This window comes from Gordionus sp. m RMFG-2023, chromosome 3, assembly GCF_954871325.1.
Source record: "Gordionus sp. m RMFG-2023 chromosome 3, tfGorSpeb1-WG-v2, whole genome shotgun sequence".
Lineage (NCBI taxonomy): Eukaryota > Metazoa > Nematomorpha > Gordioida > Chordodea > Parachordodidae > Gordionus > Gordionus sp. m RMFG-2023.
Genome location: NC_088777.1, coordinates 38411137 through 38477785, shown reverse-complemented (window position 1 = coordinate 38477785; position 66649 = coordinate 38411137). Strand labels below are relative to the sequence as shown.

The window sequence follows — 66649 nt, the reverse complement described above, 5'->3', positions numbered from 1 at the left end:
TGTATCATAGATAGGTGACAATTGTCATAATCGTTATTTTTGAACTTTTTTCAAATTTTTAAAGCAAATAGCTAAAAATATATATTCTAAACATGTTAAATTTAAAATTTGTGAGGATGTATCATAGATAGGTGACAATTGTCATAATCGCTATTTTTGAACTTTTTCAAATTTTTTTAAAGGAAATAGCTAAAAATATATATTCTAAACATGTTAAATTAAAAATTCAGTTAGGATGTATCATAGATAGGTGACAATTGTCATAATCGTTATTTTTGAACTTTTTTCAATTTTTTTAAAGGAAATAGCTAAAAATATATATTCTAAACATGTTAAATTAAAAATTCAGTGAGGATGTATCATATATAGGTGACAATTGTCATAATCGCTATTTTTGAACTTTTTCAAATTTTTTTAAAGGAAATAGCTAAAAATATATATTCTAAACATGTTAAATTAAAAATTCAGTGAGGATGTATCATATATAGGTGACAATTGTCATAATCGCTATTTTTGAACTTTTTCAAATTTTTTTAAAGGAAATATCTAAAAATATATATTCTAAACATGTTAAATTAAAAATTCAGTGAGGATGTATCATATATAGGTGACAATTGTCATAATCGCTATTTTTGAACTTTTTCAAATTTTTTTAAAGGAAATATCTAAAAATATATATTCTAAACATGTTAAATTAAAAATTCAGTGAGGATGTATCATAGATAGGTGACAATTGTCATAATCGTTATTTTTGAACTTTTTTCAAATTTTTAAAGCAAATAGCTAAAAATATATATTCTAAACATGTTAAATTTAAAATTTGTGAGGATGTATCATAGATAGGTGACAATTGTCATAATCGCTATTTTTGAACTTTTTCAAATTTTTTTAAAGGAAATAGCTAAAAATATATATTCTAAACATGTTAAATTAAAAATTCAGTTAGGATGTATCATAGATAGGTGACAATTGTCATAATCGTTATTTTTAAACTTTTTTCAATTTTTTTAAAGGAAATAGCTAAAAATATATATTCTAAACATGTTAAATTAAAAATTCAGTGAGGATGTATCATATATAGGTGACAATTGTCATAATCGCTATTTTTGAACTTTTTCAAATTTTTTTAAAGGAAATAGCTAAAAATATATATTCTAAACATGTTAAATTAAAAATTCAGTGAGGATGTATCATATATAGGTGACAATTGTCATAATCGCTATTTTTGAACTTTTTCAAATTTTTTTAAAGGAAATATCTAAAAATATATATTCTAAACATGTTAAATTAAAAATTCAGTGAGGATGTATCATATATAGGTGACAATTGTCATAATCGCTATTTTTGAACTTTTTCAAATTTTTTTAAAGGAAATATCTAAAAATATATATTCTAAACATGTTAAATTAAAAATTCAGTGAAGATATATCATAGATAGGTGACAATTGTCATAATCGTTATTTTTGAACTTTTTTCAATTTTTTTAAAGGAAATAGCTAAAAATATATATTCTAAACATGTTAAATTAAAAATTCAGTTAGGATGTATCATAGATAGGTGACAATTGTCATAATCGTTATTTTTGAACTTTTTTCAATTTTTTTAAAGGAAATAGCTAAAAATATATATTCTAAACATGTTAAATTAAAAATTCAGTGAGGATGTATCATATATAGGTGACAATTGTCATAATCGCTATTTTTGAACTTTTTCAAATTTTTTTAAAGGAAATAGCTAAAAATATATATTCTAAACATGTTAAATTAAAAATTCAGTGAGGATGTATCATATATAGGTGACAATTGTCATAATCGCCATTTTTGAACTTTTTTGAGTTTTTTTAAAGCAAATTGCTAAAAATATATATTCTAAACATGTTGAATTAAAAATTCAGTGAGGATGTATCATAGATAGGTGACAATTGTCATAATCGTTATTTTTGAACTTTTTTCAAATTTTTAAAGCAAATAGCTAAAAATATATATTCTAAACATGTTAAATTTAAAATTTGTGAGGATGTATCATAGATAGGTGACAATTGTCATAATCGTTATTTTTGAACTTTTTTCAAATTTTTAAAGCAAATAGCTAAAAATATATATTCTAAACATGTTAAATTTAAAATTTGTGAGGATGTATCATAGATAGGTGACAATTGTCATAATCGCTATTTTTGAACTTTTTCAAATTTTTTTAAAGGAAATAGCTAAAAATATATATTCTAAACATGTTAAATTAAAAATTCAGTTAGGATGTATCATAGATAGGTGACAATTGTCATAATCGTTATTTTTGAACTTTTTTCAATTTTTTTAAAGGAAATAGCTAAAAATATATATTCTAAACATGTTAAATTAAAAATTCAGTGAGGATGTATCATATATAGGTGACAATTGTCATAATCGCTATTTTTGAACTTTTTCAAATTTTTTTAAAGGAAATAGCTAAAAATATATATTCTAAACATGTTAAATTAAAAATTCAGTGAGGATGTATCATATATAGGTGACAATTGTCATAATCGCTATTTTTGAACTTTTTCAAATTTTTTTAAAGGAAATATCTAAAAATATATATTCTAAACATGTTAAATTAAAAATTCAGTGAGGATGTATCATATATAGGTGACAATTGTCATAATCGCTATTTTTGAACTTTTTCAAATTTTTTTAAAGGAAATATCTAAAAATATATATTCTAAACATGTTAAATTAAAAATTCAGTGAAGATATATCATAGATAGGTGACAATTGTCATAATCGTTATTTTTGAACTTTTTTCAATTTTTTTAAAGGAAATAGCTAAAAATATATATTCTAAACATGTTAAATTAAAAATTCAGTGATGATGTATCATAGATAGGTGATAATTGTCATAATCGTTATTTTTGAATTTTTTCAAATTTTTTTAAAGGAAATAGCTAAAAATATATATTCTAAACATGTTAAATTAAAAATTCAGTGAGGATGTATCATATATAGGTGACAATTGTCATAATCGCTATTTTTGAACTTTTTCAAATTTTTTTAAAGGAAATAGCTAAAAAACATGTTAAATTAAAAATTTAAGAGGATGTATCATAGATAGGTGACAATTTTCATAATCGCTATTTTTAACATTTTTTAAAGAAAATAGCTAAAAATATATATTCTAAACATGTTAAATTAAAAATTCAGTGAGGATGTATCATAGATAGGTGACAATTGTCATTATCGTTATTTTTAAACTTTTTCCAATTTTTTAAAGCAAATAACTAAAGATATATATCCTAAACATGTTAAATTAAAATATCAGTGAGGATGTATCATAGATAAGGGACAAAAAATGTTATTATATATACGAGTAGTAAGGTACATAATAATTTTTAAGTGATAAAATGAGATGCTAATATATTTCTTGTAATTTTAATTTATAAAAAAATTCTTAAATATGTTATTGTCATAGACTGGGTCAGAAAATCAACTATCACATAAACTCATCTATGTTTTATTCATATTTTTAAGTTTAAGGATATTAAAATATTTCCTCTTTGAAGTTTCTAGTTAGGATAAAATTTACTTGGCACATCTTACAATGATATTTATACCTTGTTTTTTTTTTCGAGAATAAATTTTATGCGATATCTCATGAAGGAAATTACATACCATTGTACAGAGAAATAACTTTGTATATATTATCTACACCAATATCTTTTATATCAATCTCTATCGATGACATTTTAAATTATATTGGAAACTAGATTGTGTAGATTTCTAAATATTAATTTAAAGGATTAAGATTTTAGAATTAATTATAAATATATCTTAATAATTTTTATATTGCATTTATTATTTAAAATCTCTTGTTTTAAGCCTATTTAGCAAGAAAAATATTGACTCATCCTGAAATTACGATAATAGATATCTATACCTTTATATAATCTATGAGAAAAATTGCTCTCATAATATTCTTCTTAATAAAATAGTGAATAATTAACGCCTGAAAAAAAGTATAGCGCTTTATAACATGGTTCAAAGTTAATCCCAGTATCAATTTTAATGTGTAATTTTTCTCAAGTGTTCAAAATTCTAAATCTTAATATCAAAAACTATTTTAGTTATCAATTTAAAGTCAAATAATATTAAAACACTAATATTCTCCAGTATTCATAAAAAACAACAGCCTGAAACAAGAATACTAAGCTCAAAACATCTTAAATATTTGATACATTTATAGTTTAAATATTTTTATTTAAATTATATATATTTATTAATGTACAAAAAATTTAATTTAACAATATATATTGATATAAAAATTATGTATAAAATTTATTATTCATGATATTGATATCCCATGAATTTAAACATAAACACTGTTTAAGTGTTTCGGAGGCCATGCGATTTCTTTTCTTTGTTACGGTGTCCACCCCTCTTGAGAAGACACGCTCGCTCTCAACGGATGTACTTTGCTGCGACAAAAAATCTTTAGCCATCATGCAAAGGTACGGAAAACGCTCAGAATTACAGCTCCACCAATCCAACACTGTAGTCGTTGCTGAGACTCCTGGATCAGCTAGGTATTCGGCGATCTCGTTCACCATTGGAACTAACGAGGCTTTCCTAACTATATAAAATAAATTATTAAAATTAAATATATCAACTTTGAGAAAATTTAAAATAGTTATAGAATATTAAATATATACCTTCTCAGGCTATTTAAGATAGTTATTGACATCATTTCACAATTATCGTCTTTTTCTGATATTTCTGGCGATATATTACACCGGTATTTACCATATAAAGCAATCAATTTTTCATAATAACATTCTTTGTTCATCCATAAAGGTATGAATGTTTTCTTGATACGTGGATCAAGAAAACTACACACATATATTTCGAAATTGTCCATAATATTGATATATTTTTGGCATTTAGCCAACATAGATCTAGACGATTCTACTATAACATTATTATTACTGGTTTCAATACTTGTTACCAGTAATATTTGAATCGTATCTAAATATAGTGCATACATCCCTATTGTAGATGTATTCGTGCTTATCTCGCACGTTATTTTATAAAAAGGATATAAAAAATCCTCTATATCTTTTAACATTCTACTCTCATCTGTATTAATGAAAAAATTTTCATTGATACATCTTTTCCCCATTTTAACAATAGTTTCTAAATTCTATAAATCAAACAGTAAAAAAATTAAATATTAATATTAATACCTTATTAATTTTACTAAGCATGAGATACTTTGAATTCCACCTAGTTGACACATCTAATGGAATTTTGCAATTACAAATATCAACAAAATCCTGCATCAAGGAAGGACTTTTATGAATTTTTTTCACCAAAATCTCAACTTTTTCTAAATCTGTTGAGATTGTTGGCAGTCCTTCTTGTACAATCAAATTAATAATGTGGGCAAGACATCTAATTGTGTTAAAATTTTGGTTATATGTCTCACGAATTAAAGGAATTATGAGCTTTCCCGCCGAAAGCATGTTCGATCCATTATCATGGGTAATGGATGATATTTTATCTATTATTTTGTACTCTGTCATTATTGATAATAATAATTCTTTAATATCTTCACCCGTGTGAGGGTGGGCAAATTCCGTAATTGATAATAAGGCATTAGTTATATTCAATTTATCATTTATATAATGGACCGTTATGGCGCAATAACTTATTAAATTATTGCTGGTCCATATGTCTGTTGTTATTGCCATCTTATTTTTATAATTATGGAAGGAATTCATAATATTTGTTTTAGCCTCGTTATATATATTGTTTAAATATTTCATAGCAGTTTGCCTGCCCCAAACTTTGGAGGTTTTGTTTAAATATGTAAAGATGTCTTTAAAATTTTTACTATCATACGTTCTAAATGAAATATTTTCATTGATGATATATTTGAGTATTAATTTATTTAAATGAAAATTATCGTCTGTTGTAAGTTTTCTTGCCCCTATAATAGAATCAGGCAAAGGTGGCGAATCATTGATTACTTCAGGATGTTTGGTTAGAAGATGTTTGCGCAAATTGGCTAAAATAAATTATATATATTATTAAATAAATTATATATATTATATATGTCGTATTTGGATATGGTATCATGTGAGATTCGGAATCCCAACGTTGGGATTCAAGATCTTGAATCCCCACGTTTTATTCGGGATCTTTTTGTTTAAATATTTTTATAAAAATATTTAAAAAATATTCCGAATCCCCATGAATAAAAAATAAAATAATATAATTACTTTTTCTTCTCTTTTTTACGGCTGGCACCACATAATTAAAAGGCCAAAATAAGGGATTTAAAAAGGGAATTTAAAAAAAAGTAAATAGTATAAAATTAAGGCATATAATGAATGAAAAGGGATGAGGTTAAGACATTTTTGTTTTAGAAAATATTAAAAAATATATTTATAAAAAATCCGAATTATTGCAACAATTATTCAATGCAATATGGCATTTCATTGAACATTTAAGCAGGGATCCAAACATTTATAACGGTTCAGTATATAAAAAATTATAATGGTTTATTTTTCTGGATGTAATATTGAGTTAGCCGTTCTAAAAAATCAAATATGAATAAGGAAAAATACTATGTATCTTTAGGTTGAGACAAATAAGGTCAGACTCATTTAGAGATTGTTAAAACTTAATTATTTATAACAACGAACAAATTTTAAGTTGAGATTATCAAAATGTTTTTTTTTTAAAAAAAGCTGAGGACCAATATATATTTTTATTTAGTTTTTATATTTTTTTTTTACATATTTTTATAATATTTTAGTGTTATCATATTTTTTTAAATTATAACAATATCAATATTATCAAAATAAAATTTTAAAAAATAAAACAAATAACAATGGCAATATTTTGAAGTTTTGGAAGCAGGAAAATTTATTTCCTTTTTTGAGAAAATTAGAGAGTAAAATTTTGTCAGCCCAGGCAAATTCGGCTTCTAGTGAAAGGTTATTTTTCTGTAGCCAATCGCCTATTAGAGGAAAGGCGTACACAATTGAAATAAATAAAATAGACATTCTTCTTTTTCTAAGTAAAAATTTGGATTTATAATATGTATTTATTTTTTGTTATTATGGATTATGGAATTAAAGAAATAAATAGAATAAATTCAATAAAGTGTAAAAAATTATAGCATTAAAGTTTTGAAAAATTTAAAAACACCGTGAATTTTCGGGCGTGAAACAAAATATTGCCTTCGAGTATTTAATGATTTAAAGCATAAAAGTAATACAATATTATCTCTAAAAAATAAAATTTTCTGGTGAAAATATAATTTAATTGTTTTTTTTAAAAAAAGATTCCGAATCCCCTTAAATATTTTTTAAAAAAAAATTTATTTTTGTTATAAATATCTGAACCAGGCGGTTCCAGCAACACAAATTTCTGTAGAAAGGGCTTTTTGTGTTATCGTCACTACGAACAAAAAGGAATCTATTTATACTTGAAAATATATAGCTTATATGTTCAAATAAATATTTAAAAATGAGTTATTTTGAATCTTATATATTTTTTTTATATATAATTCATAAATGCTTATAATAAAAATAAATTAAAAGATGGTGTTGCTTCAATAAAAAAAAATTTCTAACCGTAATGAACCTTTATAATTAGCTGAACCGAACGGAACCTTTATATAAATTCCTTCTCAAGCACCGTAACCAAAACGTAACCATTATAATTTTTTATATACTGAACTGTAACCAAACGAACCGTTATAAATAACGGTTCGGGTCCCTGCTTAAATGTTGCAATAATTCGGATTTTTTGTAAATATATTTTTTAAAACAAAAAAGTCTTAACCTCATCCCTTTTCATTCATTATATTTCTTAATTTTATACTATTTACTTTTTTTAAAAATTCTCTTATTAAATCCCTTATTTTGGTTTTTTAATTATATGGTGGCAGCCGCAAAAAAGAGAAGAAAAAGTAATTATATTTTATTTTTTTTCATGGGGATTCGGAATATTTTTTAAATATTTTTTTTAAAAATATTTAAAAAAAAAGATCCCGAATAAAAACGTGGGGATTCAAGATCTTGAATCCCCACGTTGGGATTCCGAATCCCACATGATTCCCCAATACGACATATATATTATTAAATAAATCAAAAGAAACTATATTCTAAACCCTGCCTCCTTTCGATTATTCAAACATTTGAATGTTGATGCATAATGCACTAACTAATAAAAATTTTAATACTGATATATTGCCTATCATTAATGTTAAGCCCGATTTGATCGATTTTTAAAAAGACCTGAATAATATTATGTAATCATGGAGATTTTGCTCATAGATGACAGATAGGTTTTTATTTTACCAAATCTCGAGGCTTACTTATTATTTTGCTAAAATCCTAATTTGGCCATTTTTAAGAAATCGAAAGGGGTCGGCCGAAAAGTGATTGATTTGACAATGACCTTACAAAGAAGTATTAAATAATACTAAGAATTAATACCTATTTTGTTGTTAATAAGCTAAGTTACAATCAGAAATTAATAAATAAAATATATCAGAGGGCTAGATCGTATTTTAATTTTTTTATATATACCGCCGGGCTGGGCCTAAAATTATTTATAAAAAAATATCCGAACAGGGCCGGCCATATATATCAAATTAAATATTTAAAATCGCTTTTATTAGCTAAAAAATCTATTATAAATATAATATATTTTAAAAAAATCCGGGCCGGGCTAGCCGTATATTGTAAATTAAATATTTGTAATACCTATTATTAGCTATAAAAATCTATTATAAATAGAACTGTATTTATATTGATATAAAATTTATAAAAATATTATTTAAAAATATCCTAAATAAAAAAAGGTTAGGGTACCTTTTCAGGGGCAATTATTTTTGTTATTTTTTGTTATTTTTTTATGCGATTTTTTGTTATTTTTTTATGCGATTTTTTGTTATTTTTTTATGCGATTTTTTTTATGTAATTTTTTTATGAAAACTATTGTTTTTATGTTATTTTTTTATGATTGGTTCATTTTCTTATTGGTTAATTTTTTATTTAAGATATTTTTAAATTAATGTATCTTTTTTTATTTAAGATATTTTAAAATAATTTTTTCTAAAATTTAAAATTCGTACAATTATTTAAAGGAAGTGATGGGGGCAAATAAGGGGGAAGGCTAGGGGTAAGATTTTTGGTAGACGAAACTTTCCATTTTTAATTAGACATGGGGATCGGGATAATATTCATGAATATCTTCTTGAATATAGATATTTTCGAAAATATAGATTATTAAATCGTTTTGATGTTTTTATTCATTTTATTAATGATTGTATAAATTTTAATAGTATATTTCAATTTAATGAATAAATTATTTCGATTGTTATGCTTAAATTTTATTTATTTTGGAATCTTCCTTTAATTATAGTGTTATCACTAAAAAAAATTAAATTCTTTATACAAATTTTAGAAAAATAGAAGGAATCATATTAAGTTTGTATAGAAGGAATCATATTAAGTTTGTATAGAGGGAATCATATTAAGTTTGTATAGAAGAAATCGTATTAAGTTTGTTTAGAAGAAATCATATTAAGTTTGTATAGAAAGAATCAACCAAATAAATTTTAAATAGCGAAGTTTCATCTATCAAAAATTTAACCCCAAACCTACCCGCATTGTACATAATCTAATAATTTTACCCCTTACCCCTAGCCTTCCCCCTTATTTGCCCCCATCACTTCCTTTAAATAATTGTACGAATTTTAAATTTTAGAAAAAATTATTTTAAAATATCTTAAATAAAAAAAGATATATTAATTTAAAAATATCTTAAATAAAAAATTAACCAATAAGAAAATGAACCAATCATAAAAAAATAACATAAAAACAATAGTTTTCATAAAAAAATTACATAAAAAAAATAACAAAAAATAACATTAAAAAATAACAAAAATAATTGCCCCTGAAAAGGTACCCTAACCTAAAAAAATATATGTATATTATTTTAAAAATAAAATAAATTAACCAATCACAAAAGAACAATAATATATCAAAAAAAAATAACATAAAAAACATTTAAAAAAATAACAAAAAAATTTAATATAAAAAGAAGTCCGAGTCAAAAAAACGACCCAAACTCTGGGTCGGGGTCGCGACGTTTGAACAACATAATAATGAGCTCCTCCAAAAAAATAGTAACCTAACTTAATATTCTAAATAATTATTATTAAGTATAAATTATTACCTTTTTTGAAAAATATAGCCAGGTTTATATATTGAATATATTTTCTATATTTTAATTAGGTTTAAAATAATAAAAAATTAGAGTAAAAAATAAAAGGATAGGTAAATTTAGCACTTAAATAAGATAAAATAGGCCATTATGAAGTAATAATTAAATCTTTATAAGCAAATATCGCAAAATTGACAAAGCTGTACCGTCATAAAAATTAAAATTTTTTTAATTTAGTTTTTATTTTTTTATATATTGAAAATAAATAAGTTATTATCCACTTTTAGCTTAAAAATATTTAAAAACTGGAGGAAAGCAAAACAATTCTAGACCAACATTAAAATCCTAAAAACCCCGAAATATTTTATGTTTTTTTAAATATTAAAAAACATTACTGCCATAAGGAATAATTTCTTTTTAAATTTGAAAATTTAATTTAATGTAACTATATAAAAACAAAAATTTATTAAACTTGTAGCGGTAGTGGAACGATATATTTTTTCGCAATGATTGCATTTTTTGTGATTTATTTGGACTATAATTATAATTTGATTTAATATTGAAACTACTATTAATCGCAGAATTTAAATCCTGTTCTATTAGTGAATCCGAAAAAGGCTCCATCTAAAATTATAAATATATTAAAATAAAGGTTATAATTGCATAAAATCGAAATAATATCATAGAGGTTTATGGTTATTGATTTACTTGATTTTCTCTATCATCTTGAGTTGACCTTGCTGGCGTAGAACTTGAACTTTGAGACATCACACTAAGAAAAGTTTTATATAAAAATAATATTTAAGAAATGATTTAAATTGGAAAACTTTTATTAATAAAATTTATGTTAATAATATTAAATTATAATTTTAAAAACAAAAAATGAATAAAATAAAAAAATTTAGATTTATACCCCTAAAAATAATAAAAAAAATTTGGAAAGTTAAAAAAAATGATTATTAATCATATCCCTATCCCTAACAATGAAGAAAAGAAAAAATCTCAACAAATTTGCCGTCTAGCTGGCACCACTAAAAGTAAAATAAAATATCTTTTATAATTTTAGAATTTAAATAGTCACTTCACTTCCATATGGAATTTTTAAACTAATAAAACAATAAATTTTTTAAATAAGTATTTGCGATTCCGGATGCATTTTTTCAATTAAAATATGAATTTTTTTAAATATAATTTAATAATTTAGGCGAGCCATATTTTTCATAAATGTAGTGTTAAGTCGAGTTTTTTTAAGTAGTACTGTAATTCTGAGCGTTTTCCGTACCTTTGCATGATGGCTAAAGATTTTTTGTCGCAGCAAAGTACATCCGTTGAGAGCGAGCGTGTCTTCTCAAGAGGGGTGGACACCGTAACAAAGAAAAGAAATCGCATGGCCTCCGAAACACTTAAACAGTGTTTATGTTTAAATTCATGGGATATCAATATCATGAATAATAAATTTTATACATAATTTTTATATCTATATATATTGTTAAATTAAATTTTTTGTACATTAATAAATATATATAATTTAAATAAAAATATTTAAACTATAAATGTATCAAATATTTAAGATGTTTTGAGCTTAGTATTCTTGTTTCAGGCTGTTGTTTTTTATGAATACTGGAGAATATTAGTGTTTTAATATTATTTGACTTTAAATTGATAACTAAAATAGTTTTTGATATTAAGATTTAGAATTTTGAACACTTGAGAAAAATTACACATTAAAATTGATACTGGGATTAACTTTGAACCATGTTATAAAGCGCTATACTTTTTTTCAGGCAATTATTCACTATTTTATTAAGAAGAATATTATGAGAGCAATTTTTCTCATAGATTATATAAAGGTATAGATATCTATTATCGTAATTTCAGGATTAGTCAATATTTTTCTTGCTAAATAGGCTTAAAACGAGAGATTTTAAATAATAAATGCAATATAAAAATTATTAAGATATATTTATAATTAATTCTAAAATCTTAATCCTTTAAATTAATATTTAGAAATCTACACAATCTAGTTTCCAATATAATTTAAAATGTCATCGATAGAGATTGATATAAAAGATATTGGTGTAGATAATATATACAAAGTTATTTCTCTGTACAATGGTATGTAATTTCCTTCATGAGATATCGCATAAAATTTATTCTCGAAAAAAAAAACAAGGTATAAATATCATTGTATGATGTGCCAAGTAACTTTTATCCTAACTAGTAACTTCAAAGATTTAAGAATTTTATTATAAACTAAAATTACAAGAAATATATTAGCATCTCATTTTATCACTTAAAAATATTATGTACCTTACTACTCGTATTATAATAACCATTTTTTGTCCCTTATCTATGATACATCCTCACTGATGTTTTAATTTAACATGTTTAGGATATATATTTTTAGCTATTTCTAAAATAATTGTTAAAAGTTCAAAAATAACGATTATGACAATTGTCACCTATCTATGATACATCCTCACTGAATTTTTAATTTAACATGTTTAGAATATATATTTTTAGCTATTTCCTTTAAAAAAATTTGAAAAAGTTCAAAAATAACGATTATGACAATTGTCACCTATATATGATACATCCTCACTGAATTTTTAATTTAACATGTTTAGAATATATATTTTTAGCTATTTCCTTAAAAAAAATTCGAAAAAATTCAAAAATAGCGATTATGATAATTGTCACCTATATATGATACATCATCACTGAATTTTTAATTTAACATGTTTAGAATATATATTTTTAGCTATTTCCTTTAAAAAAATTTGAAAAAATTCAAAAATAGCGATTATGACAATTGTCACCTATCTATGATACATCCTCACTGAATTTTTAATTTAACATGTTTAGAATATATAATTTTAGCTATCTATTTCCTTTAAAAAAATTTGAAAAAGTTCAAAAATAGCGATTATGACAATTGTCACCTATCTATGATACATCATCACTGAATTTTTAATTTAACATGTTTAGAATATATATTTTTAGATATTTCCTTTAAAAAAATTTGAAAAAGTTCAAAAATAGCGATTATGACAATTGTCACCTATCTATGATACATCCTCACAAATTTTAAATTTAACATGTTTAGAATATATATTTTTAGCTATTTGCTTTAAAAATTTGAAAAAAGTTCAAAAATAACGATTATGACAATTGTCACCTATCTATGATACATCCTCACTGAATTTTTAATTTAACATGTTTAGAATATATATTTTTAGCAATTTGCTTTAAAAAAACTCAAAAAAGTTCAAAAATAGCGATTATGACAATTGTCACTTATCTATGGTACATCTTCACTGAAATTTTGATTTAACATGTCTACAATATATATTTAGACCCAAAGAAAGGGGGAAAGTAGTCTATCGTACAGTGGCGTAGCTACGGGCAAAAATAACCATCATAACAAATGGCTCTTTTCTATGGTGCATCTTCACTTAAAAATTTTAAAAAATAACTATGATGAATAGTTAATCCAGAGCATTATAATTTAAAGAAGCTTTAAGTAACTTTCCCGCCTATAATATTAATATATACTAAATGTTATTTGACTTTTGGTCAAAAAAAATGATCTAGATATTGAGTTAAGGGTGAAAAAAAGCAACCCTAACTTTAAGTCATCTTTAAAAAAAAAGATCCATATTTTGGGTCGGATTGAATAAAACGACACGATGTTTGAGTCTGAGTCAGAAAAACGACCCAAACTTTGAGTTGGAGTCGAAAAATACGATCTAAACTTCAAGTTTGAGTCAAAAAATACGATCTAAACTTCAAGTTTGAGTCGAAAAATACGACCCAAATTTCAAGTTTGAGTCGAAAAATACAACCCAAATTTTTAGTCGGAGTCGTAAAAAACGACCCATATTTTGGGTCGAGGTCGTTTTTTTCGGCTTGGACTTGGGCCGGAGTCGAAAAAAACGACCCAAACTTTGAGTCGGAGTCGAATAAAACGACCCGAGCTTTGGGTCGGGGTCGCGACTCGCGGCGTTTTAACAACACTAAACGCCAGGCAAAGCAATTATTTGACAAAATAGGGCATGACTATTTTTCATAGAAGCGGGACAATAAAAATTAACACTTATATCGAAGGTCCCGTCAATTTTATTATTGGTGCATAGGTCTAAAAAATACAGGTAGGAATTTAATATTACATAATTGAACAATTTATAAATAATATTAGTTATGTATAAGAATTGTTTTAAATAAACAGATTTGACTAATTTATTTAATATATTATATTTAAGAAAAACATGTGAATATTATAAGTATAATTCATGAGATTTTGGACTTTGAAGAAGGAAAAGTTATGTTAATTTATTTTCGATTTCCTTCACATAGGTTACTGGTATCATTCCTGTATTATTATCCACACATCCTTCCCACCAGTTTTGTCCGGTTTTATCTTAGTAATTTTTATTAAAGGAATGAATAATTACTTTAAAAGGCACATTAATATAATTAAAAGTTGAGTACATAGCAGATCCCTCTAATACAGAGGGCATTAATCAACTGCGTCATTAAAATTTCAGGAGGTATTCTCTTAACACACATAATCAGTATTCATTCTACAATTGTAATTTTAATCATAATAAAACCCCCGTGAGATCCCTCCTAATTTTTCTTTGCATGTAAAAACGCTAAAAGAGCTCGATTTTGTGGATGCTAAGAAACCTCATGGATTAGCCCATCCACCTTCGATTAAGTTTAAAGAATCTAAGGTCGGGTTGCCCCTGAATATGTCAAAAAGACATCAGTAATTGGATCTTTTTAAATTTCATTTGAGTGTCATTCGGGTTAAGAAAACATATTGTTCTAGTCGATCTTAATTTCCGTAGGCAAGTACATTTTATTAGTTTCAGCTATAATTTTCTAGGTTAGATATATTGTCTGTCTTAATACATATCGTTTAATTTAGTTCCTATAAAATCTAGATTTTTTCTATAGCCGATCACTTAGTTGGTCATGAAAAGTGGACAGATTTTGTCTAACGAGGTTCTGGTTTAAGAAGGATCGATATTATGAGAGTACCGGCGGAGAACCGATTTATAAATAATCTTAGTCATTATTAATCAAAAATGTCTAACAATGTAAAATTCCCGGAAATTTGGAATTTAAGTTATTTTGAGAATTTGCCAATAATTTACTAGAATGTTAAAAATATCGCAAATTAGTCAAATATAAATTGGCAAATATCTTAACCCTAAAATAAATCATATATGGCATCTGTCAATAAGATAATCTAATAAATAGGGGGGAGGAAGATATGACAACTACTGCAAAATATTAATCTTTGATACCCTTGAAATGAACAACACCATTCTTATTGTGGGCAATTTTATATATAATAGTTCAGGTTTTAAAAAAATTTCTTATTATAATCTTGCTTTAAAGGTCAAATAAAATCAACTGATATAATAATGTACCTTGAGGAAAATAAAAATATAGTGATATATGGATAATGTTTAATATAAGTTTGCAATATATCTTGAAGCTTTTCTAATGATATTACAAATGTTTAAGTATTAGGGCTGTCCAGATATTTAATATCGGATCGGGTTGGCACCAATATTTAGTGTTTTCAAAAATATCGAATAGGATCGATCCTTTTAAAAAAAACGATCCTATCCGATATTATTTTATTGTTTTCGGTTATTTTATAATTGTATATATAATTATATAATTATTTTATTTTATAAATAATTTCATAATAATAAATTAATGAAAGGAACTAATATAAAATTCATTTGTTGTAATGTTTAAAATATAAATTTTACACTATTTTTTGTTATATCTGCAAAAAGAAAAGAATTTTAAAACATCTAACGAGTCATATTCAGTTAGTATTGCTAAACGGCTCTATTTAGCTAATTTTAAAAACGATTAATTCAAAATTTTAGCCAAGAGTAAACAAGCTTATTGATTTTTCCCACAAGGTTTGGACTTCTATTGGCGAAATTTAGAGGCATAGGCAATACTATTCTGGTTAAAATTTTGATTTGGCCCTTTTTAAAAATAGACTAAATGGAGTTGTTTAACCATTTACCCATAAACATTGGAAATATTTTAAATGAGAATTTTATTTAATCATTTGTGAAAGTTAGTTGGTTTTTTTAAAGTAAAAATTGATATATTTATGAACATTGTCACAAAGAGAGATGGTAAATAAAAATCAATATAAATATCGGATCGGGTTATTGGTAATGTCAAAAAATAACGGATCGGATCGGTGAAAGGCATAGAACTATTAAATACCCTCGAGAATTTTTAATTTCCTTCTTGGGAATATTCCTATAATTCCTGCAAACTTTTTAGGCCTTTACACTAATAAAAATTTCCGATTCCATATCATATGATTCGAATTTTTCAAGGCTAACAAATTTGGTCATTATCCATGTCCAAAATAATTGCATCCATTGTTTTATTTTCCAAAATTATTCATTCGCCAGTGATATTATTTTTTATAAGAAAATACATTTTAGTTGTCCATATTTTGACTAAATTGTTGTCCTAATTTTTTCTTTCAAAACTTTTTCTTTACTTTTCATTTCCTCGAATTTAATTTAAAATTTAGATTTTATCATATTAATAAATCTTAAATAAATATTTAAACTGTCCTTTACATAGAATGTAAATTTAATTAAAAATTTATCCATCGTAATAATAAAAAATTTATAAGTTTAATTCTCGGAATTTAGAAAAAAAAATATACTTTTTCTTTTTTTGCGTTGTGACTGTAACTTGTAAATCCTTATTATTTATAATTTACATTAAATTTTATACCAGAATTTTAAAAAAAAATTTTGCACAAAAATTCTGAGCAAAAAATTTTTGAAAATCATATAAAATTTTTTTAAAGATCAAAAAAAATTTTAATTTGCGATTTCATTTTGAAAGACTTTTTTATGCATAAAAATTAAAAGATTTAATAATAAAAGATTTTTTACAAAAAAGATTTGGAATTTTAGGTAAAATTTGATCATTACCTGTCAGTATTTTCAAAAAAATTTCCATTTTAACAAATTTTCAGAGATAAAAAATCGTTGAAGATTTTATATTTTAAAGATCATTTCAAACTCTGTTTTAAACAAAAGAATATTTTATAATTTATAAATCTTAATTTTTTTAATAAATAATTTACATATTTTTCAAAAACTCAATTTATAACCAATTTCAATAGAAAATGGATCCAAATATGGAAGGCCTGGTTCTAGTACGAAACATCCCTAATAACCATCACTAGATAATATTTGTGGGAAATCTGAATGAAGATGCAATTACTCTAGATAGGGATAATGATCAAAAAAATTTCTAGCTTAGCTATAGAATAGAACATTTTAAATCATTCATAAATATTATTTCCTCTAAACCTGATCCACTTGTCCTCGTCTCCAATATTTTAGCAGTCAATCCCTGCCACTCTTTACTATTTTAGGAAAGACTTGAGTGACCTTCTGTCCCCATCCTTTATGCCCAGTTCATTTCAAATATTGGAATAGTTTTGAAAAGTAGGTATAATCAAATTTTAAAGAAAAAAAATAGTGCTTTCCAAATAAAAATATTTTTAATTATTTAAGAATATGTATACACATCTAATTAAATTCTTGTCATTATTTAAGAATATGTATACACATCTAATTAAATTCTTGTCATTATTTAAAAGATAATATGGTTCTTTGTTTAAGGTTAAAAAAGTTTCCTAGGAAGGAAAAGGTTTAATTTTTTGAAAAGGTTTAATTGTTTTTTAAAAAGGAGTGGAAAAGGGGGGGGGGAAGGTAAATTTACTTTTAGTTTTTATCGAACATTTTTATTGCCATATTAAAATATTTTCCCATGCCTATTTAACAATTAGATTAAAAATTACATTGATTTTTAAACTATTCAAATTTTGTAAATATTTTGATAAGTTTGATATAAGAAGTAGCATAAAAACTAGAGTTATGCCTCTATTAAATATTGAATCAGGACCAATTCCTATTTTTACCAATTTTATTTTTGTAGATCAGACCAATATTTTCAAAAAAACTGATACTATATAATAATTGTTTATGATTATTTTATGATTTTACTAATAAATAAATAAAAAGAATCATTTGTTGTGTTTCTAAAAAATTGAATTAAGAAAAAATAGCTATAAATATCATATTTTTTTGTTATCTTCACAATAAAGGATTATAAAATATTTAATAAGTCACATTGAACCATAAACATAGCCCATATTTTAAATAAAAATAAAAAAAACAAAATACACTTAATTATTTGTGATAATATATTAAATAATGCCTTGGCCAAGAAAAATAGAAAATTTCAAAATGTATCTTGTTTTGCCTGTAGGTGAATTATTTTTCTCTTTTAAAAGGTAAATATTATTTTTTATTAAATTGATTTAAAGATAGATGGTAAATAATAATGAATGTTAATACCCAATCAGTATTTATTATTTATCAAATTGGTTCTACATGAATATCGGCAGAAATATTCAATTAGATCTGTGAAACAGCCACAATAAAACAAATGTATTTTTTACTAAGGGTGGAAAAGGGAGGAAAACATTGTTATACCACTGACTAAATCTATATTATTTTCATTTAAAATTACTTGTAACACTAATTATGTCACCCTTTTTAAAGGAAATTTCATCAGGTTCCTTGGCTTCAAAATCATATAAGGCTTCAACTTTAATAATCTTTAAATTAAATAATAAAAATAAACTTATAAGAATCAGTTAACTACAAATATTAATAAAAAAATCAACTTAAAATCGATATAAAAATATTTTTCTTGATATGTATAAGAATAATTTTAAAATATTAAAGGTATAAATCAATTTAACTTGTTCAGGTTCACAATCTTTTAATAAAATAATGTCTTTTTTATTGATAGAATTAACACGATGATAATCCAATAATTGATTTATTGATTCAAATTTTACTACCCAAACAAAATACTTTCCAAAAGAATCACGCAAAATTTTAAAATGTTGGTAACCATCATTTACTCTATATTAATTATATATGATACAACAATTTATTTTAAATAAACTTGACTGTAAGAGAGAAATCACCAGGTGAACTTTCACTCAATCTTACAATAAAAGTTCCTGTTTCTGATTGCTTTGACAAATAATTTTCAGCTTTAGCTCTTGTCATTTGGCCTTTGTACCATCTAATTATATTTTTTATAAATAAATTATATTTATATAAAGTAAAACAAACCTGAAAGGTTTCATCTGGATATAATTACTAGGTACATAACCTTCCAATCCATTTCTTTCAACTTTATACCAATTGGGATCTTCTTGCATATTTAAAACCTAATTTTAAAGAATTATTAGAACTTCAAAGTTAAAAAAATAATAAACCTTTAATATTTGCCCTTTAGTAAAACTTAATTCATCATGAGCTGATGCTATAAAATCATGAAGAGCCAATGCCTCCATATATTGTATATAAATTTTACATCAAATACTTTTATTAGAAAAATTAGATATGAAAGAAATATATCTACTGAGTTTTAAAAGCTAAAATGGCTGACCATATGTTTTAATATGTGATAGATATAATATAGCCCAATATTTAAAATAAAATTAATTATAAAACCCAAATTTCGTTAAAATGCACAAACTTCTGACACACTGGGTAGGATTTTTTAAAGAAAAATAAAGAAAAGATCCTTAAAATTTTTTTGATATCAGATGAAATACATAGCAAATTTTGCCTTTTTTGTCCTTCAAATCAGCTGTAAAAATTTAGCTATCTATTGAGGATATGTTTTTGACCAATATTTTGCATTGTTGATATGAATAAGAATGTAATCTATTTTTATGATACAGAAGTTAGTAATTTTCATTACGGTAATTATAATTAGTACATTCGAAATTCTAATATATTTTAGGGGCCAATCACCCAATGAAACCACATCGCTTAGCCTTAACACATGATCTTATTTTAACATATAAATTAGATAAATACATGAAAGTATTGTCATTTTAATAATATATTATATCAACTACTATTTAAAGTTATATAGACCAAAAAGGGCCAATGAAGTTGACATGTATAATTTTCATTCCAAAGAATATATTGATTTTTTGAAAAACAATAAAATAAAATTACAAGATAACTCAAAATTTCTATCTAAATTTAATGTTGGAGAAGATTGGTAACAAATAATACTATATTTTAATTTCATAAATATTTTAGTCCTTTGTTCCCAAATTTGTTTGAATTTTGCTCTATGTATACTGGAGCATCATTAGAAGGAGCATTACTATTAAACCATCAGGTCTGTTAATATATCTTAATAATTTTTTTTCACAATTAAATAATATATTAATAAAATAATTTTAAAACATGGCTATATTTAAATAAATTAGATTTTTTAATTTTATTAAAGCTATGTGACATTGCTATAAATTGGGCTGGCGGTTTACATCATGCAAAAAAATTTGAAGCTTCTGGATTTTGTTATGTAAATGACATTGTTTTGGCAATTATAGAATTACTTAAGTACTATACAAATTTTGCCTTTTAAAATTGAGTTTAAATAAAGATATAATCCTCGTGTTCTATATATTGACATTGACATTCATCATGGTGATGGTGTACAAGAAGCCTTTTATCTTACTGATAGAGTTATGACAGTTAGTTTTCATAAATATGGGAATTTATTTTTTCCTGGAACAGGTAATTTTTAGTCATAATTAGTTTTAATTTATTTATCATTTGTTAAGTAATTAATATTGCCATAATAGTATAGATTATTGTATATGAATTATAATCTTTAAAAATAAAATGTTTAGAATGTGAATTATTTTTATATATTTAAGCATGGGTCTGGTCCAATCTGAAAATAATTCTTGATTTATTCAATCTTAATATATGTTCCAAAGATTCCTGTTTGATCCATAATTTTAGGAAAGCAGAAAAATCATAAGTGATAAAGTAAATTTTTAAAAAAATTGGTATTTTTGAAAAGATATTTATAATATCATTAGGAGAGTGAAATAATTTTAAATTTTTCTGAGGTCCAAATCCAGCCTTAAAATAATAAAACTAGATCTGACATGCCAAGTTCAAGAAATTTTCAAATTTTTATGTTGTTGGATCAAACTAGAATATTTCATATAGAGCAAATTGCACGATCACATAATTTAAGTAATATTTTATAGTTATATCTATCCCTGAATGCCATGCCATTGCCACTGGACTTTTTTTAAATAATTATTTGGATCATCATTATAAGAAAAATTTAGTTCTGCTATTTGTATATATGTATGTTTGTGGCATGGATATCATAATTATGTCAAAATAGTTTGAATAAAGAAAACAAGACTAAAAATATTTTAAAAGAATTATAGAAATTGTAGCTTTAAGAATCTAAGACTTCAGATGTAGAAGAAGTAATTGATTCTGATGAAATGTGCAGAAGCAATGTAAAATTCTTCTGATATATTTGATTTGGATGATGAAAATCTCTCTTCCCCACATCAGGCCTTAATTAATATATAATATAAATTACTTAAATATTTCTCAAAAATAGAAAGAAAGTAAGCAAAATTTGTTAAAATATAAAAAAAAATCTATAATACTATGATTTGTGGGTAATTTTGTATTTATTTAATGTAAATCAGAGACCTGCAGAGGTACCATTTACATGGCCCAGATTTTTTTTTATAAAAAATTTTTTCGCCACCCAGGTTTTATATTTTCAGGCCAGGTCTGGATTGTTTTTTAAAATAAATTTCCGGCCTGGCCTGAATTTTTTAAAAATATATTATATTTATTTTTAATTTTTATAGCTAATGATTACGATTTAAAAAAATATACGGCCCGGCCGAGTTATTTTTTTAAAAATTTTAGGCTCAGCCTGACCCGGATATTTTTTTAAAAAAATAATGCACTTTCTGTGAGTTAGTCAAAATTATACTTTCACAGTCACTTTTTTGTATTTTTTAAATAAGCGTCAAATGAAAACATAACTGTTTTATTTGACACAATACAATATAACTAAATTTTGAAATGAATTAAACTTTATTATTCAATGTTAATAATTAAAATGTATTTTGTTGTCATTTTGTAAAACGTTTCTTAAATTAGGTTGCTCACTTCTAAATTTGTGTTTTACAAGGTCATTTTTCGTTTTTTTTCGATCAATCTACATATTATTTTGTAATTTTAGGTCATATTTATGAAGTGGGGGCGGAAGCAGGAAAATATTATGCCGTTAATGTGCCATTAAAAGAAGGTATTGATGATGAAGGTAACAACCATTTTTTAAAAAATTCTTTTTCAATATTATTTTAAGCATATAGCTATATATTCAAACCTATCATCAAAGACGTTGTACAATTTTATCAACCTAATGTTATTGTTCTTCAAGTTTTATATTTTACACTTGGTCTTAATTATATTTATGTCAAGTGTGGAGCAGATTCATTATGCGGTGATCGATTAGGATGTTTTAATCTTAGTATAAATGGACATGGGTTACATTTAACTCTAAAATTATATATTTATTGAACGAATTACCTTAGACAATGCGTTAAGTTCGTTAAAGAATTGGGAATCCCATTATTAATTTTAGGTGGGGGCGGATATACAATACGAAATGTAGCTCGTTGTTGGGCTTATGAAACATCTCTCATTTTGGATAAGGAAATCGATAATAAAATTCCCGAAGAATCTGGTTAATTTTTTTTAAATATTAATTTAAATTAATTATTTTATATTCTAAAGAATATCGAAATTATTTTGGTCCGGATTATACTCTGCATTATGAAATTCATCCCAAAGTTGAAAATCAAAATTCTCGACAGGTAAAATTTACTAAATCTTTCATTAGTGCTTGTACTTGCTATATTAAATATTTGCTTATAAAAAAAATATAGATTTATTATTAGGAATTTTGCAAAAGTAATATAAATTTAGTAATAAAATAAGTAGTGTTAAATCACCTCATTCAAAATAAAAATAATCTCTTAAGCCTCAAGGTTTTAGCTTAAAAAATGATTCAACCTTAGGCCTTAGACGGATCCCGATAAATATCATCCAGGCCTCAAGGCATAACAAATATTTTTTCGGCACATGTCTTATGATTGAGCCGTTTTTCAATTTTAGGGAGAGCACAACATCAGTATCCATCACCTTCATTTTAAAGTGAAATATAATATAAACACCTTAGGAATTTAGTTTTTCCGATTATACTAGGTCACTAAAATTGAATTTGAAGGTTATAACTAGGGAGATTAGATTGAAAACCTAAGTGATACCATTTTTTAGGTATAAATAAATTTAAAACGTTTGAGGAATCGACTTTTAAAAAATCTTAGTTGACTAATCGAACATTATATTTTACTTAATAATTTTTTAATGCCCAAAGCTTATTTTATTTAATTTTATAGGGCCTTAATCAATCTAATCATAATATTACAATGTATATTTTTTATAATAAAACATAAAAAATTTTAATAAAGACCTTACAGGATTAATATTAGAGATAAAAATTAGGCTAATATAAATTTCATAAATGGTAAGTAAATACCCGCAAGCAGTTTTCAAGCTTATTTTTTAAAAAAAAACAAAGTTAAATAGAAATACTGTATTTTTTTTAATATAAAATATTAATTTTAGCTTTTAGACACCACTAGGAAAACTGTACATGATCATTTAAAATGTCTTGCTCATGCACCTAGCGTTGAATATTCCCCTATTATTCAAGATGCATTTCCCTTGCCTACCAGCCTTATATAATAATAGATGAAATTCTCTAATCATTTATTGAATTTTTATATTACTTTATTTATTTTTTTGTAAATTATAAGATTTAAAATATGTATAATATATAATTTTTAATTACACTGAGAAAATATTTTTTGTATTGTAAAGATTACATTCCATTAGTTCAAATTTAAACTGACCTGATATTTACAAAAGCTTATTGTTTGTTAGGCATGATCCAAAATTTAATACTAATTTTTCTGCCCTATAGGGAAATAATTATGTCATCAAAAAATTACTTATGCCAGTCTTCTTTTGCCGGCAGTATCCAAGCCGAAATAATATATTTTTTTGACCCGAACCATTTTAAAAAAATTCAAAGGAGCTAACCTACCTTTATAACCTCTATGAATCGGTTTATGTTTTATAAATACTAAATAATATAATTTAAAAAGAACCTTAACTTAAATGCAAAATATTCTACACTGCTTATCAGTATGGTTACCCATCACTCACTCCTGATCGAACAAATATCCTTGCCTCACTTATACTATAGATAGATTAAAATATATTATTATATTTAATTTTTTTAAATTAAATTTGGAATCGTATTCCTATTATTAGTGCTAAAGAAATATACTGCGAGAACTGGTCACAGAAGTTAACAATTTATAAATTCAAGTTATATTTTCTCAGTCCGTCACGAATTAAAATATAATGCATCAATTGCATTCACTGTATCTTTTAAAATGCTAAATTTATTTCTACCAAATCCAAGCCTTCTAGTGGATATTAAATTTCATTGTCAAAAAAATGGGCCCGCGTTCAAGCTAAATCAAAACAAAAATGTTTTAGTTCATTATAAAATTGTTCATTTCGAATAATACTTGTTTATATAGTAAGTGTTTTTCTTCATTTTCTCTAAAAGGCTATTATTTTGCTCTGGCGTTTTTTATGTTCCCTCTTACCTATAAATAAGTTTAAATTTCATTATAAATAGCTTATTCAATCATTTTAAAATTCAATCTAGTATCTGGCTCTTAGTTTTCTCCTAAGATTTTACATTGCCACTTTGCTTTAATCGCGGTAACTTTTACAATTGATCTATAAACCTTTTTTACCCCTGTGTCAGAGATATGAGTAATGGGTACAATTTAATTACACTAAAACGTTTCTTTATACCAAAGCTAAACATTAAGCTTTGATATATGTAACTGATTTCAAGTATTTAGGAACTATCATTGACTTTTGACTTAAACATTTTCAATTAGCCTGAACTATTTGATTGTTGCTATTTAAGTGATCTACTTGGAAATATGTTATATATGTTGATTAATAGGGCTGAAAGATATGGATCAACTTCTTATGTTCAAGGTCATCTTCTATATAAAAAACGAGTAGAAATTAGGTTAAATCCACATAAATCATGTGATAATAAATTGATTTGCTTATAAGCAAAGTTCGACTCTATGCATCATTACTCGTATCTTAGTGGTAAAGGTTAAAACCACCAATATTAAAATAAAAGAACCGAACCCCGACATTATAAGACCAATATTTTTTCAAGTCTTGCAAAGTCACCATTTAGACCTGAGAACAAAAAAAAATAAGAATATTTTGTCTTGACTTTAGTTTTTGCTATTATTGTGCTTTATAAAAATAGAAAGAAAGAACCCAGCTCTACTACCATTCCATGGTCACTTTATTGAGTTGAGTTACTTTTTGGCTAATATGATATATTTTATAGGATATCAAGGAAAACGGATAAGGAGTTAAGATAATACCGGGATGTGGTCGTTATTATTAAAACTATTTTTTCGATTTCATTTCGGGGAAAAATTATTAATAAGGCACCTTTTATTATCCTATCCTATTACATAAAAAAATATTAGTATATAAACTATACAAGAAATCTTAAATTAAAATAATTCAAAAATTTTTAACTGTCCAGCATAATGTAAAGACAAGATAGGATTGAATACCCTTTAATAGGCCTCGCCCGGTTCTCGATCATTTTATACCAGACAGTTAGCTTTCACTCGTTAGTGTTAATAAACTACTGGACATTTAAAAAAATTATAATCTTGCAACTAGTGATTTTAAAAGTTAATAGTAATTAGTGCATATTTAAAAGTAATTAGTTATGACGATGCAGGTTACCTTGTAAATTATTTATATAATCATCATTTTTAATATAATTTTTTTTATTATAGAAAATAATTTTGTTATTTACAAATTAAGCAAAATAATTTAAATGAAAATACAATTTATCGGAGTTTGAAATGCTCTTCAAAATAAAAAATCGTAAAAGATTTTGATCTCTGAAGATTTATTTAAGTGTTGTAGTCTTAGTTTGAAGAGAATTCTGTTAAATGAACCTATAATAAAAAATTATAATTAAGTTTAAATATCGATATGAAAGGCAATCGCATCTCAATATATTTTTTTATTTCAAGATCACAAAATTAATATCAACATTTATAATCTTCAGGCCAGGCAATTTTTTAGATATACCCAGGTCGGGCCCAAAAAAATTTTACCAAGCCGTTTATTTTAAAACCAAATATTTTAAATCGCAATTATTAGCCAGAGTTGTTAAAATAGCGCGTTAACTTTTTTGGTAGCTAATAGCGGCTACTTTTTTTGTAATTATTTAATTTTTTAGCGCGCTACTTTTTTTGAAAGTAGCTAAGTAGCCGCATCTTCGCTACTTTTAAAAAATATAATGAACCTAAGTGTAAACATGAAAATTTAAATATAATATCATAATTAATTATAATTTTTATTATTTAATTTTGAAATTAAAATATAATTTCAATTTATAATTTATATTTTCATTTGTATTATAAACCTAAATCACGTGTTAATAATTTAAAATATCATCGCCTATGAATATCCAAATCGTTGAAAGTGGTTCAGACAATGATATTAATGAAATGGAAGATACCAGGGAAGAAAATGTTCTTAATAGCTATAATACAAATTTCCCATTCACTAGATTTGAAAATTTTTTAAAATAAATATATAAACAGTTTCAAATTTATTTGTTAAAAATGTAAAAAAACATATTTCCTCAAATCAATCCAGTAGCTATAACCTCAAGAAACATTTAAAGGTAAATTTTCATTTTTACATTCTAATAATATTTATTTTATAAGACTGTTCATGAGTTTTAAGGAAATGGAGAAACATCTAAATAATTTTGGCATAGGCGACTCTACATCCAAAAGGACTAATTCAATTCAAACCAAATTAATTAATAAAGCAAATGACAATATTTCTCAGAAATTGGCTGATAAAGTAATTGTTGATTTTATAATTTATACAGTTCAGCCAATGTCCTTAGTTGATAATCCATCATTTACCATGATGATTAAAACTCTATCCCCTGGTACAACAATTTTATGCCGCCAGACACTAATGAATAAAATAGATAACTTTAAAATGATGAAAGATGCTCTAATAGTAGTTATCAGAGATATCATATATATGTACCACGGGAGATAGTTGAACACATAGAAGGTAATATATTTATAAATTAATCTGATTAAATATTTTTGAGCTTATTTGGGAATCACAGGCCATTGGCTATACCCTAGAACTTTAAAAAGAAGATCTGTGGCATTAGCCCTCGAAATGATAATAGGATGCCAGACACGATGTACTTGGAAATAAAATTATTGATAATCTATCTTATAATAAAAATATGAATATAAGATTAAATACGCCCTTACCCTCAAGTGCTAGTGTCGAGAGATTATTTAATAAGGCAAAACTTATACTTTCTGATCATCGCTCTAGACTTGGGGATGATAATATTGAAATGATTTTATTATTAAAATGCAACAAATTACCATAATTTATTTTTATTACATAAATTTTTTTATATATTTACTATACAATAACATTATAAGCAAAAAATAAAAAATTTGTTTCAATTTTTTTTATAAAAAGTAGCTAAAGCTACTTTTAAAAAATATTAGCTAATAGCGAGCTACTTATTTTTTTTAACAAATAGCGGTAGCGCGCTTCTTTTAAAAGTAGCGTTTAACAACTCTGTTATTAGCTTATAAAATTAAAAATAAATAGAATATATTTTTAAAGATCCGGGATGGTTCTGAAAATTTTTTTAATAACAATCCGGGACGTGTAAATGGTACCTTTGCAGGCCTCTGATATTTATCAATTTATTTTTTCACTCCTAGAAAAATACTTTGACATGATTGACACAGAGATCTACAAATCCCTACCATAATTTCTATTCGTGCCTAATATTTTTTTTAAAATTCGGGCCGGGGCTGGTTGGGCTTAAATTTTGAAATATTATATTCAATTTTGTGAAATAAATCAATATATTTAAAAATTCTTATAAAACAAGACGCCAATATTTTTTATTTATAGAGCATTTTTTAAAATTAAAAAAATATTAAATTTTTCTATATATAAATAAATTCGGAACGGGCCGGGCGAACAACTAATTTTTATTTCGGGTTGATCTTTAAAAATTCGTTCAAGATCGGGCCGGACAAATTTTTTGCTTGAAAAATTAGGTCCAATACAGATTTACGACAAAGCTTGTCTTACAACTAGGGTTGGCGATTGAAAAATATCATTTTTTTTATACCTAAGTATAATATATCTTTGTAAGTTAAAAGTTAATTATTGAAAAATATATATTGATAAGTCATTAAAATTTGATATTTTGTCAAAGGAAAAGCCGACTGTCAATCAAAAAATCGATGATATGTGCAAATTAAGTCGATATTAGTGAGTTAGAAAGAAAAAGTTTGCAGTCCTGAAAAATTGACTTAAATTGAGTAAAAATAACAGAAACATTGGTTTTTTAAAAATTTATTTTAATATATTTAGCATTTACCATAAAAATTTATAATTAGAATACAACACAATTTAAAAAAGAATATTCAATTTATTTTTTAAAATTTTATAAGAGAATAATCATATCTTCCAAAATATATATGCTAAAATTAAAAGATCGATTTTTATGTCTAACTTTGACAGTATATTTGCAACATTTTTTCTACTCGACATTGGTATTTGATTTAGTTTTTTTAAATATAACTAGTATTTCTAAACGATTCCTAAGTTTAGAATATACTTCATAGATGAAAATATTCTCTACTGAAGCTGTTGACTGGTTTGCGATGAAATAAATGCCTATTGACCATAATTCATTTTTTTATTTTATCTGAAAACATTATTTTATTAAACGAATCAGATGTAGCCTGTAATGAAGTTATAAAATTAGACACGTTCCATTGCCACTTTGGTTTCATTGTATGTTAAATTTTAAACATATTTGGGGGTTAGAAGATAGAAAAAAACCATATAATAATAACTAAATAATAAACTAATCAAATTTAGATATAATTAATCTTTTTTTAAATTTTGTCAAATAACCAAACATTTTAAAAATGACTAACAGAAAAAGGGAGAGGTAGTTTTAGGAATGTCAATTTATGGGACATCAAATAATTGCCATAAAACTAATCAAGATTATTTAAAATTAAGTGTATTAACGAACATTTTAAATTTGGCTAATGCAGCAGGACATCCAGGGAAATAACAATTTTAAAATAATCCCCCATTATTTTATTAGTCAAAAAATAAATTTTTTAATTTGGTTTAAAAGTTTATTTGAGGATATTCATTCTTCGTTTTAGAAAAACAAACCCTTTTTTTAAAAAGCAGGGTTCACAACCCTGAATTTACAAACTAATTATTTTTTTAGAATATTAAATAATTTGTCACTACATTGAGATTAGAATTATATAATTAATTATGTCAAATATTGTAACAATGTAAAACAAAATGAATCAAGAATTTTTTTATCTATAAGTAATGATTACTAGTACAATTTAGTATTTTTCATGAAGTCTTTGTCTTGTCTTATATTATGTATTCTGATCAAATTTAGTAAATAGAATTTTATTAAAAATATTTATTTAAATCACTGATTTAAAAAATTAGTGATTTAAATGAAATTGGTTTTTATTTACCAACTTTAATTACAGCAAAAAGATTTTTTTGAGAATGCTCAAAGTTCTTTGGTTAAATTTTACTTAAAATTCCAAATCTTTTTTTTTAAAACTTTTACAAGTAAATCTTTTGTGATTTTTATGCATAAAAAATTTTTCATGATGAAATAAAAAATTTCTTAAAATATCATTTTGATCTTTAAAAAAACTTCAATTTTGTGATTTTTTGTTCAAAGTTTTGGATAAAAAAAATCTTTAAATATTTTTTTTCAAATACTGTTAATGAAGAAATAATTTCGATGAAAAAAATATACCACACTATATTTATTTGCAATGAAAAAAATGGCACAATATAATATTCATTTGCCGGCCCGCAAAAATAGGGGGTATGGGGGGCGAAAAAATTAAATAACCAAATAAGATTTATTTTTCCTAAATTTCTATTTAACTTTCGTTACTTTTAGTCGTTACATTCTAAAAAATGACGCTAGTTACAGTTTTTTCTTCAGAAGTAACTAGTTTCCGTTACTATTTTGCAAAAATGTAACTAAGTATTTTAACACTACCTACAATTCTTTTTCCTAGAAAAAGAATAATTTTGAAAAGTTAGCTCTTATATTTTTAATTAATTTTTATTTATTTAAATGTCATAATTACAAAGAAATATCAATTTTAAAATTAAACTGTCTAATTGAAGGGAATTATAATAATGAAACTTTCTTAAAAAATGTTTAGCATAATCACAAAAGTCATAAATAATTCTAGCAATTATGTGTAGCATAAATAGGATGCGTCTGCTAAAAATATCTTGTTTTGGGGTTTTTCCAACATTTTCTTGATTATTAGACGAAAATATGGATACCCAACACTTTATAATAAACAACTGGATTAATAATTAATCCGATCCCTTTCATAATCTGATAATTTTAATTCTATTTTATTTTTCAAATAATTTTTTTATAAATTTTTTTTGATATAGTGTCGAAATGTGTTGAGGTACCGATGGATTGTAGGATGAATTTTTTGATAAAAACATACTTCATTATATAGGACATTTTGATAGTTTACTAAAAAAAATTCATATGTACACCTTGGTCTTAATGACATAATCGATTCTTTTTTAATTAGAGGCAAAAACATCGTCTATCATATAATTGAGAACGGTTGGATTTAATGTTCCGTTGTGTTTTTTGTTTATATATAGGGTCGCCTTTTTCTTAAATTCAGCCTTATTCAATTTCACCTAATAGTTAAAAAATATATATATTGCTAAATAGGTAAAAATAACAATATTATTTTCAAAATTATTGTGAATTCAATGATAAATCAACAAAAAAACGATTTTCAACCTGACCTCTTAAGATTTTTCTAAAATTTTTAATTTTTAAAAGAGTTTGTATATAATATAACTAAGAAAAATATAAAATTTAAGCCTCGAACTATAAACAGTGCGGAGACATAGGCCTCTAAATGGCGAATGGAACATTTTGGTCAAAATGCTCTACTCTTAATTTTAGATATCTTATAATATAATTATACTAGAAGCTTTATTTAATTTCTTTATATAGCTCAATGGCAGGCCTTTAAAGTTATTAAATCATTTTAAATGTCAAAAAGTGGAAATAATTATAAAATCCAGGAATTATTTTTTCTCAATTTTTTATATATATAGAATATAAGATTAAATAAATGCGCTAAAGTTGGGCCGAGCTTAAGTTAAGGCGATATGACATAAATCATTATTCTATTTCAAATATTCTTTATAAATATTTGATATTAAATTTAATCACTAATTGTAATATAAGTCAAAAGCAATCAAATATTTCATGTTTAATACTTAGAAGAATAGTTATTTCTTATTTAGATCTGTAAAAATATTTGGGGGAGGGGACTTAGTTAATTTATTTAATGGATTAAATTTCACATAAAAATAACCAAAAAATACAAATCAATTTTTGATTATAATTTTATTGAAGGCAAAATTTTATATGGTAAATGGAATAATTTTCTCGATATGAATATAAATTAATTTTTCCAAGGCATAGAAGCATGAAGTTTTTGTATTCCCGGAATGTGGTTGGTTTTTTGGAACAATATTCATCGACCATATGCGAATTAATTTCAGTGATAGGGGAGACTGGGGATATAATGAACCCGAAGTTATAGCGAGATGTGATTAAACTCTATGGGGTAATTTTTATAATGCATTCGTATCTGCAAAAGTAACTTTATAAGCCTCTATTATTTTTCAAAAATAAAGATTAATATGCATTTTTTTACCCAAAATCATCTTATATAAAAGAAAAAAATATTATTTAATAGAATATAAATTTACCCGAACAAAATTGATGGCAATACTTTCAAAGTATTTTATCAAAGCAGCAAATACGTGTATTTGGCTTTGCCCTAAAAAAGTAAATTTATTAATTGTTCATAATTTATTTTAATAAAGGCCAAAAAATTAGCTTATCAAATTTCATGTAAATATAATATAAAAGTATCACAATATTGAGAAAATAACAAAGCTGCTGGTCAAGATTAATTAGCATCATTTATTTAAAGAAATCCCTCTATATCACCGAAGAGTCCTGAAGCAACTAGCCTTGCATGGGCAACAAATTTTATTAAGGAAAATGTTAAAAAAAAATTTGATAATCTTAAAAATATTTTGGATGCCACTAGACCAACTGCAAATGAGATCTTATGGATGAAACAGGTAAAATATTGATTTATGTAAGGCATATAAGAAATGGATATTTATTAAAACAGAATTAGGTATAAAATTAATGAATTTATATACAAATATAATCTCAATAATATTAAAACCCTACTTTTTAATCTAAGATTCATTAATATTTTGCTAAGTTGAAACTGTGATTATAATCTTGAAATTTATCATATATTCTTCATATAAAATTCCAATTTAATTTTAATTAATATAAAATTACTATGCAATTATTATATGAAAATATTATTATTATAGGTTTAACAACTGTTCAGAAATCTTACAAATTTTAGCCATGAAAGGCGAAAAACAAGTTGGGAGAACTATGACTTTAGCAATTGCAGTCAATGCACTGGTAACTTGATACAAATATTATGATCACTTTGTAAGAGATGGACCACTTGGTGCTATTGATATATCAAATGGTTCTGGCTGGATGTTAGAAGATAACTTTTTAATTCTCTTAAATCATTTTGCTAAACATGTTAAATCTACAAAAGATTGACCTATTATATTAGATAATCACATTTCTAACTAATCCTTAAAACCTATTGACTTTTGCTTGGAGGAAGGGATAATATTATTAACTCTCCCGCCACATTGTACCCATAAACTACAACCTTTGGATAAAACAGTGTTTGGTCCATTAAAGGGATATTATAACTCTTAACTTGACTCATGGATGAGAACTAATTATGGTAACATTTTATAATCTATGATATACCAGGTATAGTCAAGGATATTTTATCTAAATCATGTGCTCCAGCTACAGTTCAAAATGGTTTTAAATCATGTGGAATTTGGCCATTCAATCCTATAATTTTTAATGATGAAAGTTATAATATATACATAAATGATTTACCAATACTTTAAATTATGGAAACTAATGATAATAATAACAGTGTTAATTTTGAGAATAATGATATGTCATTGGGAATTAGACAAGATGAGTTTTAAGTCAATTTTTCTTATTCAAATGAGCCAACAAACTCTAAATATTTTGACCCAGAATCAATTTTTTCATGCCCAACATTTTATAAAAAGCCTGGAAGCAAAAATAAACAATATCTGGTATTTTAACTTCTTCACCATATAAAAAGAAGAAATAGAGTGAGCAAATAAAAAAAAAATAAAAAAGTTATTGATAAGAAAAACAATTGTTTTATGTTCAATAAAATTATTACAATAACAATCAAGATTGGTTTTAATGTCGTAAATGTAGTTATTGGTCATATGGAAGCTGTTGCAATTTTAATCCTTTTTTTTATTTGCAAAGATTGTGAATAATGTTCCCATTTTTTTTATAATATATTTAAATTTATACTTTAAATCATTAAATATGTTCTAAAAAAATATAAAACCTTTATGTGGAAAATTAAGCAGAGCTTATAATAGCCCCGAGCAAAGACTAATTCGTCCCGGGATGGGGTTCAATCATTCCAAAAAAAAATTCAGAAAGAATGAAATTATGAAAAAAGTATTATAATGTATTCTTGAAATTTAAACTTACCATAAAACTAATAGAGCTGAATATTTTTTGTTAAAAATGATAATGTACTTTTGGTTTTATTAAGGATTGCTTTTTAGGGTTCGCCATAACCCCGGTCTCCCCTAATTATAATATTGACGATAAATGTAAATCACTAAGCAATTGAAAAATAAATTTCATTCTCAAAATGAAAAAATTAAGATATTGACGGATTTACAAAATTCTTATATAAAAACAAGAAGATATTTCTATAGTGTTGTAAACGAACGCGTTCAAAATGAACGCGTTCGTGAACGAAGTTCGTTTTTTTGAAAAAAGATGATGAACGGCGTTCCTTTTTTTTTGACGAACTTTGAACGTGAACGCGTTCCTTTTCTTTGATGAACGCGTTCAATTTTACGTTCGTTCAATTTTAAAAACACTTTTTATTTTTATTTATTTGAAAAATTAATATTAATCCGCATTTTTTAACAAAAAAGTCTTATATTTTTATTTATTTGAAAAATTAATATTTAATCCAATTTTTTAACAAAAAAGTCTTATATTTTTTAATCTTTTTACTTTTCCCTCTTTCATATTGCAATTAACGTACCATAACGTGCTATTGCTAGAGAAGATAAGATTAAAGTTTATTAATTGCATGGATATAAATATTTCATCATCGATTCTGAAAATCAAAATTCAATATTAGATGAATTAGAATTACCATGGCCCAAATATCATAAATATTTCACTGTTTTAAAATCAAAAGGTAATTCAATAGTTTTTAGTATAGCTAACGCTGTATTAACTTCCAAGCGTTCATGCCTATCAGATGAAAATTTTGAAAAGCAATTATTATTAAAAATTAATAAGAAAAATTTTTTATAAATTTATTTTTTTATCGCTCTATTATATTGTTTTATAATTATATTATCAAAATAAAACTAATTTTTTATCATGGCTAATATATTGTGTTGAAAAATATAAGGCATTTATTTATATTAAATTTAATTTTAAAAAAAATTTATCATAAAATTTTGAACGTATGAACGCGTTCACCTTTCGTGAACGTGAACGCGTTCGATTTTTGTCAATGAACGTTGAACGCGTTCGATTTTTATAAAAATGTTTACAGCACTATATTTCTATGATTGAATTCAGGCAAGGATAGCAAAAAAATTTATCAAGGAAAAAGGTGTTATCCAATCCAAATATTATAAAGCTTAGGAATGTTTTTGGAGATTATATTTTAGATATTATTAGAAAATTTTATTATTCCGATTAAAACAGCTTAATGCGATAAAAACCATTTTATATCAAAATAAAGGTTTAAGGAGAGAAATGCCAATTTAAGACAAGACTCATTTTATGCAATCTTATGGAATTATATTCTAATTTTAAAGAATATTGGTATTAAAGTAAGTTTTAACAAATTTGCAGATTTAAGAACTATTTTTTAAAATTTATTTCAAACTAAAATGTTTGGTTTTTAAAAATCGAAAATGTTTTTTTCTGATGGTGCTATAACTCATTAGGGGAGACCGGGGATATAATGAACCCGGGGTTATAGCGAGACGTGGCTTTATTTTCTAGAGTATTAAACTCTAAGGGATAATTTTTTTTACCAAAACTAACTATATAATTATATAATGCATATGCGGCAATAATTTTTATTTATATCAGGCAGCTTGAATAATTTTTATAAAGCATTATCTGATTTGTACCTGCAAATGTAACTTTTTAAAACTTTACTAATTTTCAAAAATAAAGATAAATAGACATTTTTACCACCCAAAAATTATCTTATATAAAAGAAAAAATTCTATTTTATAGAATATCAATTTTCCAGAAAAAAATTGATATTATAAATACTTTAAAATATTATCTTAATCAAAATGGTGGCATTGGGGCTATTTTTATGAGGTTAGGTCGAACCTTTTTCTCCATTTGTTTAAAAATTTTAACATGGTTAGAAATTACAAACCCAGAACCCAAAAATTTTCTCAGGAAGAATTGATGATGATATTTTCCCAAAATAAATCATTAATCAATATTATGAGCATTATAAATCTTAGTTATACCACAGTTAAGAGATATAACTCGAGATTCAAGAGAAAACAAAATTTTATTATATCCAATACAAGACAGATTTTTAATATTGAACAAGAGGCAATACTTTCAAAGTATTTTATCAAAGCAGCAAATATGTATAATGGGCTTTGTCCTAAAAAAGTAAATTTTTCAATAAATGTTATTGTTAATAATTTATTTTAATAAAGTCCAGAAAATCAGCTTATCAACTTTCATGTAAATATAATCTAAAAGTACCAAATTCTTGGCAAAATAACAAATCTGCTGGTGAAGATTGGTTAGGAGCATTTCTTAAAAGAAATCCCTCTATATCACTGAGGAGCCCTGAAGCAACTAGCCTTGCAAGGGCTACTAATTTTAATAAGGATAATGTATAAAATTTTTTTGATAATCTTAAAAATATTTTGGATACTACTAGACTTACAGCAAATGAGATCTTCAATATGGATGAAACAGGTAAAATATTGATTTATGTAAGGCATATAAGAAATGAAAATTTATTAAAATGTCAGAATTAGACATAAAATTAATGAATTTATATACAAATATAATTATAATATTAAAACCCTACTTTTTAATCTAAGATTCGTTAATATTTTATTAAGTAAAATAGTAATATATCACTAAGTATTGTGATTATAATCTTAACATTTATATGTTGTCCTATAAAATTCTAATTTAATTTTAATGAATATAAAATTACTATGCTATTATATGAAAATATTATTATCATAGGTTAAACAATTGTTCAGAAATCTTCCAAATTTTAGCCATGAAAGGCGAAAAACAAGTTGGGAGAACTATGACTTTAGCAATTGCAGTCAATGCACTGGGTAACTTGATACAAATATTATGATCACTTTTTAAGAGATGGACCACTTGGTGCTATTGATATATCAAATGGTTCTGGCTGGATGTTAGAAGATGACTTTTTAATTCTCTTAAATCATTTTGCTAAACATGCTAAACCTGCAAAAGATAGAAAGGTCCTTATTATATTGGATAATCATATTTCTCACCAATCCATAAAAGCTATTGACTTTTGTTTGGAAGAAGGGATAATATTATTAACTCTCCCACCATATTGTACCCATAAACTACAACCTTTGGATAAAACAGTGTTTGGCCCATTAAAGAGATATTATAACTCTTCAGTTGACTCATGGATGAGAAATAATTCTGGTAAACATTTTACAATCTATGATATACCAGGAATAGTCAAGGAAATTTTACCTAAAGCATGTGCTCCAGCTATAGTTCAAAATGGTTTTAAATCATGTGGAATTTGGCCATTTAATCCTATAATTTTTAATGATGAAAGTTATAATACATTAGTAAATGATATACCCAATACCTTAAATTATGAGGAAACTATTGATAATAATAACAATTTTAATATTGAGAATAATGATAGTAATGATATTTCACTGAGAATTAGACAAGATGAGTCTGAAATCATCCATTATTATTCAAATGAGCCAACAACCTGTAAAAATTTTGACCCAGAATCAATTTTTCCATCCCCAACATTTTATAAAAAGTCTGGAAAAAATAAACAATATTCTGCTATTTTAACTTCTTCACCATATAAAAAAAAAGCCATGGAGAGAGCAAATAAAAGAAAAAAATCAAAAAATGGTATTAATAAGAAAAACAATTGTTTGGTGTGCAAAAAAAATTATTACAAGCATCATAACAATCAAGACTGGTTTCAATGTCGTAAATGTGGTTATTGGTCACATGGAAGTTGTTGCAATTTCAATCCCTTTTTTATTTGCAAAGATTGTGAATAATGTTCCCATTTTTTGTTTAGAAATGATTTTATATATTAGTTTTATGCTTTAAATCAATAAATATGTTCTAATAAAAAAATATATAACTTTTATGTAGAAAATTAAGCAGAGCTTATAATAGCCCCGAGCAAAGACTCGTTCGTCCCCGGGTAGGGTTCACTCGTTCCCAAAAAAAAATTCCAGAAAAATTAAAATTATGAAAAAAGTACTAGATATCTATTTTTGTTATTTAAACCTACCATAAAACTAATAGAGCTGAACAAAATGAGATATTTTTTATTAAAAATGATAAAGTACTTTTAATTTTATTAAGGTTTGACTTCTTGGGTTCGCCATAACTCCGGTCTCCCCTATAAGAATTCTAAAATAGTCATAATCCATTGAACTTGATTTTGTCATCAAAGCATAATGACATTTAATCTTAATAGCCCATGACAAATATTACCAAAAGTAAGCAAAAAAGGGCTAACCTTCAGAATCCATATGAGAATCAAATAGTAAACGCCTTGATTTATGATACATATATAATACTTTTTTCAAAATTTTATTCTTTCTGGAATTTTTTTTAGGGAAAGAGTGAACCCTACCCGGGGACGAACGAGCCTTTGCTCGGGGCTATTATAAGCTCTGCTTAATTTTCCACATAAAGGTTTTATATTTTTTTATTAGAACATATTTAATGATTTAAAGCATAAAATAATATATAATATAAAAAAAATGGGAACATTATTCACAATCTTTGCAAATAAAAAAAAGGATTAAAATTGCAACAGCTTCCATATAACCAATAACTACATTTACGACATTAAAACCAATCTTGATTGTTATTGTAATAATTTTATTGAACACAAAACAATTGTTTTTCTTATTAATAACATTTTTTTTTATTTGCTCACTCTATTGCTTCTTTTTATATGGTGAAGAAGTTAAAATAGCAGATATTGTTTATTTTTGCTTCCAGGCTTTTTATAAAATGTTGGGCATGAAAAAATTGATTCTGGGTCAAAATATTTAGAGGTTGTTGGCTCATTTGAATAAGAAAAATTGACTTAAAACTCATCTTGTCTAATTCCTATTGACATATCATTATTCTCAAAACTAACACTCTTATTATTATCATTAGTTTCCATAATTTAAAGTATTGGTAAATCATTTATGAATATATTATAACTTTCATCATTAAAAATTATAGGATTAAATGGCCAAATTCCACATGATTTAAAACCATTTTGAACTGTAGCTGGAGCACATGATTTAGATAAAATATCCTTGAGTATACCTGGTATATCAGAGATTATAAAATATTACCATAATTAGTTCTCATCCATGAGTCAAGTTAAGAGTTATAATATCCCTTTAATGGACCAAACACTGTTTTATCCAAAGGTTGTAGTTTATGGGTACAATGTGGCGGGAGAGTTAATAATATCCCTTCCTCCAAGCAAAAGTCAATAGGTTTTATTTTAAGGATTAGTTAGAAATGTGATTATCTAATATAATAAGGTCAATCTTTTGTAGGTTTAACATGTTTAGCAAAATGATTTAAGAGAATTAAAAAGTCATCCTATAACATCCAGCCAGAACCATTTGATATATCAATAGCACCAAGTAATCCATCGCTTAAAAATATTTGTATCAAGTTGCCCAATGCATTGACTGCAATTGCTAAAGTCATAGTTCCCCTCTCATCTGATGTAATAGCCCCTACTTGTTTTTCGCCTTTCATGGCTAAAACTTTAGAAGATTTCTGAACAATTGTTAAACCAATAATAATAATATTTTCATATAATAATTGCATAGTAATTTTATATTCATTAAAATTAAATTGGAATTTTATTTGAAGAACATATGATAAATTTCTGGTACTTCTATATTATATTTAATGAAATTTGATAAGCTAATTTTCTGGCCTTTATTAAAATAAATTATGAACAATTAATAAATTTACTTTTGCTTTGATAAAATACTTTGAAAGTATTGCCTCATGTTCAATATTAAGAATCTGTCTTGCATTGGATAAAATAAAATGTTGTTTTCTCTTGAATCTTAAGTTATATCTCTTAACTGTGGTATAACTTAGGTTTGGCTCATAATATTGATTAATGATTTATTTTGGGAAAATATAATCATCAATTCTTCTTGAGTAAATTTTTTGGGTTTGTAATTTCTAACCATGTTAAAATTTTTAAAAAATGGCGAAAAAGGTTCGAATAAACCTAATAAAAATAGCCCCAATGCCACCACTTTGATTAAGATCATATTTTGAACTATTTATAATATCAATTTTGTTCGGGTAAATTTATATTCTATAAAATAATTTATTTTCCTTTTATATAAGATGATTTTGGGTGGTAAAATGTATATTAAATCTTTATATTTTTCAAAAATAATAGAGGCTTAGAAAGTTACTTTTGCAGATACGAATGCATTATAAAAATTCCATAAGCTGTCTGATAAAAATAAGAAATAGCAGCATATGCAATATAAAAATATATAGTTTTGGTAAAAAAATATTATCCCATAGAGTTTAATAAAACCATATCTCGCTATAACCCCAGGTTCATTATATCCCCTGTCTCCCCTATCTTCTGAAAAAAATTTCAAAATATCTTAATTTTTTTTCAGTGTCTATTGTTAGATTATCTTCTTCCCTTATGTGTTTCTTCTTAATTAATGTCTCGCCCATTAATAGTAATGGATCATTAGATGTTCAAGGGTAGCATTGGATTTTAAAGGAAATGTGATTTTTTTATGACAGATACTGCAAATTTTATCATTAGTTTTAATGATTTTATTCTGGTTAATCATCAAAAGAAATACATTTCTTAGGTCTTAAGAAAGTATATGTTCATCCAAATTGAATAAATTGTAATCCACTGTAAAAATTAAAAAAATGCGAATTTTATGAACTAAATATATAAATTAACAATACCACCCTTCCCCCCCCCCTCCCAATCTTTTATTTAAATATATAAAATATTTAAAAGTTTTAGGCTTAAATATAAATACTTAATGATTATTCAAATATTTATTAAAAAATTTTACAGTTGACTAATTATTAAAATAACATATCCCCTAAACCTGTGCTCGGCCCAACTTAAATATTTATTAATTAATCTTATAGTTATACATTAAAAAAAATGCTGATTTGGTTTTAAGATCACTTCCAGTTTTGGGGATTTAAATTTATTTAACATTTATAACTTTAAAGGCCTAGGCTATATAAAGAAATATGATACTTTTAGCTCAATTATATCCAAAGATATCTTAAATTAAAGGGAGCGTATCTTGCCAAAAATGCCCTATTTTTTCAAACTTTAGAGGCTAAAATTTTTATTTAGTTATAATATATGCAAACTCTGGTAAAAATTATAGAAAAATCTTATGAAACTTCTGTTAATTTATAAGGAACTCATATATTATATACAATATTAAAAATTAGTAAAATAAGAAAATCTATATGAAAATAAATTTGTATACTTTGGAATTTATTTTTAAATAATCATTAACAGATTGGCGAATCATTGGGGCATTTGTATTTTGGATTAAATTGTTTAATAAAATCCAAGCAAGTACATTTTTCTTAAAGATACCATTTTCGTTGTCCGTCTTTTTGTTTTCTAAGTACTTAGACAATATCTGTAAAATAATATATATCATATTAAATAGTTATAAATAAGTTTAATGAGATTATATTCTTTTAATAGTTCCTTCAGTACTCCAGCGGGATCTATTATACCGCGAGCATGCTAGAATAAAACGGTGTATTATTATGATCTAGAATTTTCGTAGTTTCGCTAAATATATCTTGGAATATGTACTAAATTTTATTTTTGAGTAGTTTTTAAGATACATATATTTTGTGATTGATAGGGGTCTGTGAACCCTACTAGATTAAATTAATAAGTTTATTTAAACCTTAGTTAAGATAGAAAATATTTTGAAGAATAAATAATAATTTATATGAAATGTCTTGGTTCAAATATTTAATCATTTTTTTTGTACTTAATATTTTTATTTAAATTTTTTTAACCATTTTTTAAAAAATTTTGGCACAAGTTATAATTATTCTCACAACATATTATATCTATCTGGCTTTATGCTTAAACGCTAATAGGTATTAAAGAGATAGTTAAAAAGCCGATATCCGCATTAAAAGATAGAAAAAATTTTGATGAATAAATAATCATTAAAAGAAGTTAAGGTTACATAAAGCCCCAGGGCCTGACAAGATAAAATCTAAACATCTCAAAGGAACATCGCATAACAAAATATTTCTTATTATTTTCAAAATTTGGTTATAATAACTCGTTTGCCAAGTTCCAAAGACAAACTCAATACCCTCCTTTAAGAGTCAAAAGGGGTGTAAGGGAATGATGCATATTGTCGCCAATCATATTCAATATAATAATGAATAAAATAATATCTGATACAATTAGCTATTCAAACATTTTAACAGGGTCCTTGCAAAATATCAGATAATATCAAAAAATTATTTCTTACGCCGATGATATATCTCATTACGAAATCAGTTACTGAAACAATGGAATAGATAAAAATTCTATGCACATAGTTTAAGAGCCGGACTTGGTATTAAATATAACAAAACCATTATTATACCATTACCTAGTGTTCAAATGGATAGCATTACAGTTGACAAATAAAAACAAATGAATGTTTCAAATATTTTAGATAATAAAAGTTATACCGACTGAGAAATAGAGGTCAGAATAAAGAATGAAAATATTACATATAAAAAATATTACAAACTATGGTCGTCAAAAGAGATTTACTAAAAATACGTATTAAAATTTCAGTTCTACCGTTATATGGTACATGAAATAAAACACAAATAATATAAGTTCAGAATTTCATAAATAAATGCCTCAGACAAGACAACTTAATGGACATGTTAGCGTCAATGTGTTTTTAATTTTTACAATTTTCAATCACTTAGCGCTTTTTTTTAAATTTAAAAATCTAATTTTACCGGAAATATATTCTATCATGTTTGGAAGACATATCTTATAAATTGTAGACAATTTTGCTGTTAACCTTTGGTCTTTTATAATTATATAAAAGATATATGTAAAATTTAATTTAATTAATTTAAAACATGGAAAAATTGTCTGAAATTCATAGGGTAGATATTCCAAACATCGTGGCATACATTTCCGGTAAAATCAGATTTTTAAATTTTTAAAAAGGCGCTCAAAAATGATTTAAAGTTGAAAAAATAACATATTGCAGGAAAAAACACATTGCAGGAAAAAACACATTGACCATCACATATATATTTATCACAAAATCATATAAAACAAAAAACTTTTGGAAAAATTATCACAAACCAATATACACATAATATTAAGGAGAAAATAAATTGAATTTCTTGGCCATATATTAGGAAATCAGGAATAGAACATCGATGCTCTCCTGTGGTTCAACTCATACAAAAGGAAGAAATACGGGTATTATGAATCACAATGTCTGTATAAAACTACAAGCGATGTGATCAGCTTTAATTTACCATGAAGCAAATACGCAATTAAACAACAAAAAATATATATAAAGCAAATGCTAATTACATAAAAAAAACTAGAAACTCTAACGCTATCTAAATCCCATCCAAATTTTCTATAATTATAACCAACATTTTCTTTAACTTATACCTATCTAGGAATATCAACATGCTAACCAGTAGAAAAGTAATAATTAATTTATATATACATATATACTTATTTAATAAAATTATACTCATCATTATATGAGTTTTAGAAAAGCATTATGAACCTTAAATGAAATATAAATATAGAATTATAATTAAAATTATATTTGATGAAAGTGGGCATATACTTTTTAACCTTTTAATAGCTTGAAATTTAAATTTGATCACAATTGATAGGAAAAAAATTTTTGTGTAGATTTATTTTGAAGGAGCATAGAAGTTAAATAATATAATATCAAATTTCATTCATTTAGGTAAATCTGAATTCAATGGAAATGCTATATTAAATCTTTTGAATATTTATATAAAACAGAATGTATCCCAGCACTAATTATTAGGCTTCAATTCAGTAAAAATTATTGTTCTAACCCTATAACAAATAAAATAGAATGTCATTTAAAGCGGGTATGGGCCTGTTTTAACTATCTTTTTAACGCCCATTAGCGTTCAATCATAAAGCTAGTCTTTATTTGGGCACAGGTAACTGCACCCTGCCCAGAAATTTGTGGATGATTCTTGTCATTTTAAATTAACCATATATTTTTTACCCAGTTTGATGGGCATGAGAAGAATCAAGCGTAGCTCTATTGTTTTCAACAACATGAAAGGGCAATATGCTTAAAGAATGACGAATGACAATAAATATTTTATAAACTTTAAGGTTAGTTTTATCTTGTATCCAAATATAAAATTAAAATAATAAATATTTTGAAAAAAAATGTATATTTAAATTGTTCATTATTTGATTAAATTAATTAATTTGAGTATAATTTACACTAATTACATCCTTCGTCAATTTTAATAAATTTTTTAATAACTAGTAATGGAGAGTAGATAATAAAAAGGAAGTTCAATTTAAGTTTTAAATTTAGATTAAATAAATTATTTATATATATTGTGATAATTTTTAATGGTTTCAAGCAAGATATATTTATGGGCATACTTTGAAAATTTTATAAAATAATTCACCAATTTAGAGGTAGCTAATGTAATTATTTCTTGACGCACTAATTCCAATAAGAATATCAAGGTTATTGATAATTCGCTGAGTGTTATAGAATTTTTCACAATATTTCTTTCAAATAGGGATATAGTAGATGATTTTGCATTATCCTCAAAACTAATTATAGATGAATCATCATTCAAATATGATTTTAAAGTTGTAGTAATAATACTATATAAATGATGAGGATTTATGTAAATAGAGTTGTCTGAATAGAGGAAAACAGGAGCTTTTAAGGCGAAAAACGATTTCGCCATTTGATTTGCTCTAAGAAATACGCGCGATAAATCTTTATCCCGTGCTAAATTCAATGATTTATCTAAAGTTAACCCGAATTTCATATTGTATATTCTTGCTGCATCCGATGAAGAGATGTCATAATATAATTCTCGATTTTTATCATCATAATTGACGTTTGGAGAATTTAAAAGTTGTTGCGTTAAAATCAAGTTAGGAATATTGTATTCGGGAATATACCGGTAACCTAAAAAATTCTTCTTCACTCTAAAATAATAAGAATAAAATCAGTTAGGAGTTATGTATAACTAAAATATTTAAAAAAATTTTTTAATTATCTCACATTCAGAATGATATTAACGTTATAATATTATGATATAGATTATCCTAAAAAAAAATATCTGACAAAATGTCTCCAAAAAAATTTTTTAAACAATTGGAGGGGAAAAATTTCCCGCGATATTACCCCGACAATTTTAAAGATTTCTAAAAAAGCAGATGCTCTGCTCAGATCTTATTCGTCGTAACTTTGATTTTCCCTATTTAAGTATAGCCAGAAACTCACCGAGTTTTTTTGTTATCATGTTTGAATGTATGAATGAAAAACTGTCAGACTTTAATGTTATTTAAAAATAAATTTAATTAACCTTGTGGCGTAGGTTTTTCCTGTGTTTGAATTGTATGACCGAGTTTCAAATTGTAAATTAGTTTTTTCGATTATTTCCTCGTAATTTAGTTTATACCTTTTTATTTCGTACTCAATCGCATTCACCAAATGTTTTACACTATTCATATTTTTAATTTCGCATCTTGGAATAATGTTATTTCGGTTGTTATTATTAAATATTGGATACACGTGTAGGTTCGCGTCAACTCTTAAAGATCCCCTATCCAATCTTCCATCATTCAATCCCGCGTTTGTTAATTTCTCTATCAATTCCCTTAAAAAACTCGCACAGTCCTCGCTATCGTTAAATGTAGGTTCGGTAACTAATTCCAATAGACCAACGCCTGTGATTTTTAAAAAAATGGTTTAATATTTATCTATATTAATTTAATATTTATAAATAATATCTAGTATCTCTTTCTAAAAAAAAGATGGCCAAATTAAAAAAAAGATGGCCAAATTAAAAAAAAGAAAAAGTCAGATCAAAGGAGGAAAATCAAAAAAAAAAAAATTATTTTGATATTATTTTTTTGTGATTTTAAATTCCTTTAATTTTTTATTCTTTTTAAACCCCTTTCTCTTTTTTTTTCATTTTCAATCAATTTGTCTTCTTTCTTTAATTTTTTTTTCTCATTTTTGATCAATCCAGTTCATTATTAAAAAATTATCTTCCCTGTCTTCTTTATTTTTTCCTTTGTTTCATTTTGGATCATTTTTTTGTATGAGTAATCCTGTAAATCGTCGATGTAATAAATTAAATATAATTCACATTTCGAGAAATGTTAGAATCTATCCCATCGTTGAAAAATATTCTCTATTTATAAATAAAAGATCTCTGTAAAATAAACAATAAAGTAGAGCATATTTATTCAATGTTAACCATATGTAATCCTATTTTGGCTAAAATCTTAATCGGGCCGTTTTTCATATTTCAAATTCAGATAACATAATTATTATCGGTATTGACGCTTTATACATGCTAGAATGTTATCCTGGCAAAATCTGTCATGCCATGAACCTGAATATTTTATAAATTTTGTATTACAAGTTTTAAATGATATTGAATGCTATTAATATGATATATTCTTTTAACACTCTTTTCCCAGTGTTCTGATGGAACATATTTATTTTTCATCAAGAAAATTATATATTTATTTCTTAATTTGCTGACTGGATTTTTTTTACTTATTTATTAGGTATTATATTTTGATTCTTTTTTACTGAAAAATATAATTATTTATATGTATAAAAATAATTTTATGTCATTTTAATATAAACAATAAGGGAAGTCTGTTTAAGATATTTTATAATAAGTATTAATTGAATATATAAAATTGATATTATTTACAAATTTTTTATTTCTTTTAAATAAAATTTATTAGTAGATTCCTGATGTTACCATGAAGGAATGACAATTTTCTAAAGAACTAAAAGATCATAAAAATAAATAAATATTACAAATTCTTTAATTAAATTATTAAATTAATATTATACCAGATCTATTAAAATCTATTAATCGAGAATTTTTGTGGCCATAGATACTTTTTCCACTATCATTTTCTATATGAATTTTTTGAATTTTGACTTTTCTATATTCAGCTTTAGTTTGGTGTGCAGGATTCCACTTAATATACTCTAAATATCCATTTTGAGCCAGTGGTGTTTTTTGTGTAATTTGATATCCTTGCTATATAAGAGAATAAATATACATATTTATATGCCAATTGTTTTCAAAGGTCAAAAATTCTCTATATTTTTTTTAAATGATGATTTATATTTACTTATTGCTCTAATTTTATTTTGAGAAAAATTGCAGCAAAATATACAAGGATACACTAGTGAATTTTTTTTAGCCAATGTTGATTTTTACATGGCATCACCCAATACCACCGATATACAAACATTGATATCAAAAATAAAAATGTAACATATTTTTTATTTAAAAAAGCAAGGGTATAAATTCATCGATGTTGTCATTTCTAATTAATTTAAGAAATTCATAAAATCAAGATTTAAAAAAATTGGAAACAAAAATTAACAGCACTTTCTTCTTCTTTTTATCAGTTTAGAAATTGTTAGATGAAAAAATTAAATGCATAATTTCATTATTTTTTTAATCATTGATTGGTTAAATTTTAAAGTATCAGCTGATACTAGACCATAAGCTATTTCCAAACAAAATGTTTTTTCAAAACGTTTTCAAAGGCAAGGTTTTTCGATTTTATATTATCATACAGCTGATTTTTTATATTACAAAATATTTTATTAAATAATCTGTGCAAAAAGTTACTGTCCTCGAAAAGGAACCAATGTTACTTTAAAGCTAATATTACTTATTAAAATATAAAAAGCATGAGGACCAAGTTATTCAAATATCTTACACAAGCAGAATAAACAAACTAAATATTTAGAGGGATAAATTATCTAAGAGTAAGATAAGATTTAATTCTAAAATAGAATGGATTACTTTTATTAAAAATTCACCAAATAAGTTTATATATTCTTATTATAAAATTTACATTAATAAACGTAGATATAAAAAATGTAGACAATATATATCTTAAATATATAATACATGTTTTAAAATATTGAATTAAGAGATGTCTTAGGGATAAAGATAAAAATTCTATTGATACTGCTATAACTAATAAAGAATTAAAATTATTAAAAGGCATTCCACATAACTGTGTAATAAATAATCTGCAAGGTTTTTATTTGTAAATATGTAATGTATAATATTTCAATAAATGTATGTAAATTATAAAAAATTCCTATAAAAATCTATGCAAATTGTAAAAAAATATATCAATAACAATAGGGCACTGCCGATATTTAATATCAGATCGGCACCGATATTTAGCGTTTTCAAAAAATATCGGATCGGGCTGATCTTTTTTAAAATCCCGATTCCGATACTTTTTTTATTGTTTTTGGTTATTTATAATAATTTTTTATTTTATAAATAATTTCTTAATAATAAATTAATGAAGGGAAATAATATACAATTTATTTGTTGTAATATTTAAAAAAAATAGTTTACAATTTTACACTATTTTTTTGTTATATTATCTGCAAAAAGAAAATGATTTTAAAATATCTAACGAGTCACATTCAGTTAGTGTTGTTAAAAGGCTCGATAGCCAATTTAAAAAAAAATTAATCAAAATTTTGGCCAAGAGTAAATTACCCATGCTTATTGATTTTTACCACAGATATCAGAAAGGTTTGGACTTCTCTTGGCGAAATTTCAAGGCATAGGTAATAATGGTTAATATTTTTATTTGGCCTATTTTTAAAATCAGCTAAATGGAGCTATTTAACCACTACATTTACCCATAAACATTGCATATATTTTAAATGAGAATATTAACTTTTGAAAATAAAAAAAATAAAAATACATTTAACCATTCGTAAAAGTTAGTTGGTTTTTTTTAAAGTAGAAAATATTTATATATTTATGACATCAAAGATAGATGGTCAATAAAAATCAATATAAATATCGGATCGGTATTGGAATCGTTACTGTGAAAAATTTGTGGATTGGCACCAGAGTTGCGCTATTGCTATTTATCAAAAAAATTAGCAAGCTATTAGCTACTATTTAAAAGTTCTACCTTTTAGGCTATTTTTATAAAAAAAATATAGAAACAAATTTGTTTTATTTCCTGCTTATAATGTTATTGTATAGTAAATATATAAAAATCAACATTTATAAATATTAAAAAATAGTTAATTTTGATTATAAAAAATTTATGCAATATAAATAAATATTTATGGTAATTTGCTGCATTTTATAAGTTTTTACCTTGTGTTATGTGTCCAATTATCTGTCGTGGTACATATATAAGATATCTCTGATAACTCTACTATTAGAGCATCTTTCATCACTTTAAAGTTATCTGCTATTTTATTCATTAGTGTCTGGCGACATAAAATTGTTGTACCAGTGGATAGATTTTTAATCATCATGGTAAATGATGGATTATCAACAGAGAACAGCTGAACTGTATCAATTATAAAATCAACAATAACTATTAGCCAATTTCTGAGAAATATTGACATTTGTATTATTAGTTAATTTGGTTTGAATTTGAATTAGTCTTTTTGAATGAAGAGTCACCTATACCAAAATTATTTAGATGTTTCTCCATTTCCTTGAAACTATTGGCATGAACAGTCTAATAAAATAAATACTATTAGAATGTAAAAATGACAATTTACCTTTAGGTGTTTCTTGAGGTTATAACTGGATTGATTTGAGGAAATATTTTTTTTACATTTTTAAACAATTAAATTTGAAGCCAGTTTTGGTTTTTATATTTATTTTAAAAAAAAATTCAAATCTAGGGAATGGGAAATTTGTATTATAGCTATTAAGAACATTTTCATCCCTGTCTTCCATTCCATTAATATCATTGCTGAATCACTTTCAACGATTTGGATATCCTAGGCAATGACATTTTAAATTATTAACACGAATAAAAATATAATATAATTTTTGAAAGTAGCGCGCTAAAAAATTAAATATTTCAAAAAAAGTAGCCACCATTAGCTATAGCTACCAAAAAAGATAGTGCACTAATCTGCATAGCCCCAATAATAACATTGGTTTGTACTTTGTAATAATATAAGAGAGATAAATGTAATATCTGATTAAATATTCATTCCTATAATAAAGATCATGGATAGTTATCTAATAATTATGTTATCATCATTTCCTTAAATTCAATGAACACCTTATTTTAATTTAATAGCAAGATATCTCTCAATATCAATGATTTAAACTATTACATAATATTAGGGCTGTGCCGATCCACATATTTTTTACCGATCCGATCCGATATTGGTTCAAAACCGATCCGATACCGATCCGATATTTATATTAATTTTTTACCACCCCTCTTTGAACCAAATGTAATTAATAAATCAATATTTTTTATGCATAAAAGAATTATGCATAATTTAATTTTTTTATTTCAACAATAATTTTAAAAAAAATATATAATAATATATCCATTTTATGTTGGTTTATAAAATTGTAATATTTAATATATAAAATTATAATATATTAAATTTTTTTTAATAAATATAAGAGCCTCTAGATTTTCAGGCAATAGGCTTCTACGATGAGGACTATCAATATCCCCTGCCATACTGAAGGCAGACTCAGATGGGACACTTGTTGCTGGAGGAGCCAAAAATTTACGTGCAAGTGTTGATAAAGTTGGAAATTTTACAGCATTAACTCTCCAATATTCAAGTGGATTCACTGGGGATATAATATTAATATCATCAATGTTATTCGAGTTTTCTAAATAAATAACACAAATATAAAATTAGCATTTATAAAATAGTGGGTTTCATACAAACCCAATCTTTTGTTGATTTTGAAAAATCACCCAAACAAATGGGTCAATCATAGCCCAACCAAGCAATATTTAAATTAATATAATATATTGTCATACTTTCTATATATAAAGATTCTTTTAAATATTCCTTGATTTCTATTAGGTATGGCAGGCCATCATTTACATTACTATCGATTTCATTTATTACTAGTTTTTCTTTGATTTTCAATTTATAAGCATCCCTTAAATTAAATTTGCATTTTTTAATGTTATGTGGAACATTTTTCTCATTGTCATTACCTAAGTTAACAATAAAATCTAAATTTATTTTAAAAAATATAAAACCTGGCGAATCTTTATTAGAAATTGGAAGTTGAACATTATCATCACCTTTAAAAAAAGACTCACATGCAGTCCTGAGCTTTTCTATGTATGATATGTTTTTTGGCAAAAAGAAATCCTTATATCGAGGATCAAGTAATGTTGCGACAACATAATTGTCATCATCATAAATATCAAAAAACCGAGTTGTTAATTGATTATTAGTGGTATTCTTCATAGTCTGCACACCTCTATCTGTGTCCCCATTAATTGTTAATTCACTTTTCAGAATTTCAACAAAGGGTATAACATTGCTAATTGAACATGATTCCGTACTTATTTCTTTTGTTACTCTCTGAATTGGTTCAAGAACATCAATTACCCTTTCTGCTAATTCCCACTCATATAATGAGAGATTTCCCAAATTAGGATTATCGATAATGAACAGCTGTACCGCCCTTTTTTGTTCTATCAATCTTTCGAGCATATAATAGGTAGAATCCCAACGGGTGGGCACATCCTGGATTAATTTGTGCTGGGCTAGACTTAATCGAATTTGGATTTCTTTTAGACAATTTTGTGCAATAGAAGAATGTTTAAAGTGTCCTACTATTTTTCTAACCCGGGCAAGCATGTCAATAATAGATCTCTGTGATAAAATTGCTGCCTGTGCAACCAATTGCAAACTATGTGCAAAACAAGAAATGCTTTGAAATTTCCCATTTTTCATGGCCAAAGTTATATTGGGTGCATTATCTCTAATGATTAGGTGTATTTTATTTTTCTTTATACCCCAATAATTAATAATTTCATCTAAAATTTGAGCAATATTTATTGCTGTATGCGACTCATTAAATGTTTTAACATTTAGAACTCTATTAATTTGTTGAAAATTTTGGTTTATATAGTGGCATGTTAATGAGATGTGAGAATCGCCACCTGAATTTCTAGTCCATATATCTACCGTAAAGGATAAAAAAGAATCGTCAACCAAAATTTCTTTACGAATTTTTTCGGAGAGTTTTTCATATATATCCGGAATAACTCCTTGCGAAAAATATTTTCTATTGGGAATTTTGTAATTTGGACATAAATGATGTAAAAGCCTTTTAAAGCCTATATCCTCCAAGATAGAAATCGGCTGATGGTCACACGCTATCATTTCCCCTATAAATTTAGAAATTATTATTGATTTAGGATCAGAATGTTTCCAAATATTAGTTTTATTAAGAATGGCTGATATTGTTGGCTGACTTTCAGGGCTCTTTTTTTTTAAAATTTGATTTGTTTTTTCTAATATTTCTCGTTCTTTTTGTGATAGCTCTTCGAATTCCTTTTGATGGCAACGCTTCAGATGTTTCCTAATGTTAGTTGTATTGAACGAATTTTTTAGTATTCCTCCCCGTGAAATTAGAATTCCGCAGATGACGCATTTTGCAAAATTACCTTCATCTTTATCAAAATATTTCCATAATTCAGAAACCATATTTAAAATAATTTTTATTTAAAGTATAAATAATAAAATTGGTGTTATTTTTTTAAAAAATTAAAAATAAATAAAACTTTGGGTGTTCCTTTCTATTTTTATAAAAAAACTTGTAAAATCTATTTAAAAAAATAAATAACATTTGCATTGTTTAAAAAAAAATTATTTATAAAAAATTATTAATGTAAAATAGAAACTCGAAAAAATTTATTTTTTTTTAAAATATTTAAAAAAAATTTTTTTTATTAAAAAATAATAATTCAAAGTTTCATTACTCAAAAGTTTTATAAGAATTGCATTTTTAGTAAAAGGATCGGATCGGGTTTTTTACAGGTATCGGGCCGATCCGATATTTTTGAAAAACGCCAAATATCAGGACCGATCCGATCCGATATTTAATATCGGCACAGCCCTACATAATATAATATTTAAATAACAACTTGTTCACTTCAATTGTGAAAAAGGGCATTTAATCTCTAAAAAAATATCAAACTGATATTTAAAAAAAGCAGAATTGCATGTCATGAATCAATGTTGTTTGGATTTTTATCTTGCTTTATAAAAACGTTGTGTTTAGAAATAAACTATTCAAAAATGAATCAAATTGTAACAAATATGTCAAATACAAATAAAAAATTATTTGACTAATTAATTGTATTTGAATCAAATTTTTTGAATATTTGAACAAATATTTGAATAATTTGATTAAATAGAATTATTTTATCAATATTATAATTTAGTTAAAAAAATGTGGAATTTATGGTTCCACGAGCAGAATTCCAATATGATAATTCTTTATTAAAAACAAATAATTTTAAAATTAAATCCAATACTTTCATATAAAAATATAATTATTTTATTCAATTTACAATTAAATCTAAAACTTTCATATAAAAAATATAATTATTTTATTCAATTTACAATTAAATTCAAAACTTTTTATCAATCATCAAAAATATATTTATTTTCCTTTTCACTTAATAAACAACAAAAATACACCACACTCTCCAACATCAGTCACTATATCACAATTACAATTATTCAGATTAATAAATGTTTGTTAATAAAATTTAATCATTTCATTTCTATTAATAAGTTATCAAATGTGTGATGTAATCAACAAGGTATATGCTTATGAAAAACTTTTCTTATTTGGAACCAATTTGCTGTCATAAATTTCATATCTTATAATGAAAAAACAACAAGAAACACATTTTGTTAAAAATTGGTTTGATATTAAATCAATATGTCTTTTAATTTCACTAATCAAATTATTATAAAAAAAATTCTGTTTAAAATTAGACTTGCAAATAAAAAAATATTAAAAATCTGTCAATATATTTTTGTATGAATTATTTTATATTATCAAATCTACAAATAGTAAATTTTATTATTTGTATAAATATGAATAGTAAAATCAATCATTGGATTTATTTTTGAATAAGCTTATACCAGTAGATCTTTAATAATTGCCTTGTTTTGTAAAAAAAAAAATCTTTAAATTCTTTATTACTATATAAATTTCTATATAGTAATTAATAATTTTAATTAATTAAATAATATCTGTTTAATATTTATAATAGAATGTATTAGATCTATTATCTCACTGGTACAAGTCACTTAAATATTACCAGGCCAGGTCTAAATCTTATCATATTCATTAACTCTTATATATAGAATATAAATGTTAATTATATTTAATATTTTAATCATCTTGATTTTTTGTGTTATTAAAACATTTTTTATAATTTCATATATAAAATTTAAAATAAAAAAATTATATATAATAAAAGTACCAGATTTAATAAGAAAAGATCAGTGCCTGGTCCAGTATATTTTTATTTTATAGTATCAATTTAACAAATACAAAATAAATTTTTTTTAAATGTTTGGTAAACTTTTTATAAAATTAAAATATATTACTGCTAAATCTGGATATATGTAATGCTTGCGGTCAAATGTTGATGAAAAATTTATATGGCAATCTAAAATTTTTGCCAAGGTAAGAGCTTTCTTAATGCTGTTAATGTTTACCAACTAATCTAAAAATAACAATAAAATTAATAAAATTAATACAGGTAACGTTCCAGGAAACCCAATATCTACAGGTGTTACATGATGATTTGGAATTTGTACAAAATTGGCTGACGAATTAGAAAATATTTTGGCTAAATTCAATAATTTTATATGAATTTCTAATCCTATTCTGATATCCCAGCACAATAATTCATCATGAAGCATATAGCTAAATATAATTGTTTAATATTCTTCGCGAATAAGTTAACTTACCTCAATCTTTGTAAACATTTATCAAAAAATGATCTATTTAAAAGCGTATTGGGATAAAATACATACATTGATATAAAACGTTGGTAGAAATTTGAAACTAGGGGAAAATTAAACTGCGAAAATGATAATAGCGAAAAATAAAAAAATGTTCCCATTATGTATTACTCCACTAAAGAAAGCGATAAATATAAATATCATATCTATTATTTATATAATAGTAAATATTTAGTATATTTTTAATTAAATTATATATTATAAAATAATTTATATAAAATTATTTAACCTAGAGCCATAAATATGTTAATAATTTTTCGGAAATATATTAAGTTATTGCCTAATCAGATTTATTCTTAAATTATAAACATGGTATTAATGTATTTTCAATTTATAAATACTAATTTGTAAGTCATTAGAAAACTTTACCTCACTTCTTTTTAAATTATCAAAATAATTTTATATGAATTTATAAGAGTAACTGATACTAACCTAATATAATAGAACTTTTAATATCTTAATGTAATTCAGAATAGGTTCTACTTTTTATAAAGTGTCTTTAGCCTTCTTATATTATTAAATTATTTATCTTAAGTATTTATGGCATAGACGAATTGATCATTATAAATAATTTATTTAAAAAAATCATACAAAATATAGATCGCATATTGTTATGTTCTATCTCCCCACTTGTCCCGTATAACATATTTCTTCTCTTTACGTTTTTGTTTTCTACTTGCTTCTTTTGTTTTTCCATCTTCCTTTTTTTTTGTTATGAAATTGATATTATACCTTATTTTATATTGCATTTGAAACTGGTTCTAACCAGTTTCAAGAATGATTGTATCGCGATTAAATAACAACCTTTTTTTTCTCTTTGTTTTCAAAAATTATAAAGGTTGGAAAAATACCTTTTTCTCGACCATTAATTATTTTCTTTTGATTTTAAAATTTATATTTTTGCAACATCGACTTTAATTTGTTGAATAAACTTTTGATTTTAAAATTTATATTATGGGTAACATCGACTTTAATTTGTTGAATAAACTTCGAAAATATTATGGCCACTACGTTGTCCGTGTGATACCATGACGAAATCAATAAAACCTTGCCCCCTGGATCCCGTCATTGACCATCCCGGACCCCCGATCATGGACTGTATATTTCCCACTCAGACAGGGGGACCCATCGGTCAAAACTCAACACATATACATCAAAATTTATAAATAATATGCAAAATAAAAGCGAATGGAATATTTACATTGGAATTGTAATGATGGATTTATTTTGATTAATGGTTTAAAGGTAATACATATATATTTTTAATAAAAAATAAACCGATGGCATTTATTTAAAAATTCACAGGCAAACACAAATAAAATTTGAATAAATAGCGAAATATATATAATGATGTTTATAAAATAAAAAATTCTAACATTTTAATTCAATAATTTTTGAAACCTCATCCAAAAATGTTAAAACATCTTGGGTCTCTTCATAAATTTGCGTTAAATTTTGGATCTTCCGATCCTTTATTTCATACGCGTAATTAATTCGATTGACAGTGGATTCATTATTTATCTGAGTGAGTTTAAGATCATTGCAATTTTGAAAATTTATTACAATATTTATCAACATATAAATATTTGGATGGGCATATGAAATTTTCTTATTAAGGGCATGATGGAACCCTTCTAAATGATTATTAGTGTGGGGCCCCGCTATTCTATATCTAAATTAAAAATATATAAATTAGATAAATAATTTAGCCTCTTTTATACCTTGACCATATTTTATAAGGAAATAGTGGTCTATCACCTAGCCAAGTTGTATCCATGTATTGCATAAGATTTAGCAGCAAAATATCGTTAGCAGCAGTGTTGTTAAACGCTACTTTTAAAAATAGCGCGCTACCGCTATCGTTTTCAAATGAGTAGCGCGCTATTAGCGACTTTTACGCTATTTTGATTTTTTTTTTAATATTTTTTATGTAACCTTATTTCCACAAATAAAATATTGGTATTAAAACATAACTATAATTTGTTACATATATATATATAATTTATTTATTATTGCACTTTAATAATAATAACATTTCGTTGTCTTGGATATTACAAGTATTGTTAATATCTTCACCAAATATTCATTATTTATATCATATTATAAAAAAATAAATTTCAAACCTGAAAGCCTTCAGGAAATTAGACCCATTATTTGTAATCATCTTACAAACCTTGTTCTAAATTTTGTAAGACATATGGATTTCTGAAATAACATTTGCTAGAATGTCATAAGTCTCCAATTATTCTTTTTAGAGCTAATGCTACAGATTTTCGTTTTAGATTTTTTGGATCAATTCAATGTGCGGTCACTCCTAAATAAGCTTTAAAAATATGAATATCATATTATATATCAGAAAATAAACATTTTTACCTTCTATTGTGCGTCCAGCAATCTGCTGTTGTATGGATGTAGGAGACATCTGATAGATTTAATATTAAAGATTCTTTCAAAGCTATCCAAAATTCTTGCCATCAATGTCTGCCAGCAAAATATCTTGATACGTGGAGAAAAAGTGTTTATCATCTTTATAAAAGAACCATTATCCTTACAGTATCTATTATAAAGTTCATTATGACTTTATCAGCCAATTTATGAGATACACCTGGTGTTGATGAATACAAATTGCTTAATTTTGTTTAAATTAAATTTGATTTGGAAGTGAATGTATCTTCTTTCATTACCCCAAAACATTTGAGATATTTTTCAATCTCTTTATAATTTGAGGTGTGAACAGTCTAAAATTATAACAGCAATACTTAGAATAAAAATTATGTAGGAGATAAGTACATAAAAATGATTGAAATAACTATTTTAAAATGTTTAAAATAATTTAGATAAAATTTATGAATATATAAAAAAAATAGATTGGTCTTTAATTTAAATTTATTTTGAAAATTAAGGATTAGCTTACACATTGATATTAAATTTGTTATATATTATCTTTAAATATTTTTTCAAATTATAGCTGCTTGTATGATTTGAGGATAAAATTTTGCAACACATCTTGCATCGAAACCGATATCCAAAATTTTTTCTTCAAGATTATAGTATTTTTTGAATTTTGGAAAAGGATAATCTATATTTTTCTCATTTTCCAAAGGAATTTCGCTTTCTTCAACAATCTCACGTATTTTTAATTACTAGATTTATAATGCTAACTAGATTTATAATGTATATTTTTAAATATAAATTTAAATTTCAAAATAAAATAAAATTAAATTAAAGGATTATAATTTTAGATTTAATAAAAAATATATTTTAATAATTTTTAAATGTATTTATTATGTAAAATTGAAAGTAGCGAAGTAGCGCGCTGCTTTGCTACTTTCTAAATTAGTAGCGAGGTACCGCTATTGCTATTTTTTAAAAAAGTAGCGCGCTAAAGCTACCCTTACTGAAAAAAGTAGCGCGCTATTTTAATAACACTGGTTAGCAGCCATTTGATAGCAAGCATCACGCACTATTGCCCCACATGTTGTTCCATACAGAATGAGACGGTGCTCGTTCTTCGGACTACTTTATGTACATCGGAATGGCCTATGTATGACCCTGATAATTCCAATATTTGGCATTTGCGCCACAAAGCTTGTGAATAGTGTAAATAGCATCCTAAATATATGTACATAAAATTATTATATTAAACTAAATGAACCTTTTATGGCCATATAGGAAATACATCATTAAGAGCAGAAATGGCCGCTATTTCAAAATCTGTTTGAGCCATGGAAGGATTAAACGATATGCCATTGTCGGCAAAATATCCTACAAGCACTCTCAATACCTTTGTGTATTGACCTTTATTTATGTTTGGCAAAAGAGCATTCACAATGGGTATCATCACCTTGTGATACATTCAGGGGCGTCGCTAGCCTTTACAATCTCAGGGGGCTCAACTAAAAAAAATTTTATGGGGGGCTTCGCCCCCCATACCCCCTAATTTGCGGGCTTTTGGCCCGCTTTTGCACGGCCTTCTGTCGGGTTATATATTTATATATTTTTAAAAATTACTAAACTCTTGAAGGATTATTCTTATTTTCATATTTTGTTTTTTATTATATTATACGTACAAAATAAACTAGAATATTGATCATTAAGACTAGAATATAAATATCATTAAGACTAGAATATAAATATCATTAAGACTAGAATATAAATATCATTAAGACTAGAATATAAATAATTAAGACTAGAATATAAATAATTAAAACTAGAATATAAATAATTAAAACTAGAATATAAATAATTAAAACAATACATTTCTACAAATTTTTCAGTACAAAATCGATTTACTACAGTATAAAGTATTTTAAATTGCTGATATAAAAAATTTCGCGTCTAAAGAATTACAAGTGATAAAACCGATTAATTAATTCATACATATGCCTCAATTGTTAATGTTTTTAAAAACCCCATAAGGCAATATAATTCTAAGCAACTAACATTAACAAAAGGTCATGAAACTAATATAACTATTTCTTACCATTTTAGACAATGTTTTATAGAATGGACTAATAAGGAAAAATTTATAGGCCTAACCAAATCAACAATTCTTGAAGAAGAGAATATAAACGACCAATCCAATTCATAAAACTATATGGTGGTTAGAGCTTCCTCTTAGATGACATGATGGAAGCTAGATAGGTAATCGAGAAAATTATTGTGAGATATTAAATTTCGAAAAGATTATCTTCCATTTTTAATCCTATATAAACTACTGGACAGTTGATCATTGTTGCTCATCTTAATTATGCAATCATATGCTCTCAGCAGCTGTAGTAATAATCTTAAATTACATAGCCACACAAATAATAGATGCTGGTTAATTTGCAGTCATAGCCATGACATACACGATGTTAACTCATATCAAAATCTAGTATGTTAGATATATTGATAAAGCAAAAACACCTAAAATCTCGGAAGAAATTATGTTTGGAAGAAATTATGCAAAAATATTGAAGCCTTGAGTTATTTACAATTTAAGTGTGCCAAATTAGAAATAAATAATTTGGGAGCTAGAAAATAAATACCATAGTGATATGATGAAAGCAATTAAAATCTTATATATTATTGTATTGTCAATGTATTCAAATATTTTTAATTAAATTTTTCAGAAACTTTGGTCATATCAAAAGAAAGCATTTACTGTTTTTTTCTGATTTTTTCCTATCTCAAAAAGAATTTTTTTATAAGCACCATGTCTTTTAGCTAATTTTGGATATGAAAAAAAAATTTATAAAATAAATATTAAACGATATATTTACTCGCAGATACTAACGCCTAAAATTGCGTTTCAAAAATTATAAGGTTAAATTATTTATAAAATAAGTTCTCTACGCCGGCTAGTCATTATTGCATATTCATCTATAATGTATCTATAGGAATGGTATTAATAATATTTTTTTTCTATGCTCAATAGAGCCAACGAATTTAATCGTTCCTGATCCATTGTCGATCGAAGATATGTTTTCATCAAGGAATTAAAAGGTATAGTTAACGCAATTTTAAGGCAATTAAATATACGAGGGAATATATCTATGGGTAAGATTTTTATCAAATCTATTATTGATTTACAGGTAGATTCGTGTTTTTTATTATAGGTTAAAATATAGGCCTTTAATATTATGTATTCTTCCATTGGATCAGGAAGATTATAATGTAAGATAAATGGTTTAATTATATCATTATTTAAAAAAAGGGGGGAGGAGGGATGTAAAGCATTTATAGCTATTAAAATATCTGTGTTTTCTTGGCAAAATCTCTTTTTTAATTCATTTATCATAATATCCAAAATTGGATAAAAGACATGACACTTATAAAAAGTTTCTGTTTGATCAGAATGATTAGAACAACATCATCTATTTGAATATAATTATTCAAAATGGTAGAAGGTATATTTGCTCTTTTATTTGTTATTTTTATATTATATAAATTGCAAAATTTATTTACTTCGGTAAATAATAAAAAAAAATACGAATTATTTCTTAAATTTGACAAAGAACTGATAAGAGACTCAATAAGAGCCAATGCTGTTGATATGTCCGAATCTGATTTTTGCAAAAAAATAGAAATATTGGAACACATAGATAATAATTTTTGGAATATAAACATACACATAATTGTATATATAAATTAATTTTTTTACCTATTTTCTTTCCTTCTGTACTTACATTATTTACAATCATGTCATTCACAATACTTTCTTCATTATTCAATGAATCTAAATAAGATTAATTTTAAAATGTATTTCTTTTCAGTGTATTTATTTTTGTAAATATAATATATAAAAAGTAATATTCCATATTATAGTGTCCATTTTTCAAAAATATATATAAATAAGCAAACTATTCTAAATTTATTTAGCATTTTTATTAAAATATAGTTTATTATTAAGTTAGAATAAACAAATAAATATATAATTATCAAATTATGAAAGAATGATTTAGTAAACAATTTAGCCAATATTATTTTTATTAATGTAAAAAAAATAATAGTGTATGATTTTTTAAGATATTGACTATTTATATAGAAAATATTTACTATGTTTTATTTAGCTAATATTTTGACATCACCTTATGTGATTATAATAGAAAAATTTTAAAAAAAATTTCCATTTCTAGTGTCCTGCTCCTGAAAGGTGAAAACATATTGTAAAGCAATTTTTGCTTAACTTGAAAACTAAATAAATCAATATTGTTTAATACTCTGGTGAAAAATGACTTAAATAGAAATTCTATAGAAATTAGGCAAATTTGGGAGGAAATAGGAAAAACATATAACTTCAATTATGATCAAGTGAAAAAGAAACCTTCCATTAAAATAGATAATTAACTAATAAATTTTTATTTTTTAAAACTTAAATGTCCAAAGTGTTTTGTTATTAATTTGTGAAAATTTTAAGGATTTTTTCAAAACATTTTGGACACAGACTTATATATAAATTTATTTACCTATTTTCTTTCTTTTAACATTTTTGTTTTCAATATTTATATCTTTTAAAACTACAATTAATCGCCTTTCAACGAAATCAAAGTTTGAATTTTAAAAACTGTATAAAATATACTTTGTTCATCACCAGCTTTATTATTGAATCCTCTTCTTTAATCCTCAAGATTATTGCTACTTTTATCTTTAGTCTTTTTCATAAAGTCTTTAATGCTTAAATTTTTAAATCGCAAAGTCATTTTATTTAAATAGTGATTTTAAACTCGGCTTACAACATTAAATTTGTTAATTTTCAATTAATAAATCTTTATATTTATTTAATTAGGGTTATATAATAATTTAATTAATAAAAATCAATTAAACTTCAACTGTTAATGCTAAATTGTTATTTAAATTTTTAACAAAGAATTTGATTGCAAGCTGACATAGTGAAAATATAATTTATATGTATTAATCTAATCTAATAAAATTTAGATAGTTATTAATTTTTAAATAATAAAATTAAATCTATATATTACTTAATAGAATTATAATAAACAGAGGACAATCAAAAAAAGTTCTTTTTAGTTTAAGGGGATATTAAGGAACTATTAAAAAAAAAATTTTTTTTGCTTCAGGGGGCTATTCAAATTTTTCAGGGGGCTTGAGCCCCTGCGCCCCCCCCCCTAGTGACGCCACTGCTTTAGTGTAAGTTTTGATGATTACTATCAATATTGAGAATTAATGTTCATAGAATCTGTAAATAAATATGATTAAAATAAAAAAAAATTTGCTGATCAGTAGCTATAGTATTATTTTTTATTAATGATTCAACCCATATAATAAAGTACTATCACTTCAAAATTTTTGCACCGGATGAGACCGCACCCAAATCCTCTGCAAAGACCTTTCTATCCGTTAAATTAAATAGTATTAAAATTTAAAATGGTATTATTTTGAAATTTAAATGAAATATTTAATCAAAATTTAAATATTATAAGATAATGTATTATATATGATGTTGGTGGTCATATAGTAATTTGCAAAAAACTACCATATTTTATTTGAATCGTTTTATATTCATCTATTTTAAAATAATGATTGAAGAAGAAGACAGAATAATATCTTTATCTTCGTCTGATAATTCTCCTACAGAAGAATATAATTATAAATTTAAATTAAGTATTTTAAAATTGGAATTTTTTTCAAATAACCCAACATGAACCCATCACTGCAGAAAGAATGTAAAGAATGTCACAAATACTGCTGAGTTTATCAAAGCTGTTTTAATTAAATATTTAGTTACACCATGCTGTTTAAGATTTAAAAGCGAATTCCAAGATTATGTGAAAAATTAGAATTTCCAAAACTAAGATATATTGAAATGCAATATTTAGAAATGTCTCCATTGGCTATAGCGATTAATATAAAACAATGCGAAATCAACTGCAATTATGAAGAATTAGCTAAAATATGTCGTTAAAAAAATTACAAATATAATTCAAACTGCATTTTTGCAAACCATTAGCTATTTCAGTAGAAAATTCTTTAAATAAAAGATTTAAAAATATATATGAATTTGTTAATAACTTTAAAAACGCTATCCCTACTTTAAAAATTGTTGGATTGATGGTGAAAAAGAAAAAAATAAATATCGTCAGGATTTATTTAATTATTTTAAAAATAATATTAAAATTAATATGTAAATAAAATCGTCAATTGATGAAGATCAGGATTACTTTTATTTTAAAAGTACCACATCCAATTCTAATAGTTCAATAAAAGATATTGAATTAGAGGTCCTAAATTGTATGAAATATGAAGGGGCAATATAAATATGTTAAATAGTTAATATATAAAAGAAATATTTATTAAATTTAACACAATCTTATCATCCTCCGCCCCTCAGCTTTTTTGATATGGTCAATAGGGATAAATTTTTTAACAGGAATGATATTTTCAAATATAGTGAATAAAATTAAATATAAAATTAATATCTATATTATAATTTTCTGATGTCCTCACTACGTCATCATGACGTCATGTCATCGGTAATTATTTATTTTTTTTATTTGTTGATTTTATTTTATTTTATTCATACAGATGAATGAAATTGATGGTGTACACATACCTAACATGGATTGAGAGATAAACAATATTCCCTCAAATTTTTAAATATGAATAAAATATTTTATTTCACTTAATCCTTTCTTTATTTTTTCGATTACCTTATCAATTTTCATCTCATATTATCAATTACACATTAATGAAATCTTTTTATACTCATATTTTTTTTTCATAACTAATAATTAAGAAGATAACCAAGTATATTCAAATATATAAATATTCTTATCCTAACCTATTTATAATCTCCAATCCTTATAAATAACTCTTACTTTATTTTTTTCCCCTCCCTTAATGAATTTATTTATCACTAAATTTTATTATCTCATTCTTTTCTTTCTATCTCTATTATCTATTAACCACTATTTCTCAGAACCTTATCAATTCCTTTAATTTAATTTTTATTATTTTTATAATAAAATAATTTATACCTTCTTTTTTCCCCCCATTTTAATCTTATTTTTTAATTACCTTAAAATTAATTAACCTTAATCTTAATAACATTACATTCATCATATTATTTTTTAACTTTTAGAATATCATAATAGGCTTGATAAGTCCCCCAAAAATTTTTTCCTGATGATAGCCAAACCTTATCAATTCCTTTAATTTAATTTTTATTATTTTTATAATATAATAATTTATACCTTCTTTTTTCCCCCTTTTTTTAATCTTATTTTTTAATTACCTTACAATTAATTAATCTTAATCTTAATAACATTACATTCATCATGTTATTTTTTAACTTTTATAATATCATAATAGGCTTGATAAGTCCCCCAAAAATTTTTTTTGATGATAGCCTTCCAACTACTAGAAATATGCATATAATATTGACCCATCTACCGGTTTTACATTATTTTAATGTTTGTTTAATTTCAAAAAAAGTTTATTTATATTTTTGCCTGATTTCTTCATTTGTCTAGGCTAACCCTAATCCCTCACATTGCTACAAAACATGATGAATCTATTATTAAAGATAAGCAAAGAAAATAATGACGATTAAACAAACGCCTTACCCGTTCTAGAGTAACTGGTAGACAAAATAATAAAGAACTATGCTTGAAATGAACTCATCTGGAGGTTTATTTTGTTTTTTTATCTTATGTTTTATATCTATGTTTATTTTATTTTCACCCATTTCTCCAAATGATATTTCTATCACCACTACTACAATCCCTATGCCACCTCCGCCTAGTTTTTAACAAATATAAACATTTAATTCGATACTATCATTCACTTCAATAGGAGTTAATAAAAATATTACTTTATCCGATTCTCTGACATGAATATTTAGAGGAATGTTCAAACTTGAATGTACAGTACGGCCAATTTTATCAACTTTATTAATGGAAAAATATGCAGTGTTTCTGTCGTGGCCTTTATTACAATACTTACGACCGTTTTATGGTTGAGTTAACATTGTCGTTCATGATTCTATTTTAGAAGGGTATACCAATTCTGACATTGACAGAAATATGGCTTTGCCTGTTCAAACTTGAATGTACAGTACAGCCAATTTCTTCAACTTTATTAATGGAAAAATATGCAGTAGTTCTGTCGTGGCCTTTATAACAATACTTACAACCGTTTTATGGTTTAGTTAACATTGTCGTTCATGATTCTATTTTAGAGGGGGATACCAATGCTGACATTGACAGAAATATCGTTTTGCGTTCATAGGCATATCATCTTTATCAGTACATATTGTGTTTTGTGCACTGCTTTGGTAATCCGTCATTACTTTCATCTACAAATAAAATTATACATTAATTATTTCTTCTCCAGACGACCGCCCAGATTTATTTTGTCCCTTTTTCCATCAAAAATTAAAATGTCAACAAGGATTTGCTCTTAATTTTATCAAATACATAATAAATATTCCTCATTATTTTTTAAAAAAATTATCCTAAATTTATATGTCAATAAAAAAAAATATCTTTAAAAATATATAAATAATTTGAATATAAGTTTCATTAGTGTTTAATGGCATTTTTGTAATTTAAATAGACAGCATTTTTTCCCAGTTTCCCTTAATATGGAATTTACATGTTTTTTTTCCATATTAGACTAATTGGTAAATCAGATATTTCCCGTTCATGTGATGATATTTAAAATTTAACTATCTCCGAGGCGGGAAAAAATTTTCAAAATTATAATGGGTAGGACTGGGCTTTGGAACTTCAAAATTAATATTAGCTTGCACCTGATTTGGAATATCTTTTACAAATTATTAAGGATTAGCTGGGCTTGATAAACTTTTTTAAAATTATAAGATCTTGGATGCTTCCTAATATTGTGAGCTTGAATCTGGCATGACATCTATCGTAAAAAATGAATAAAAATCTCATTCCCCGTCATTTTTGACGGGCTTTTTACTAATAAGTCTGATGCAGGGCAATGACAAAACTTTTGCTGGCCCAGGGCGTAAATGAATTAAGTGACCCT

General features: G+C 24.8%; 3 protein-coding genes across 10 annotated transcripts; 1 reads left to right on the top strand and 2 right to left on the bottom strand.

The window, feature by feature from the left end:
- Positions 1-14327: 14327 nt before the first annotated feature.
- Positions 14328-19746, bottom strand: LOC135926501 (growth factor receptor-bound protein 2-like). Its single transcript, XM_065462403.1, has 6 exons — positions 19591-19746; positions 19445-19542; positions 19272-19394; positions 19063-19228; positions 18828-18915; positions 14328-14634 (listed from the first exon to the last, which is right to left on the bottom strand). The coding sequence occupies exons 1-6, from the start codon at positions 19666-19668 to the stop codon at positions 14537-14539; spliced, it is 651 nt and encodes a 216-aa protein (XP_065318475.1). The 5' UTR covers positions 19669-19746; the 3' UTR covers positions 14328-14536.
- Positions 17095-32450, top strand: LOC135926500 (histone deacetylase 3-like). Of its 5 annotated transcripts, none has more exons than XM_065462401.1 (14): positions 17095-17197; positions 17410-17737; positions 20124-20206; positions 20251-20390; positions 20432-20513; positions 20625-20737; positions 20781-20914; positions 22410-22490; positions 22536-22609; positions 22652-22716; positions 22765-22916; positions 22967-23046; positions 23214-23386; positions 23861-23971. In XM_065462401.1, exons 3-14 carry the CDS (start codon positions 20138-20140, stop codon positions 23865-23867), a joined length of 1170 nt encoding a protein of 389 aa, XP_065318473.1. In that variant the 5' UTR covers positions 17095-17197; positions 17410-17737; positions 20124-20137; the 3' UTR covers positions 23868-23971. The 5 variants fall into 5 exon arrangements, 4 of the variants coding, with proteins under 4 accessions (XP_065318473.1, XP_065318474.1, XP_065318471.1 ...); XR_010571899.1 differs by lacking the exons at positions 17095-17197; positions 17410-17737; positions 23214-23386; positions 23861-23971 and adding exons at positions 19939-20082; positions 31983-32133; positions 32266-32357; positions 32396-32450; XM_065462402.1 differs by lacking the exon at positions 17095-17197 and having other exon boundaries at positions 17291-17737.
- On the bottom strand, positions 23280-55217 carry LOC135926499 (aspartyl/glutamyl-tRNA(Asn/Gln) amidotransferase subunit B-like). 4 transcript variants are annotated; one of them, XM_065462396.1, is made up of 9 exons: positions 55100-55217; positions 54887-55055; positions 54734-54847; positions 47150-47342; positions 45636-45999; positions 44718-45255; positions 41504-41662; positions 31034-31186; positions 23280-23374 (listed from the first exon to the last, which is right to left on the bottom strand). In XM_065462396.1, exons 1-8 carry the CDS (start codon positions 55165-55167, stop codon positions 31064-31066), a joined length of 1728 nt encoding a protein of 575 aa, XP_065318468.1. In that variant the 5' UTR covers positions 55168-55217; the 3' UTR covers positions 23280-23374; positions 31034-31063. The 4 variants fall into 4 exon arrangements, with proteins under 4 accessions (XP_065318468.1, XP_065318467.1, XP_065318469.1 ...); XM_065462395.1 differs by lacking the exon at positions 23280-23374 and having other exon boundaries at positions 30575-31186; XM_065462397.1 differs by lacking the exon at positions 23280-23374 and having other exon boundaries at positions 30575-31186; positions 44757-45255.
- Between the last annotated feature and the right edge of the window lie 11432 nt (positions 55218-66649).

Coding starts and splice junctions, on each gene's coding strand:
- LOC135926501 (XM_065462403.1), bottom strand. CDS start 19,668: ATGGAGGCATTGGCTCTTCATGATTTTATAGCATCAGCTCATGATGAA. Junction 19,395..19,444: donor ATCCAGATGAAACCTTTCAG/GTTTGTTTTACT, acceptor AAATATAATTAG/ATGGTACAAAGGCCAAATGA. Junction 14,635..18,827: donor TGACATAATTAGTGTTACAA/GTAATTTTAAAT, acceptor AAAATTACTAAG/ATAAAACCGGACAAAACTGG.
- LOC135926500 (XM_065462399.1), top strand. CDS start 20,028: ATGAATAAGAATGTAATCTATTTTTATGATACAGAAGTTAGTAATTTT. Junction 20,083..20,123: donor AGTTAGTAATTTTCATTACG/GTAATTATAATT, acceptor AATATATTTTAG/GGGCCAATCACCCAATGAAA. Junction 22,610..22,651: donor CTAATGTTATTGTTCTTCAA/GTTTTATATTTT, acceptor ATTTATGTCAAG/TGTGGAGCAGATTCATTATG.
- LOC135926499 (XM_065462396.1), bottom strand. CDS start 55,167: ATGTATGTATTTTATCCCAATACGCTTTTAAATAGATCATTTTTTGAT. Junction 55,056..55,099: donor AAATGTTTACAAAGATTGAG/GTAAGTTAACTT, acceptor AATTATATTTAG/CTATATGCTTCATGATGAAT. Junction 47,343..54,733: donor ACATATATCCAGATTTAGCA/GTAATATATTTT, acceptor TCTCTTATATAG/CAAGGATATCAAATTACACA.